The following is a 61315-nucleotide window of genomic DNA, read 5'->3' as shown; positions in this document are numbered from 1 at the left end:
AAAAAACTAAGAATATAGACTAAGTCAAAATTATTTTTTGTTATAACAAATTGTTTGTATGAAGCTAAACAGATGCTATGTGAGAAGGTTATAACGTGCTTTACACTCTTATTATCAAAATGCACGTGATAGTAATCATTTTTAACAGAAAGAGGCCTTCCAAAATGTAAGACAGTGTACGTGGACACTTTTGATTTATAATACAAACACATAATCCAAAAACAACATACGCCAGTAGCCTTATTCAATTCAATTATCTGATAACCAATAATTGCTATTAGTGATAAGTGACAACATACGCCATCCAACCATTTTTAAAACATCAAAAAACCGTCGTTCGCATGCTTTGCATATATTTAAATACTAGTTGTCCTTGGCTTTTGACGGTCATTTAAAAATAATTGCAATGTATATCATTAAGGCCGAATCCAAGTATCTTAATTGCTTAAAAAAACTGGTTACTCGTTATTCACAATACGAGCACCTTCGTTTAAAACACAATCGATATTCAAGTAGGAATTCGAAGTAAAAAAAGCAGCTATTAAATGAAACAGCTCTCCATTACATTGTTTTTCCTCTATCTTTCTCGGGAAATGTGTCCCAATTGGGTCAAATTTACTAGGAATGTATTTCGGAACGAAATGCTCCCACTCGTCAAGTGCGAAATTATATTCAGCAACTCGAGTCTCTTATTTGAAAACAATGGGCCTGGTCAAATATTGAGATGAGAAGTACGTAATAATTAAATAATTCAACCCTTCAGGACCAGGCATATTAAAAAGGGTGGGTGAATTATTGATGCCCTGTTACTCTATATGTATGTACATACCATTATTATTATTTTTTCTAAATCAGTGAATCAATCACATCTTGAGAAAATATTATGTTATCGTTATCTGCTAGTCTGCTTACTAATCCGCTTCTTATCACTGTATCGACATCTTGGATAATCTTGAAATTCTGTGCAATAATAATTTATTCTCGACATCGGATTTATCAACATAGCGCCTGTCCTAAATTGGCCTCTGTGTCTGGGGGAAACTCCGCGTGATCATTGGTTTTTGAATGGCAGCATTACACTCGGTTCTGCTTGTATTCCAGCTACTTTGGGTAGAAGAAGTATAGCCACCATACCAATGGTCTAATTCGCACGAGGTGCCACGCTGCATTGTGTCTATTACTACCAACATTTAGTCGTTTTCGCTTCGAAATTGCCCTTTTTCCTAGGCGATACCGTAACTTAATATTCATTTGTCTTATTTTTCTTTTGAGGCACATAACTGGTGAGGATAGAACTGGATTGTTGAAAACTTTTGGCAAAATTTTAGCAAGGTTCCTTATTTTACAATAAATTTTCAATAGAGTGATCTTTTCGTCATTTATCCTCATTATTGTTGATGTTTAAGCAATATATGAGAGACTTCCTATCAATATATTTCGCTTGTATCATTTGATGTTCTAACGTTGGTCAAAAAACAGTTTTGTTACAAACTTCAGATGGTGTACAGAGCCGTCAGGCAAAGTTGAATTTGGCTATTTTTTTAAATATTTGTGACATATACATGTAGCTCTCCAACTGTTTTGGTACTTATACATCTTCGGATTTCAAATGTTTGGCTTTGAGCGTTTCTGATGATGGTAAATCTAGAAAATTACTAAACGTGTTGTTTTCAATTGTTTTTTTTACTATGCATCATAGGTTTTACAAAAAAAAATACCCTCTTCATCATCAACATTTTCCGATGAGAAAAACGACATCTTTTTTGTTTTTCTTGCGCAATCTCTTTACTGATATAACTGTCTAAAATGTAGCTTCGTCCAATTTTGCATAGATAATTGACATATGTTTACGATCGTAATTGGTCTTTTTTTCTGATAACATTGATTTGACAGAAACACTTTTTACATTAAGCAATAAGATATAAAAAAGTATTTTTCACAATGATTTTTGAAATTAAGGTATACATTTCCGAAACATGATATACAATACCATATGGATTCAGTGTCGAAGATTTATTTCTTATAGGGAACAATTCAAATATCTGTTACATTGGTTCAATTCAATGTTTTGTTACTGTACAAAGAATATATACTCAAAATACTGTTCATATGAAATAAAAGAGATGAGGTTTTATTGCTAATGAGACAACTATCCATCAAATTTTTAATACGAAATACTTACATAAAATCATAATAAGAAATGTTTGAGAATCTTTTTATAACTAAGCGTCATTCAAAAACCTGAATATCAAGAGAGTCAATTTCGATTTCAATCAACAAGGGGATCAGTTTGTCTCGAATTTTACACAAAAAACTATAGCATGTACAACCGACATGACCTGTTTTCCCCTTATCACCACATAGATGTTTGGTTGGGTTCATTTTCAACTTTCTTTATAAAATATTGATTTTTGTTTGTTACTCTGGAATGTGCCTTTCTTATAACTGAACGTGACGTTATATGAACATGAGTAAACTACTGACACCTTGAATAATACAAGTAATTGATATGTCAACCATCGTTATTTCCTGCTTCATAACATGTCGTTTTAGGAAAACAGTCATCGAATGACCGTAAAGTAATGCAAAGAAGCCAGAAACGGCACACTATTATTTCGACACTGCTGATAACATGCAAAGACACAGTCATGTAAATCGTCATGAACGTCTGAATACTGTCGTCGGAAACAACAAAATTATGACAATGTAAAGACGTTACAGTAGTTTAGTGAATGTCATTTTGTGAATTTAAAAAAAATGAGTTTTATGATATAACCAGTGAGAAATACCAATATGTATATAAAGTTATAACGGTAATGTATGGCTATATTTCAGACAAATATCGACAGATAAGGGATACTTCTATTTTACTGAGTACACAAAATAAAAATAATTTATAGTATAAAGGATACAAACAAAATGTACCATGTATCTGTATACTTTTTATCTAAATATTGCAGTTTGGTTTTCAGAAAATGTACTTTCACTTTCATTATTGACTAAAAATCCAGTTTTTCTACCTCCAAATAGTAATTTTGTTTTGATATATAAAATCTATCATGGGAGCTTTAGTTGAAAATAAAACATATTTTTATTATCAATTAATTGTGTTTATCTCAAGGTTATACCCTTTGAAAAATAAAGATTGGGTAGTTTTACATGTATGACATTCTTTAGTGATGACGTTAAAAAATTGTATTCAACTATTTGTCCTATATATATATATATATATTCTTAAATTGCAAAGTTGCACGTTTGGGAGAATGACAGCCTGTATTTCAATCAAACTCACTTTGGTACCATATTGGTCTCTTTAAAGCTTACTCAAATTAAATAAAGATTTCAAAAAGAATCTTACAGTGGGTGAAGAGCATTTCAGATATGCTATAACGTAACTCTTATTCTTTTTTTTGCGTCGTATAGATATATTAAGTTTTACTTCTGAATCAATTATTCTGAAGAGTGATCATTAATACTCAAACACAAAACTTGTCGAATGTACATTATGTGTACAATAAATGGTATATACGATTTTGTTGTTTGACTATGATTTGCCCATATTTCTTTTTTTTTTAACTGATACAGCAGACTCGTCTCTGTAAAAAACATTAGTTGTACTCGAATATAAAGCAGTTGGAAGGCCATTTGTGTTTTAATTGAAAGCATTTTAAACTCTAATAATTATAAACAATTGTCCCAAAACCGGCTTATGAATTAAAAATGAAACCATCAATGCTTCAGAGTAGAATATCTTTAGTTTAGAAATGTTTCGAAGGAAGCTTGATGAAAATGAAATACAATAAATAGCTGCGCCATGAGCGCATGATACGCCCTTCTTCTTGTGTGTAAAGTTTTATTCAATAATAATAAATAGTTTCTGAGACACAGCGCGACAAGTGAAAACCACCATTTCTTTTTACGAAAAACGTAATAACTCTAAAATGTAATTTTGAATCATTTCCAAAACATATACAGATCTTTAGATTAATATAACTAAGAAGTGGGTAAAGATTTCAGCAATTATCAATAATGGTTTTTGAGATATGGTAATAAACTGTGAAAACTCACCTTTTTTTCAAAAGGTCAATAACTCTCCAATAAAATGTTGAATCATCACCAAAAAGTATACAGATCTTTAGATTACTCTAACTAAGTTTGTAAAGTTTAAGCAATAATCATAAATTGTTTTTGAGATACGACGCAACATGTCCAAAAACACATCCCTGTTTTAATTATAAAGTTTTGTAACTTCAAAAGCTTAAATATTATTTTCACAAAACAAACAGATCGTTTGACAATCATCAGAAACGACTACATGTATTTTCAGTTTCATGAAATTTAGATAAGTGGTTTTCAAGTTACAGTGCGACATGTGGACGCCGGTCAGACAGACGGACAAACGGGCAGACGGACGGACGCCAGACATTTGTATGCCATAATACGTCCCGTCAAAATGTTGACGGGCGTATAAAATTACTGTATCAATAATATTTAATGCACGATATGAATGGCAACAAATGAATTTGTGATACCCTTTTCGATGACCCAAACATAGTTTAAAACAATATAACTGGTATATGATGCTTTTCCTAGCAAGAGCATAAAAGAACTTTAACAAAACAGTCACTCCAACAGTTGTTTGGGCTAAATCATTATGTGATCGTGATCGACATGTTGGGTTAATCGTCCCAATTCAATATGTTCAATTCTCAAACACTCCGTAGTAAAATTTTCGTTTTTCTTATTGATATCTTTTCTGCAGAAGCTTGTTAAGAGCGGAGTATGATCTCGAAAACGTAACACGAACAATAAATAGGATTAAATAGTGTGTTTGATTAAATATAGTTTAGCTTGGTACTGATTTATTGTTAACATTGGAAGAGCTATTTCAGATTCTACCTCACGTTTTTAAAGTATGGTTAACCCAATTTAACCCGAAAAATCCCGTTCCTGATCATTACAAATATTTTTTTTTTTAATTTCCTTATTTTAAATAAAATTTGATAACAGATAATAACATTTGTTGAAGGTCATCAATCGTAACGTGAGTAAATTTTGTTTTGTGCAATTAAAGCAGACTGAGTTTTTACTCTAATTTGAATTTCCCAAAAATAAATTCTACATGATTTTGAATTAATGTTTATACATTGTCGCGTTTTATGGTTGCTGAATTTAATGACTTTCGTAGAAACTACCTCGGTAAACATCAAAAAACAACATGCATTTAAACTTAAACTGTTCATTACTTTTAAAATCAAATAGTTGTAAAAACAGAAACCGTCTGATTAAAAAGTATTCATGTGAAAAAAAAACGCCATGAATAACAAATCAGTTGATAGGTATCCTTTAAACACTCTCATGTTGTTTTTTTTTTTTTTATCTTTAAGAGTTTTTTTCAAGTCTATATCATATCCATGGTAATAAATATTTAAAACGAATTTACAGAAAAAAAGCTTTACAGTTTTGTATTCAAAATCTAAAAGTATGAATAATTAATTAACATTCAATGTCAAAAGAGCTTATAATGTAACAACGACATCAAAACAGTCTGTTGAGTTATTTAAAAAATTAAACTATTAATCAAATAAGTATGCCAAGCTGCTGACAGTATAATACTTATTTGCCTTTCTCATTTGAAATTAATTCTTAAAGATGGTATAGTGAATGTAGTAGTGAATATTATCAAAACTAAATTATAAACTGAATTGTGTTTGGTATCAAGCGAAAAATGAGACGTCTCAGGATTTACTTAGAATACTTTTGTTTTTATCAAACTCTCTTCTATCAAGAGGCTCGAACTCATAGTTTTTTTGTCCTGCATTTTTTTTTTTTTTGTATTCATAAACATACACCGTTTGTAGAGATATAAAATCTTGCATGTATAAGTGATAATATTGGTATTCATTTTCAAAAAAGATATACAAATAACAAATCATTAAAGCAATCATTAAGCAAATGCAATACAGTGATCCGTCGGCGTCTACATACTATAGAAACAATAAAAAAGTGTTTACCGCCGTAATTTAGACACAGTGATGTATTAAAACTTTTTATTGCACTAAGTCTTTCGGTTTTATATTCAACTTGATATGGCTATCTACTGTTTGAGATGCGGAAGAAATACACCAACTAGAGGTGCAAGGATTATCGTAGTCAGGCACAGAAATGGGACTCCGCATCAGACGACAGTTGGTTTTTGTGGACTTTGTGGATCTGAAAAACGACAGTTCATTAACTAAATGTTGTATTGCATATTGCTTATTATCAAAACATCTGACATCTTGAATAACTATATAACATAAAACTTTCAAATTGATGCTAGTTTATAAACATGGTACAAAACTTGACGAACACGCAAATGTATATAATCTTTATAATACAAAAAGTTTATAATGGTTTCTCATTTTTCCTACTGATTATTTCATGCATTTTTGGTGATCTTTTTTTATCAAAATAATTTATATTTTGTAATAAACATCAATGATGAACATTTCTTAAAATGAATACATATTTTTGAATATAGTAATCATATTTAGTTATATGTTAAAAATATATTTCATTCTAGATTTATTAAGAACATATAAAACTTGAATAGCCATAGAAAGTAATTGCAGTTTCAAAAACATTGAAAATATATCAAGTACAAACTTTTTTCGGTTTTGTGACAGAAAAGAGGTTTTTGAATTACTTGATTCATATAAGGTTGTTTGCGTTTAAAATTGTTTTAGATTTTTTCAACTTTGTATCTTTAATTTTTCCGAATTTCATCATGTGTCTTACAAAATGGTTTTCCTTTTCATGACAGTTTTGTCAATAAAAAAATTCATTAGCGGTGATGGCAGTTGTTACCTTATTAATAGTTGACGAACATTGAAAACGAAAATAGCCAAATATGTGACTATTATATCTTTATCAATCCAAGCCTGGATTATGGGAAAACATTTGTGTTTGGATTAATTCAACATTTCATTAACAGTAAAAAAAAAAGTAACGATACGAGCGTTATACAGCGGCCACCAGATTGTTTATGTTCTTTCTCCATAGTCAGAAAACACATTACAGCCATTCCTTGAATATATTGAATTGTGTAAATACAGACTATGCAATTTTCCTTAGGAACCGAACACCCTTTGCAGTTAAAACTGTGCCAAAATCTATTAAGCATTTCAAAATCCTCGTTCAGTATGTACTAAGTTCACACTATGTACATTTAAGAAAACAATGGAAGGAAAAGAAGTGCTACATGGAAGGTTGAAGGTTTAATCAATTTGATAGGATTACTAATTTCTTATCATATCATATAAAAATGTATTTTATAATACAGATGCAGATCCATTTTTCACCCATTTTACTATTGACTTCCTAAGAAATCAGTCAAAAACTTTAAAGTAGTCGTACCTGTTTTCTACTTCTAATAACAAAAACGAAAGTAAGATTTTTATGGGTCCAAAAAACGCTATTTATGTTTGACATGGGACAAAGAAATAAGAACGAAAAACTACTTTTAAACGATGATGATGTGTTCATAAATAAATCTGTGATACTAAATGGCGATTTAAACAAATTCTATTTTGGTCTACTGTGCAATTTTTTAAACACGTTCTGATTTTACTACATATACAAGCATAACACAATATGAGTGACAAACCGTTAAATGAAATAGTGAATGTTGAATCAGTTTCAATATTAATGCAATTACTAAGAGATTTTGGGAGAAACACACTGCCATTACTGGGTCGAAAAGTACCATTTATACAAAAACAGTTTGTAGCCGCCACAATTGTTTCTTTTCGAGAAATAAATAATGAAGATTTCTAGGTCATGGTCGAACCCAGGAATCAAGTGGAACGATTATTGGCTAGAAAGGATACCGATATACACATGTATGAAAATTATAGTTTATATTTCAATAGAATTGCCGTTTTGTTGAACCTTCAGGAACCCAACATGCATGGCGAAGCAAGATTACTTGATCCAATGGGAAACATTAAAAACGATATGGGTTTGATTTCTTCTGAAGAATATCATTATAAAACGATATAAAATTTCTCGAAAGAATGAAATATCAGTTCTATCAATCATGTGGACGCAATACGGAGTACAGTATATGTGTATCTTCACATCATGTGCCTTGCAAATTAAAAACTCATCAGTGTGCACGACTCATTAATGAATTTTCAAAGCGTACAAACAAATTTCTAATCGTCTCATATGAAGATGTATTTTATGATACAGACGAAGATGTAGCCTTGAACATTTTGTCGCATTATAGTAGAATCTTTTGTCTATATCCAGTTTACTTTTGTCCTCCTAAGAAATCAGACAAAAACATTGAGACCTATCTATTACCATGGGACGAAGAGGAAGAACCAGTTTGTAGAAGGATTTCAAGACGGGTAATGAGAGAAGTTTCAAATAAGCGTTTTAGAACAGAAAAGAAAAAACGAAAATCATTTTGTCGTTTTTCTAAATTGATGGATTCTAATGTTTGCGAAGAAATATAACCGAGAAGTCCATGTTGAATTTTAACGGTTTTATAATATTTCTATAATAATTATTGATTGTATTGGAAGAATTATTTAAGAATTATATTGTTATTATATAAGTTTGCTATAAATAAACAAGATTGTTAATACGAGTATTTCATTATTATTCTTAAATTTAAATGTAATGGGGAAAAGTATTTAATGGTCAGTCTTTGTTTTTAAAAAATGTGTTTTGTTATTTATTTTCCAGAAATCTACTTTCATTTTCAATATCAAACACATTATTTATTTAACTAATAAAAATAAGTTGAAACAATAGTTCATGCGTGAAATCGTGAGTTTAAAACTTAATCTATTTATCATTAACAAATCAACGGAATATATAAGCAAATTATGCAAATAGATAACCAAATATTTCAAATGTAAGCAATTTAGACGCAATGTACAGCCCTTGGATGGTGTAAACTTCCCAAAAAAACGTGTATGGTGTAATGGTGTAAGGTGTATGGTGCAATGGTGTAAGGTGTATGGTGCTATGGTGTATGGTGTAAGGGGAATGGTGTAATGGTGTATGAGGAATGGTGTGATCGTGTAACGTGCAATCGGGAATGGTGTGAATGAATGGTGTACGACATTTTATTGGTGGAAATCGAAGTTCTTTTTATTTTAATTTTTCGGATTGTAAACATAAACAATAATAATAATCTTAATTAATATTTTTCCACAGTAGCAAATTACTATACCCGGTAGACTAAATATATATTTAATATAGATAAGAATACGAAAAAAAATATTTTTAATGTGTTTATTAAAGTAATTATTTTATTTTTTCATATTCTTATTTATAGAGAACAATGGCTATAAGATTGGACACTTGTTATCACTTGCAGCTATCATAAATGATTTTTTTAAGTAGAAGCCGTATACAGAGGTTATCCGCGCATAGGAACATTATTTTTATATCATGGGTTATCAACATCATTTTTAACGTTGTTTCGTTCCCCATTTTTGACAGGCTCTTCATAAATACTCCTTTGTAATTCACGTTTGTTTGCCTTCGATTCACGATTCTGTTTTCCAGAAAATGTTCAAAAGGAAATTGTACACTGTACAGTGTTACATGTATTGCACATAAGGTGTTGTATAACTATGAACAATCTCGTCAATTGTGTTAGATTTGTCATTATAAATTATAAATGATACCGTGAACGTTCGAAAAAATACTTATGCGAACAGGAATGAAATATTTACCACTTGAAATTTAGCTACCAACAAAATCAACCAATCGACATAATATACTACATGTAACAGTATACTTTTCCAAGAAGAGAACTTCTTATTATAAAGTCATGAAAGTATCTCTCATGTCAGTCACATTGTTGGGGGATGTACTACTGGGTTAGTTTTATAAACCTTATCGCTATTTGTCTGCCATTAATAGACATGTAAAATTTCCCGTAAAATTTTGACGTCATAAAACAAAATATATGACGCCACCATGGAAAAGTGATTGTTATATGCATGAAAAGTTCAAGCAGCCGGCTTAGCCAGGATTAGCGATATGGTGAATCTTACAAAATATCCTGAACCACTGGGTTTAAATGAGCACACCTCAGCAAGCATGACTTATTCATTGTTATTTATGCGCAGATCCACCAATCAAACAATAGCTAAAATGAATTAACGGCATTATCATCCATGTTCAGAAGTTTGAAATACAGATACAGATACTGACTTCAGTGACCGTTTTATATTACGTAAACAGAAAAGAATCAAAATACTGCTGATTTATATAGATTTACATAATAGACATGATTAAGTGCTTATATGGTTAGTTTTGGTTGACATATTTAAATAATTTTATTATGAGTCAGCATGCGGTCAGCCTGAGGTTTCAAATCACTGAAATTTTGTTGCGAGACAATATTTTGAATAAAAACAAGACATGCCAACAATCAACAAAATTTATATAATGGCAATCCATTCTGACATCAAAATATTGCTGATTTACTATGCTGCTATATCATTTTGTATATATTGATTTACATAATAAAGAGCGAATATGGTCAGTTTTAAAAAATAATTTTATTATTTGAGTCAGCTTGAGGTATCAAATTACTTAAATTTTGTTGACTCCTTATAATAATTTTACTATATGAGTCAGCTTGAGGTATCAAATCACTGAAATTTTGTTTACGTGTTAAACTAATTTTATTATATGAGTCAGCTTCAGCATTGTTGAGGTATCAAATCACTGAAATTTTGTTGACACGTTAAAATAATTTTATCATATGAGTCAGCTTGAGGTATCAAATCACTGAAATTTTGTTTATGTGTTAAAATAATTTTTATTTATGAGTCAGCTTGAGCATTGTTGAGGTATCAAATCACTGAAATTTTGTTGACGTGTAAAAATAATTTTATTATATGAGTCAGCTTCAGCATTGTCATGATTGTTGAGGTATCAAATCACAGAAATTTTGTTGACACGTTAAAATAATTTTATCATATAAGTCAACTTGAGGTATCAAATCACTGAAATTTTGTTGAGGCATTAAAATAATTTTATTATATGAGTCAGCTTGAGCATTGTTGAGGTATCAAATCACTGAAATTTTGTTGACGAGTTAAAATAATTTTATTATATGAGTCAGCTTGAGGTATCAAATCACTGAAATTTTGTTGACGTGTTAAAATAATTTTATTATATGAGTCAGCTTTAGGTATCAAATCACTGAAATTATGTTGACACGTTAAAATAATTTTATTATATGAGTCAGCCTGAGGTATCAAATCACTGAAATTTTGTTGCAAGACACTATTTTGAATAAAAAGAGGATATGCTGGCAATCTAAATGATTGGAATAAATTTGTGTTGACATTGTGTTGCAATGTTACTGTCGACTCATTTGTATAATGCAATGCATTCTGATATCAAAATATTGCTGATTTACTATGTACTGTGCAGATATATATATAGATTTACATAATAAAATGTAAATATGGTCAGTATTGGTTGATGCATTGATATAATTTTATTATGCAAGTCAGCTTGGGGTATCAAATCACTGAAATTTTGTTGCGAGACACTTTTTTGGATAAAAAGAGAACATGCTGGCAATCTAGATTGACTGAGATAAAAATTGAAAATTATTTATTTAAAGAATCAAATTTTAAAACCAGACAATTAATTTCTAAATTAAGGGTTAGTGACCATAACCTAGAGGTTGAAATGGGAAGATATAAAAATATACCCAGAGATCAAAGGTTATGTAAACTTTGTAATAAAATTGATGATGAATACCATTTTTTTCTATATTGCAAACTAAACTCAACTTTAAGAGATTGCTTATTTTTAAAGATTTAAAATATAAATCCTGATTTTACAAATTATCAACCACTTTTAAAGCTAAAACAACTTTTAAATCCTAAATCTGAGCTTTTGACAGAAATTGGTGACTTTATAAAGCAATCTTTAGAATTGCGAAAATGAGGTCCATGTCCATCAAAGGTTTACTAATTACCATTTATAACTATGTTTTTTTTTATGTTTATATTTGTAATTCTTCACTGTCTGTATTAAATGTTGTATTTGTGTTTGCTTGACCCATATGGGTGTATTTTGCAAATAAAATTATTATTATTATTATTGAAATAAACCTGTTAAATAAATGCGTACAAATGTAATCAAAAGCAGAGTGGAAATGTAAAACATTTTAATTCCCAAATGTGTGCAAACGTAGTGCGCCCATTAAAAGGAGATGTGGTACTATATATATGTGTAGTATATGATTGCTAATGAGACCACTCTCCACAAGAGACCAAAGTAAGTCAGCTATTAAAGGACCCGAGATGATCATATTATCCTGTCTGAAAAAGGATTCAATTATTTAGTCATGACACGAGTTCCTAAGTATTTATAACATACTTCTGGAATATTTGCTGCTGCACAATAAGGGAGGCAACATATAACGTGCAATGGGGATTTCAAACTTATAAGACGAAAACATACCGACAATGCCAGACAAAATAAAACGAAAAACACCAGAGTTTTTTTTGAAATGTCAAAATTGCCTTATTTTGAGCAGGGACTTTCTATACCAAGTCCTTGTTTTGAGGAACTTCGTGTAACGCAAAGTAGTAGAAGTAGTACCAACATGGTACAATTTAAAAATAGCTGGTGGTATAATTTTATTGTCGATTTCATGTTTGTAGTAAACAATATATACATGTAGATTAAGCATTATAATGGCCATGATAAAATAAAATATACTGGGGGTTTTGTACTGTGTCATTCAAGGTTTTCCCCCTTTCTTTTTCACTTGTGTTAAAGAGGTGTGATTCGTACTATAAAATTCAGGACTTATAAGAACAATATAAACATCGATCACATTTTAGGCGAAGAAATTATTTAAGAAATACATAATATAGGAGCAAGAAATACAAACTCCCATGCTTTCAACGCATTTCAACACAGATTATGTGTAATGAGGATAAATGAATCGGGTATTTTCTACAGTTCATAACTAAAGAAAATATCAATACATATGTTTGTATATCATGTATATAGTTGTCCATTTGTCTATCACAACTCCTTTCTCGGTTTATTTTCACATGTCGGCTAAACGCATTAAAGATAAAAGTTTGAAAAATTGTTTTATATGATTTCACTCATTCAAGAAACATTTTACTGCATGCATGAATGAATTTAAATTAGATATATATATTTAATCGTTTTGGCTTTGACAGAGTTTAAACCATAACATATTTATCTCAGTACCTGATGGTCACATGAGCATGATGATAGTCCATCAAACATATACAATATACAAGATTGTCGGGTAAAGAAGTTGGATATCAAACTTGGAAAAACAACCTGAGGCGAATTCTACACGGATATGTATTTTCTCTTCAACAATATTCTAATTCTCTTTATTTTCATTTAAACTTGGCTAATACATTTTCTGGCATATACAATAAAAATAAACATACGATAAAATTGAGAATGAAAACGGGGAATGTGTAAAAGAGACAACAAAACAACCGAGCAGACAACAGCCAAATGATTGATCTAATATAAACTATACCACAAGACCACAAGATACTCTTTGCATATATTTACATACTTAATATATTCTATGGAATTTATTTCTGCACAAAAAGGAATTCAGAAAGTTAACTAACTTGTTGAATTCCTATTTTAGTGCAAAATTTGATCAATTGATTGTTGATTGCCTAACGTCCAGTGGCAAACATTTCATGCATATTTAGGACGAAATATTATTTTAAAAAAAATATGGGATGGTTGGGATCCCGCTAACATGTTTAACCCTACCACATTATTTATGGATGTGGCTGTCCCAAGTCAGGAGCCTGTAATTCAGTGGGTGTCGTTTGTTTATGTGTTATATATTTGTTTTTTGTTCATTTTTTTATACAAATAAGGCCGTGAGTTTTCTCGTTTGAATTGTTTTACATTGTCATATCGGGGCATTTTGTAGCTGACTATGCGGTATGGGATTTGCTCATTGTTAAAGGCCGTACGGTGACATACAATTGTTAATGTCTGTGTCATTTTGGTCTCTTGTGGACAGTTTTATCATTGGCAATCATACCACATCTTCTTTTTTATATATGGAGTAATACTTGTGACATATTTAAATGTTTCGTATCATTTGGTAAAATATCTAAAGTCAACTTTGCCTATGCAGATAGAATGAAACCGAAAGAAAAAAAGTTTAGCTGAAGCGTGCTCCTTATTAGTATTTAGTGCAAGAAAACGTTTGTGAACTGTTTAAGGCATAGTGGACTACTTAGCAGCCGAGTGTTTAGACGCACCCGGCTGGAAAATGATGTGCTTTATATCTTGTTCCTTTGCAAGACTTGTCATTCATATTCTTTAGTATAGGGCATATTATTTCTCCGCTAACAGTCAACAAGTCTACTTTATACCTGACACGCAATAGTATTTTCAAATTTCGTTAATTTAATACCAAGATAAATAAAAACCACCGATATTAATTTGATACTCAATATGTTTCCTTGCATATAAACATATTCTCATTCGGTCAATAAAATATGAAATTGATATACAGAACATTCAGAAATGTGAATGTTATAAAAATGTTGTTATATCAGAGATAGGTATTTAACGCCATTATAAAAAATGAGCCGTTAATATACATGTTGATTTGTAATACCCGGAAATGTCAAGGTATAACACTACCTATATCATTGTATATAGCCAAACAGAATGGGTCATACATGTAAATGTGAAAGAAATTCGTAAAGCATGACCATTCATGATTTAAGTGGGGTTCTAATATGTGCTACAGTACAATATATTTACAAGCAGTATTTTTAATTGATTGAAGGAAGTGTAAAATTAAGTCCGAAGAACTTTACTATATTTGTTATGTCAGAGAAGAAGGCAATTGAAAATAAATAATGTCCATTGCCATGAAATATTGTCTCCTTAGTGGACAGCATTTTACAGCGACAGTTATGAAATATGGTCCATCTACAGAACAAACTGTTGTAGTAAATGTTATTAAATGGTGTCCTCTAAGAAAAATAATACTGTACAGCATCTGTTACTTATTTGAGTTTGAATTATGCATGTATATAATTATATTAAGAGATATAAATATTAAGATAAGGATGGTATGAGTGCCAATGAGACAACTCTATGTCAAAGTAACAATTAATTAAAGTTTGCAAAAGTTAAAATGTGTCCAGTAATAACAAGGCAATGGATATCATTTAATACTTAAATCCCATCAAAAGATGCCCTGGTGGACACAATGTCCTCTGAAAAAATGTCCCCCCTGGACAATATTATGGTAGTGAATAATGTTTTTGTTCATGGACTCTTTTTCATACTTAAGGACATATTGTCATAGGAAATTGTGTCCAGGACACATTTAAATAGGTAAATATTGTCCATGGGCAGTATTTACTATGAAAATGTGTCCAGTGTCCAGACAAGAAATATATAAAAAAAAAATAAAAACATAAAAAATCTGCCGACCGAGTCCCTGAGGTAATTTTTTAGATATTTAAAACCGAACTTAGAGAGATATTTTTAATTTTCATAATATAATGCGGGCATGCACGTGTCATCGATTACACACTTACTCATCGTGAATTACACAATCAACAACATCGATTAGGATATCCTTATTGCTTATGACTATAATGATATGAGAACAACGTTTAAATGAAATAGAATAATACATGTTCAACCATGTTTCTGAATTGTTCCATGTTATTACATACATTAAGGATAGTGCATTTCAGTGATTATGGAGACTGAGACAAAATATATAATAATTGACATTTTGTATTGATTTAAATTGAATAAATTTTAATTACAAAGTTGCTTTATATATAATAGTTCAAGAAAAAACACAACACTATCTTTAAAATGATTTTTTTCTTGTTCAAAGAAATATATTCTAAAAACCGAATTCTAATTGTCTAGATAGCAAACCATGATCGCACACAAATCATCATCTAAGTTAAATGCTTCCCTTTCTTCGTTTGTTGAATTAATTTTGTATTTTATTTTTTTTTTTTTTTTGTTTTAGTTCTCTTAATATTCCTTTATTTATTTTTGTGTCGTATCCAATTTGTACTTGAACAAATAAAATTTGTTTAACTAAACTAAATTGTGACTTTCTGTTCTACATTCGTTTATTGAACATGAATGACCACCTATAGGATATACATCGACATCCTGTGACACGAGTGTAATCTGTTGAATAACCTCAAAACTACACCATTGTACACATTACAGAGTTTTATAAAAAATACAATTAGCAGTATACGGCGTCAACTCATTCAACATTTTGAAGTCTAATGATAACTTATGAAATATCATATTGCAATTATGATAAAAAGAAACATACTATGGACTTTGCTCATTGTTAAAGGCCGTACGGTGACCTATAGTTGTTAAATGTCTGTGTCATTTTGGTCTCTTGTGGAGAATTGTCGCATTGGCAATCATATCGCAACTTTCTTTTTTTATTTATACGAATAACAGCAGATAATTTCAAGATTTTTATAGTGTATTATTCGCCATAAAGACAAATTTTATTGTCAAATAATAGCGGTATTTTTAACATTGCCTATAAGAGAGAGAGGGTTTGGCTTGCCATAAAACCAGGTTCAATCCATCATTCGTCAATTGAGAAGATTCACAATATTACTTCCATGATTCAGTGTAACTCCATTTACCGGTAAATTTCATTTTAACTTCTCTGACAAAAAAAAAAAAAAAACCAAAAAAACCCCAACACCTTTGTCAAACATGGATTGTTTTTAACTTTACGAGCTCACAATTTGCCAGAGCAATTTCAAGGTTGATTCATATTCACCATTTGGTACATGTATATGTCCTTGTTTAAAGCGATACGTACATGCAGGACAAATTATTTTGTTGAATGAAATCATATTCTAATGGTTGCCGTAGGAGAACCACTAGAGTCTTGAGCAAGAATTTCTTGGCATGAAACAGATCGAAATCTCGGAGTTATGATATTTCATGTATATTTTGAACTCGGTATTAACCCGGTAACCTTTGCCCAAAAAAATGAATAGTAGTTCCACTGCCGTATTCGATGTTTATTCTGAGTCAAGTGTTTGTGCAGAAACTCCCAAGTAGACAACATGCATGTGTATTAGACCATAGCAGGTTTTTCTTATAAAATAACGAGTGGTGCCTGTCCGGTACACGAAAAGATCGGTTAGAAAGCAAGTTTTTAATTTTAGTTAGTTTGGAAAGCTTAATTCGAGGGTTGAAAATTGTAATCGCCAAAAAAGGAGGTTTGAGTGGTTCACTGGCAATATTTTTATTTCAAAAACGGTACATTTGATAGGTTTATATGTTCTTTTATCTAATCTTTTAAATAACTAATGGATGCCGTAGGAGGTCCAACAGAGTTGTGATCAAGGATTACTTGGCATGACCAAAAATATGTTGGTCCGAGAAACGTTAACACTCAAACCTGAACAACCTTATATTTCTGCGGACCAATGTCCTTACTGAGTGAAAGATACATACATTTTATTAACACCAAACGAAAACTTTGAATGTTGAACGTATAAGGATTATTACTAAAAAAAAATTGAGATTTTTTTTTCACAAATTTGAGGAAAAAATTCAAGTTTCATTTTAAAATTATACACCATATCGTACTTTAAAGAAACAAAAATGCGTTTTCAATCTCGACATTTTAAGGGAGGAAAAAAAAAAAAGAAATTGCAAAAATTTACCGGAATATTTTTAGGTTCGTTCGTTTTAGTTTTTAGTGAAGATGAGATGTGAAAGCTATAATTTTTGTGGATAATTCAATTAATTGAATAAAAAAGGATATGTATGAATGTATTGTTGATTGGTGCAGAAAAATAATAATCATTTATATTACGCTGGCCATAAGCATGAATAGTTATTGAACGACGGGATCGTAAACTCGTAAAACCGAGTATACTCGATTTTTAGAGTTCGCCCTGACCGGTTAACTGTACACCAATATCGCTTTCATGATTATATATGAATATTTTATATGATCTTAGTACTATTCGTTTTCTGCATTGTTTGTCGACTTTATCTGAAAACCAAGTTTTTAAAATTTACGCTACATTTTAAAACCGATCAGAACTTAATAATAAAAGCAGTGAAACCTATATCGTTATTTATTAACGGAGGCCAATTCGGCCACGCGTGTGCGCGCAGACACAGCCTCTACAGGAAGGCAGATCACGGCTTAATTTATACAAGCAAAGTTTTATGCGTACTTTATTTACAAATACATTTATTTGATCTGTATTGTTTACATGACCATGATCACGGAAGTTTTAATTTTATATATTAATTTGCAATATTGTGATCAAAATTCGTTTTTTAAAACAAATAAATAATTTTGTAGTCGTTGAAATTTAATTGCATTATGGGTAACTTCGGATCGTGTAGATAGAATGGGGAATGGTGTATGGTGTAATGTGTAAGGTGTATGGTGCAAAGGTGTAACGTGTATGGTGTAATGGTACAAGGTGTATGGTGTGATAGTGTATGGTGTATGGTGTAATGGTGTATGGTTTTAGTGGGAAGTTTACACCATCCAAGGACTGTATTATGTTCTCACGATCAATGCAGTTATAGGATATGTGGTCAATTATTACCAAGACCAGAATACGATTGTTTACACACAAAAAAGAATAATTTCTAAAGTCTATACCGTTCCACATACATGCCGTGTCCAATTACAAAATGTTATTGCACGTTTATATAATTAACTCACAAGTCCAATGCCCTAGGTAAACAAAATATCTTACATTTATTTAATGTTCATTTTAAAAACTTGTTATCATACATACATGAACCATTAATTATATTTACAATAAAATTAGCTTCGCAGACATTCTTGCTCATTATTGTCGATATTAAGCATTATATAAAAAAAATTGAAATCACAAAAAGATAAAAAGCAAACATCAAATGCTCAAACACATCAAGCGAATGGATAACAACTTGGTACAGGGATTTTCTTATGTAGAAAATTGTGGATTGAATCCAGCTAGCTAAACCACTCACTTGTATGACTTGTATAAGAGACTCCTTAGAAATATATTTTCGTTTGTATAATGAAATGTTATTACCTTGTCAGAAAGTTTCATTCAATCCTTATGAAACAAAAGATTTAAATTCTATAGTTTTACTGTTCCACATACATGCCGTGTCAAATTACAAATGTAATGGATAACAACCGTCATATTCCTGACTTGAAACAGGTATTTCCTATGTAGAAAATTGGGAATTGAGTCTAGTTGTATAGCTCGCTCAACCTCTCACTTGTATAACTTGTATAGGAGATTCCCTAGAAAAATATCGTTTGTATAATGATATGATATTACCTTGTCAGAAAGTTTTATTCAATTCTTATGAAGCAAAATATATGTTACAAATCTCTGATGATGTACGGAGACGTAGAGGGATCTGGGGTACTTCCTTACTAATAATCTGTTTTCACTTCTCAGATTTCGAATTTTAATTTCTAGAAATAATGTAGATTTTACTGTCAACATTGTCAAGCTAAGAAGAAAAAACGGTAAGAATAAAGAGAAATTTACCAAAAAAAGTTAGTAAAAACTTTAAATTGATACAGCTCTGCCTTTAACATGTTTAAGCATTATTCGCTTTATAGAACCAAACATGTTTTGTAGGTTGTAGATATTTTCTCTAATAGGCAAAATGAATAAGTTCAGACTAAATTCTTTTAAAAATCTCCATGGGGTCTCTAAAAATGATGAATACTACTTAAGTGTTTTCCCCACTTTAAGTATATAAATGTGTTTTACTGAGTAAACAAATGTCCAGTCTATTAATCTATCTCTTCTAGATCCGAAATTTGTACATGTTTGGGCTTTGTTTTTGTTGACGGCCGTACGGTGACCTATAGTTGTTAATTTCTGTGTCAATTTGGTCTATTGTGGAGAGTTTTCTCTTTTGCAATCATACCACATCTTCTTTTTTTATATAAGCTGAATATTTCTGCTCACAACATGTATAATAAAGACAAACATACTTCATTCTTTTTTTTTTCTTTCTTTATTGCATGTACAAATTTGACGCTTATTCGAACAAAGCACTGTCTGGCGCACACGGATTCATATCATAAAAAATAAGATCATATACATATTTTGTTTACTGAAATCACCGGTACTTTTTATATGTTAACATAGAATACAATTAATTAGATATGAGATACTGAATGGCAATTACCGATTTTTTTCAATTGATTAACAGAACGGTCGATCATATTAATTAGACATACTGATTTTAATTTGCACAAATATTTGAAGCACCATACTATTTTGTCAGGATGAAATGGGGAACAAATAAAATTTCGCTTTGTATCTTGGGTTCCACAGAAATACATCTCGTCGTCAAAACCATTTTCTATGGACAAGCTATTCATCCAAATTTCCCTTTGCGCTGTCGGAAATGTAGTTTCGTCAAGTTTTGCATAGAAAATTGACATAAAGATTTACGATGGCAATTGTTTTTTCTCTTATAATTCCTTTTAGCAGAAACTCTTTTCATATTAAAGTAGTACCATACATAACATTCGTGTCGTCGTTTATAATACTCTTATTCACAATGATTCGGGTTGTAAAGGTTTACATTTCCAAAACATGATACAATATACAAGATGGATCCAGGGTCGAAGAAGAGTTATGAGGAAAAATATTCAATATCCGTTACATTGTTACATTTGATGCGACTGTCATACAAGTGAGAGGTTTAGCTAGCTATAAAACCAGGTTCAATCCAGCATTTTCTACATTAGAAAATGCCTGTACCAAGTCAGGAATATGACAGTTGTTATCCATTCGTTTGATGTGTTTGGACTTTTGATTTTGCCTTTTGATTTTGCCTTTTGATTTTGGATTTTCCTTTTTGAATTTTCCTCGACGTTCAGTATTTTTGTGTTTTTACTTTTTTCAATCCAAGGTTGCATTGTCGTACAATGAATATCAATTATGGTTAAACGACATTCTACTTAGCCTGCTATCTTTGTAAGTAAAGTCATTCCCGTGTCAACCCTCTTTATTTCCTGCTGTTTCACATGTTTTTAGTAACACAGTCATCGAATGTTATGCAAAGAAGCAAGAAACAGCACACTGTTAACTCGTTCCTGTTGATAACATGCAAAGACACATGTAAATCGTCAGTAACATCTGAAAACTACTACCGGATAAATTAAATTATTGCGATTAAAAGACTGTATAGCAGTTCCATGAATATCATTTTCTGAATTTAAAAATCAAGGTGCAAATTGAACTGAATTGTATTACATTACCATTGAGGATTTTCAATATGTATCTAAAGTAATCATTGTAAAACATAGATATATTTAGACTGAGTATACATAAAAAAATCATTTATATTTATAAAGGATACAAACAAATGTACAATTTACCTGCATACTGTTTATCTAAATTCATGCACAATGGTTTTTAGAAAATGTTCTTTCACTTTAATTATTGACTAAAATAATATGTTGTTACCTCCAAATAGTGACTTTGCTTTGTTATAAATATGTCATTTTAGATCTAGTTGATGATAACATATTTTTATTATCACATAGTTGTGTGTATCTCAAGGTTATATCATTAAAATTAAAGAAACAGTAGTACTACAGGTTGATTTACAGGTATGATATTTTTTGGGTAACGACTTTTATAAAATTGTCGTGTTTGTAATACACGCGTTTAAACATTATTTATTTGCATTTTTGTTCATCGTTAATAAATGATAAAAAAATGAAAATCAGTATTGCAAGATAAACAGTCTCCGAGTTTTTTTAAATGTTTAAATAGATTCACAAATTTATCATAATATCCTCATAGACATTATTAATATACGAGTTTATAGTTTTTTATCATTCATTATGAAAATGTGTGGACAGTTTTACATAACTAATTAACAGTTTTAGTTTAATTGCCTGTTTGGTTGTTTTGTTTTACCCAGTTTGTATCTAAATTCAACAAACCGTACAACACGACAACTTTATATTAATTTATTCAAAATCATGTTTTGTGTCATTAATAGTCTGACCGATGATCAACCAAATAATGGTATTTACATTTGAGTTACAAATTGTACTGCCCCTGATGTGCATGAGTACGCTAGATTTACTTAACTGTGTGCTCGTAACATTTTTAGCAAATGTACTTTGTTTAAAGATTGGTTTAAGTGATATCGTAAAAAGTAAAATCACAAAATTACTGAACTTCGAGGAAAATTGAAAACTGAAAGTCAAGTCAAATGGCAAAATCAAAAGATAAAACACATCCAAGGAAAGCACAACAATTGTCATATCCCTGACTTATGTAGAAAATGGTGGATTTAACCTGTTTTGTACTGCTAAACCTCTCATTTGCATGACAGTCGCGTCAATTTCCATTATATTGAAGACGATGAGTAAACAGAACAGACACAATAGGTAATCTGTCAAAATAGGGGTACAGCAGTGATCACCGTGTCACAATCTCAATCAGAACAAGAACAAACAAGTATATATTTAGTCGCATAGGTTGATAGTATGGGTAAAGATGATGTTGATTTTAAACATAGAATAAAGAATTTTTGGTTAAATAACTGTGATCTCAGGGAAGTCTATGTCTAGATATATTCATAATACTGATTGTGTCGTATTTTATGCAATTGTCTTTCAAGATATGTTTATGATGTGATACGAATTACTATGAAGGTAGCCTTATCATAATTATTAATTTGCTATAATATGATAGAAAATAAACTCATCATAGATATAAGAATTACATTTTGTATTTACGCCAGACGCGCGTTTCGTCTACAAAAGACTCATCAGTGACGCTCAAATAAAAAGAAAAAGGTCAAATAAAGGATGAAGATGAAGAGCATTGAGAACCAAAACTCCTCAATGTTTTGCCAAACACAGCTAAGGTAATCTATTCCTGAGGTAGAAAAGCTATAGTGTTCGATAAAAAAAGTCGTGTAAACAGTAAAAAGTGCTGACTACTGGGCTGGTGATACCCTTGGCGAATAAAAACTCCACCAGCAGTGGCATATATACAAAGTGTATTTTTGAACTTGATCAATATTTTGCTTCGATATAAGATATCCTTTCTTAAATAGTTTCTTCATATATATGTTGGCAAACGTAAAGAAAACATTACAGTGAGATTGCATGTTTTTGTTAGAGTTAACGACAACAATTGATTTTGGAAATGCTCAGAATTAGAATATGTATGTTAAGTTGTTTAAGAAACTTGAATACTAATGTCTTCAAATGGAAATCATCATTAAACAATGTGAATATAATAAAAAAGAATAGTACATGTAGTTAATTTTGTATAACCTGATGTGCCTTTAAATTTTTGATTATGAGCTATCATGAGATTTCACATGTTTATCACAAGACCGTAATATAATACGATTGAAATATTATTTACTAAATCGTACATGGTTGACACTTCTTTACTTTGCAATAGATTACGAAAAATAGAAAAGAAAAGAAAACTTTTCTACTTTAATTGACTGGAGGTGGTGGCAATAAAAGCTTTTTCAAGTGAAATTTTCTTGAACTATACATACTTTTAGATTTTGATGAGGGTTAATACACTGTGAAATTTTCTAGTTCTAAGTCAGGAATCTGATGTACAGTAGTTGTCGTCTGTTCATGTAGTTCATTCGTGTTTCTGGTTTCTCCTTTTTGTATAGATTATACCGTTGGTTTTCCCGTTTGAATGATTTTACAATAGTAATTTTTGGGGTCCTTTATAGCTTGTTGTTCGGTGTTAGCCAAGGCTCCGTGTTTAATACCGTACCGTTATCTGTAATGGTTTACTTTTATAAATTATTACCTGGATGGAGAGTTGTCTCATTGGAACTCTTTTAGTTTGTATCCTTTAACATAGAACCTTTCTAGAAATATGAGATATCGCATTTACAAGTGAAATTATATGTATCTATATTCTATAATTTTATTTAAGATGTTTAAATAAGAAAAAAAAGATAAGCAATCGTATGTGTGTATGCATTACAGTGATCCGTCAATGTCTTAAAAACTATTATAGAATATATCAAATCAAAGCTTGTGATGTATTTCAACTTTTGTTTTCACTTTCAGTTTTAGATTCAATTATAACATGGCTATCTATTGTTTGAGATGCAAAAGAAATACTCCAACTAGAGGTGCAAGGATTATCGTAGTCAGAGACAGAAATGGGACTCCGCATCAGACAACAGTGGGTTTTTGTGGAGTGTGTGGATCAGAAAAACGACAATTCATCAACTGAATGTTGTTCTGCATATCTCTTGATAGGAAAATGCCTGACATCTTGGACAATTTTTTTAACATGAAACTTTCAAATTTATTTTAATCTACAAAGAAAGTACTTAATCTTGAAAAACAACAATTTTATATAAAGTGAAGTTTATAATGGTTTTATATTTTTCTTATTGCTTTTTATGTAGTTGTTGTGATTTTTATTTGTATCAGAATGATAATCATTCATAATCAATATAAGTAGTGATCAAGTGAAAAACATATTCTAAAAAAGATGTATATATTTTAAATATTCGTGCACACTGATGTATTTTGAAATCGGTTTCATGCGAGACTGATTAGGAACATAAACACCGTTCTGGTTGTGCTACACTAGATATGCATTTTCAAAATAAATTTTATTTAGGTTACCCTCAGACTTAAACAAATGAACATACAGCATTGATTACACGTAACATACAATAAGACAGAATATGGCATACTAAACATAAAGATCAAGCTCCATTCGAATTGGTTTTCCTCTTTTTATCATATTTTTCAGACATAGATGTATTTATTAATCTGTATAAAATGGCTTTATAAAAAATAAGGAACATGAATATATATATATAAAACCAATAAGTCGACAAAAGACCCAAAACACCATGCATAGACAAAAAAGACGAAAGGACAAACAAGTACAAAAATCACAATATTAGAAACTGCAAATCAAGAAACCCAAACTTAAATGAAGGGTCATCCACAGAAAGGTTCAGACAGTGCCTGGGGTATCATCAGCTCAGTTGTCAGTATTTCGGTACAGACATGATTTAACAAACTTTACTAAAATTGTCCGTTTATCGATCTATAAATTATTAACAAACTAAGGTTTCAACTCCCTCATGCAAAGTTGGCTTTAGATGAATTTGGCTTTTTATTTTAGGTATTTTTCGACATATAGTTCTTCGCCGGTTGCGGTACTTATACATCTTCAGATTTCAAATGTTTGGCTTTGAGCGTTCCTGATGAAAATAAATCTAGAAAAGCGCTTCGGACGCAAGAAATTATTAAACGTGTTGTTTTCAATTTTTTACATCACTGGGTCGATACTTTTGCTGGTGGACTATCAGTCCCCGAGTTTATCATCAGCTCAGTAGTCAGTATTTCGGTACTGACATAACATGCATAATTTAACAAACTTTACTAAAATTGTCCGTAAATAAGTTTATAAATTATTACGAAACTAAGGTTTCAACCCCCTCAGGCAAAGTTGGCTTTAGATGCATTTGGGTATTTATTTTAGGTATTTTTGACATATAGCTCTCCAACGGTTTCGGTACTTATTCATCTTCAGATTTAAAATGTTGGCTTTGAGCATTCCTGATGAAAGTAAATCAAGAAAAGCGCTTCGGACGCAAGAAATTATTAAACGTATTGTTTTCAATTTTTTACATCACTGCTTCGATACCTCTGCTGGTAGACTATCAGTCCCCGAGTTTATCATCAGCTCAGTAGTCAGTATTTCGGCACTGACATAATTTAACAAACTTTACTAAAATTGTCCGTTTATAAGTTTATGAATTATTAAGAAACTAAGGTTTCAACTCTTTATGGCAAAGTTGGCTTCAGATAAATTGTTGTATTTATTTTAAGTATTTTTGACATATAGCTCTTCAACGGTTTCGGTACTTATACATCTTCAGATTTCAAATGTTTGGCTTTGAGCGTTCCTGATGAAAGTAAATCCAGAAAAGCGCTTCGGACGCAAGAAATTATTTAACGTGTTGGTTTTAATTTTTTACATCACTTGGTCGATACCTTTGCTGGTGGACTATCAGTCCCCGAGTTTATCATCAGCTCAGTAGTCAGTATATCGGTACTGACATGATTTAACAAACTTTACTAAAATTGTCCGTTTATAAATTTATTAATTATTAAGAAACTAAGGTTTCAACTCCCTCAGCCAAAGTTGGATTTTCAAATTTTTGGCCTTGAGCGTCAAAAAATAAAAAAAAAAAAACATTACGGTATTTATATTAATAATAATAATATTTATGGCGGCGCTACTGGAATGTTGCTATATATAAATTGAATGTTCACAACTACAGAAAGTTAAATCATTCCTTTCGTCGTCGTGGTTTGTTATTCACTATCTATTTCTAAATGAATGCCAAAAAGGATATTTTCACTTTTAAATAATAATCTATTTCTTATGATAAAATTAAAGTTGTTGTCTAGAGAAGCTTTAATTTATGTGTTAAGAATTTAAAATCTCCTTATAGATATAAAAGTTATTATTTAATACTCCATACGACAGTTTTGTCCATAAACGACTCATTATCATTCCAAGCCTTGATTGGGGGAAACATTGGTGTTTGGAATAATTCAACACTTCATAAACAGTTAAAACAGTAATGCTAAGTGCGTTATTCAGTGGCCATCATATTTTTGTATGTTCTTTCTTCATAGACAGAAAACATATTACAGTCATTCCTTAAATAGATTGTAATTCTGTAAATAGAGACTATGCAATTTCCCATGGGAACCCCGTTTGGTGTTAAAACTGTGCCAAAATATAGTTTGCGTTTCAAAATCCTCGTTCATTATGTACTTATTTTGAACAACGGCAGTAGAAGAAGTGCTACATTGAAGGTTGCAGGTTGAATCAGTTTCAATATTGATAAGATTGCTAATTTCTTATCATATCATATAAAGATGTATTTATAATACAGATGCAGATGATTATTGGACCGTTTTATCGCAAAAAAGCAGAAAATTTTGGTTTCATCCTTTTTACTGTTGACTTCCTTAGAAATCAGTCAAAGAGTAGTCGTACCTGTTTTCTATTTCTAATAACGAAAACGAAAGTAAGATATTTATGGGTCAAAAAACCCTATCTATTAATTTGACACGGGACACAAAGATAAAATTGATAAACTATTTTTAAACGATGATAATTTATTCATAAATAAATATGTGATACAAAGTGGCGATTTAAACAAATTCTATTTTTGTCTTTGTGCCATCGTGGAAATTTGAAAAATTCCAGCTCGTTTCATTAGTTTATGCTTTAAAAATTTCCTGTTTAACAAAAATGTATTTATTTTGGTCTACTGTGCAAATTTTTAAATACGTTCTGATTTTCTACATATACCAGCATAACACAATATGAGTGATAAACCGTTAAATGAAATAGTGAATGTTGAATCAGTTTCAATATTAATGCGATTACTGAGAGATTTTGGGAGAAACACACTGCCATTACTGGGTCGAAAAGTACCATTCATACAAAAACAGTTTGTAGTCGCCACAATTGTTTCTTTTCGAGAAATAAATAATCAAGATTTCCAGGTCATTGTCGAACCCAGGAATCAAGTGGAACGATTATTGGCTAGAAAGGATACCGATATAAACATGTATGAAAATTATAGTTTATATTTCAATAGAATTGCCGTTTTGTTGAACCTTCAGGAACCCAACATGCATGGCGAAGCAAGATTACTTGATCCAATGGGAAGCATTAAAAACGATATGGGTTTGATTTCTTCTGAAGAATATCATTATACAAACGATATAAAATTTCTCGAAAGAATGAAATATCAGTTTTATCAATCATGTGGACGCAATACGGAGTACATTATTTGTGTATTTTCACATCATGTGCCTTGCACATTAAAAACTCATCAGTGTGCACGACTCATTAATGAATTTTCAAAGCGTACAAATGAATTTCTTATCGTCTCATATGAAGATGTATTTTATGATACAGACGAAGATGTGGCCTTGAACATTTTGTCGCATTATAGTAGAATATTTTGTCTATATCCAGTTTACTTTTGTCCTCCTAAAAAATCAGACAAAAATATTGAGACCTATCTATTACCATGGGACGAAGAGGAAGAACCTGTTTGTAGAAGGATTTCTAGACGAGTAATGAGAGCAGTTTCAAATAAGCGTTTTAGAACAGAAAAGAAAAAACGAAAATCATTTTGTCGTTTTTCTAAATTTATGGATTCCAATGTTTGCGAGGAAATATAACCGAGAAGTCCATGTTGAATTTTAACGGTTTTGTAATATTTCTATAATAATTGTTGACTGTATTGGAAGAATTGTTTAAGAATCATATTGTTATTATATAAGTTTGCTATAAATAAACAAGACTGTTAACACGAGTATTTCATTATTATTCTTAAATTTAAATGTTATGGGGTAAAGTATTTAATGGTCAGTATTTGTTTTTTAAAAATGTGTTTCGTTATTTATTTTCCAGAAATCTACTTTCATTTTCAATATCAAACACAATATTTATTTAATTAATAAAAATAAGTTAAAACAATAGTTCATGCGTGAAATCGTTAATTTAAAACTTGATCTATTTATCATAAACCAATTAACGGAATATATAAGCAAATTATGCAAATAGATAACCAAATATTTCAAATGTAAGCAAGTTAGACGCAATGTATTATGTTCTCACGATCAATGCAGTTATATGATATGTGGTCAATTATTACCAAGACCAGAATACGATTGTTTACACACAAAAAAAATAATTTTTAAAGTCTATACCGTTCCACATACATGCCGTGTCCAATTACAAAATGGTATTGCACGTTTATCATGTTTATATAATTACCTCACAAGTTCAATGCCCCAGGTAAACAAAATATCTTACATTTATTTAATGTTCATTTTAAAAACCTGTTATCATACATATATGAACTATTAATTATATTTACAATAAAATGAGCTTCGCAGACATTCTTGCTCATTATTGTCGATATTAAGCATTATATTAAAAAAAAATTTAAATGACAAAAAGACTGAACTCCGAAGAAAAGTTCAAAACGAATAGTCCCTTATTAAATGGAAAAATCAAATGCTCAAACACATCAAGCGAATGGATAACAACTTGGTACAGGGATTTTCTTATGTAGCAAATGTTGAATTGAATCTAGCTAGGTAAACCACTCACTTGTATGACTTGTATAAGAGACTCCTTATAAATATATTTTCGTTTGTATAATGTTATTACCTTGTCAGAAAGTTTCATTCAATCCTTATGAAGCAAAAGATATAAATTCTATAGTTTTACTGTTCCACATACATGCCGTGTCAAATTACAAATGTAATGGATAACAACCGTCATATTCCTGACTTGAAACAAGCATTTTCCTATGTGGAAAATTGGGGATTGAGTCTAGTTGTATAGCTCGCTAAACCTCTCACTTGTATAACTTGTATAGGAGATTCCCTTGAAAAATATCGTTTGTATAATGATATGATATTACCTTGTAAGAAAGTTTTATTCAATTCTTATGAACATATATGTTACAAATCTCTGATGATGTACGGAGACGTAGAGGGATCTGGGGTACTTACTTACTAATAATCTGTTTTCAGTTCTCAGATTTCGCATTTTAATTTCTAGACATAATGTAGATATTACTGTCAAAATTGTCAAGCTAAGAAGAAAAAACGGTAAGAATAAAGAGAAATTTACCAAAAAAAGTTAGTAAAAACTTGAAATTGATACAGCTCTGCCTTTAACATCTTTAAGCATGTTTAAGCATAATTCGCTTCATAGAACCAAACTTGTTTTGTAGGTTGTAGATATTTTCTCTAATAGGCAATATGAATAAGTTCAGACTAAATTCTTTTAAAAATCTCCATGGGGTCTCTAAAAATTATGAATACTACTTTAGTGTTTTCCCCACTTTAAGTATATAAATGTGTTTTACTGAGTAAACAAATGTCCAGTCTATTAATCTATATCTTCTAGATCCGAAATTTGTACATGTTTGGGCTTTGTTTTTGTTGACGGCCGTACGGTGACCTATAGTTGTTAATTTCTGTGTCATTTTGGTCTATTGTGGAGAGTTTTCTCTTTTGCAATCATACCACATCTTCTTTTTTTTATATAAGCTGAATATTTCTGCTCACAACATGTATACTAAAGACAAACATACTTCATTCTTTTTTTTTTCTTTCTTTATTGCATGTACAAATTTGACGCTTGTTCGAACAAAGCACTGTCTGGCGCACACGGATTCATATCATAAAAAATAAGATCATATACATATTTTGTTTACTGAAATCACCGGTACTTTTTATATGTAAACATAGCATACAATTAATTAGATATGAGATACTGAATGGCAATTACCGATTTTTTTCAATTGATTAACAGAACGGTCGATCATATTAATTAGACATACTGATTTTAATTTGCACAAATATTTGAAGCACCATACTATTTTGTCAGGATGAAATGGGGAACAAATAAAATTTCGCTTTGTATCTTGGGTTCCACAGAAATACATCTCGTCGTCAAAACCATTTTCTATGGACAAGCTATACATCCAAATTTCCATTTGCGCTGTCTGAAATGTAGTTTCGTCAAGTTTTGCATAGAAAATTGACATAAAGGTTTACGATGGCAATTGTTTTTTCTCTTATAATTCCTTTTAGCAGAAACTCTTTTTATATTAAAGTAGTACCATACATAACATTCGTGTCGTCGTTTATAATACTCTTATTCACAATGATTCGGGTTGTAAAGGTTTACATTTCCAAAACATGATACAATATACAAGATGGATCCAGGGTCGAAGAAGAGTTATGAGGAAAAATATTCAATATCCGTTACATTGTTACATTTGATGCGACTGTCATACAAGTGAGAGGTTTAGCTAGCTATAAAACCAGGTTCAATCCACCATTTTCTACATAAGAAAATGCCTGTACCAAGTCAGGAATATGACAGTTGTTATCCATTCGTTTGATGTGTTTGGACTTTTGATTTTGCCTTTTGATTTTGCCTTTTGATTTTGGATTTTCCTTTTTGAATTTTCCTCGACGTTCAGTATTTTTGTGTTTTTACTTTTTTCAATCCAAGGTTGCATTGTCGTACAATGAATATCAATTATGGTTAAACGACATTCTACTTAGCCTGCTATCTTTGTAAGTAAAGTCATTCCCGTGTCAACCCTCTTTATTTCCTGCTGTTTCACATGTTTTTAGTAACACAGTCATCGAATGTTATGCAAAGAAGCAAGAAACAGCACACTGTTAACTCGTTCCTGTTGATAACATGCAAAGACACATGTAAATCGTCAGTAACATCTGAAAACTACTACCGGATAAATTAAATTATTGCGATTAAAAGACTGTATAGCAGTTCCATGAATATCATTTTCTGAATTTAAAAATCAAGGTGCAAATTGAACTGAATTGTATTACATTACCATTGAGGATTTTCAATATGTATCTAAAGTAATCATTGTAAAACATAGATATATTTAGACTGAGTATACATAAAAAAATCATTTATATTTATAAAGGATACAAACAAATGTACAATTTACCTGCATACTGTTTATCTAAATTCATGCACAATGGTTTTTAGAAAATGTTCTTTCACTTTAATTATTGACTAAAATAATATGTTGTTACCTCCAAATAGTGACTTTGCTTTGTTATAAATATGTCATTTTAGATCTAGTTGATGATAACATATTTTTATTATCACATAGTTGTGTGTATCTCAAGGTTATATCATTAAAATTAAAGAAACAGTAGTACTACAGGTTGATTTACAGGTATGATATTTTTTGGGTAACGACTTTTATAAAATTGTCGTGTTTGTAATACACGCGTTTAAACATTATTTATTTGCATTTTTGTTCATCGTTAATAAATGATAAAAAAATGAAAATCAGTATTGCAAGATAAACAGTCTCCGAGTTTTTTTAAATGTTTAAATAGATTCACAAATTTATCATAATATCCTCATAGACATTATTAATATACGAGTTTATAGTTTTTTATCATTCATTATGAAAATGTGTGGACAGTTTTACATAACTAATTAACAGTTTTAGTTTAATTGCCTGTTTGGTTGTTTTGTTTTACCCAGTTTGTATCTAAATTCAACAAACCGTACAACACGACAACTTTATATTAATTTATTCAAAATCATGTTTTGTGTCATTAATAGTCTGACCGATGATCAACCAAATAATGGTATTTACATTTGAGTTACAAATTGTACTGCCCCTGATGTGCATGAGTACGCTAGATTTACTTAACTGTGTGCTCGTAACATTTTTAGCAAATGTACTTTGTTTAAAGATTGGTTTAAGTGATATCGTAAAAAGTAAAATCACAAAATTACTGAACTTCGAGGAAAATTGAAAACTAAAAGTCAAGTCAAATGGCAAAATCAAAAGATAAAACACATCCAAGGAAAGCACAACAATTGTCATATCCCTGACTTATGTAGAAAATGGTGGATTTAACCTGTTTTGTACTGCTAAACCTCTCATTTGCATGACAGTCGCGTCAATTTCCATTATATTGAAGACGATGAGTAAACAGAACAGACACAATAGGTAATCTGTCAAAATAGGGGTACAGCAGTGATCACCGTGTCACAATCTCAATCAGAACAAGAACAAACAAGTATATATTTAGTCGCATAGGTTGATAGTATGGGTAAAGATGATGTTGATTTTAAACATAGAATAAAGAATTTTTGGTTAAATAACTGTGATCTCAGGGAAGTCTATGTCTAGATATATTCATAATACTGATTGTGTCGTATTTTATGCAATTGTCTTTCAAGATATGTTTATGATGTGATACGAATTACTATGAAGGTAGCCTTATCATAATTATTAATTTGCTATAATATGATAGAAAATAAACTCATCATAGATATAAGAATTACATTTTGTATTTACGCCAGACGCGCGTTTCGTCTACAAAAGACTCATCAGTGACGCTCAAATAAAAAGAAAAAGGTCAAATAAAGGATGAAGATGAAGAGCATTGAGAACCAAAACTCCTCAATGTTTTGCCAAACACAGCTAAGGTAATCTATTCCTGAGGTAGAAAAGCTATAGTGTTCGATAAAAAAAGTCGTGTAAACAGTAAAAAGTGCTGACTACTGGGCTGGTGATACCCTTGGCGAATAAAAACTCCACCAGCAGTGGCATATATACAAAGTGTATTTTTGAACTTGATCAATATTTTGCTTCGATATAAGATATCCTTTCTTAAATAGTTTCTTCATATATATGTTGGCAAACGTAAAGAAAACATTACAGTGAGATTGCATGTTTTTGTTAGAGTTAACGACAACAATTGATTTTGGAAATGCTCAGAATTAGAATATGTATGTTAAGTTGTTTAAGAAACTTGAATACTAATGTCTTCAAATGGAAATCATCATTAAACAATGTGAATATAATAAAAAAGAATAGTACATGTAGTTAATTTTGTATAACCTGATGTGCCTTTAAATTTTTGATTATGAGCTATCATGAGATTTCACATGTTTATCACAAGACCGTAATATAATACGATTGAAATATTATTTACTAAATCGTACATGGTTGACACTTCTTTACTTTGCAATAGATTACGAAAAATAGAAAAGAAAAGAAAACTTTTCTACTTTAATTGACTGGAGGTGGTGGCAATAAAAGCTTTTTCAAGTGAAATTTTCTTGAACTATACATACTTTTAGATTTTGATGAGGGTTAATACACTGTGAAATTTTCTAGTTCTAAGTCAGGAATCTGATGTACAGTAGTTGTCGTCTGTTCATGTAGTTCATTCGTGTTTCTGGTTTCTCCTTTTTGTATAGATTATACCGTTGGTTTTCCCGTTTGAATGATTTTACAATAGTAATTTTTGGGGTCCTTTATAGCTTGTTGTTCGGTGTTAGCCAAGGCTCCGTGTTTAATACCGTACCGTTATCTGTAATGGTTTACTTTTATAAATTATTACCTGGATGGAGAGTTGTCTCATTGGAACTCTTTTAGTTTGTATCCTTTAACATAGAACCTTTCTAGAAATATGAGATATCGCATTTACAAGTGAAATTATATGTATCTATATTCTATAATTTTATTTAAGATGTTTAAATAAGAAAAAAAAGATAAGCAATCGTATGTGTGTATGCATTACAGTGATCCGTCAATGTCTTAAAAACTATTATAGAATATATCAAATCAAAGCTTGTGATGTATTTCAACTTTTGTTTTCACTTTCAGTTTTAGATTCAATTATAACATGGCTATCTATTGTTTGAGATGCAAAAGAAATACTCCAACTAGAGGTGCAAGGATTATCGTAGTCAGAGACAGAAATGGGACTCCGCATCAGACAACAGTGGGTTTTTGTGGAGTGTGTGGATCAGAAAAACGACAATTCATCAACTGAATGTTGTTCTGCATATCTCTTGATAGGAAAATGCCTGACATCTTGGACAATTTTTTTAACATGAAACTTTCAAATTTATTTTAATCTACAAAGAAAGTACTTAATCTTGAAAAACAACAATTTTATATAAAGTGAAGTTTATAATGGTTTTATATTTTTCTTATTGCTTTTTATGTAGTTGTTGTGATTTTTATTTGTATCAGAATGATAATCATTCATAATCAATATAAGTAGTGATCAAGTGAAAAACATATTCTAAAAAAGATGTATATATTTTAAATATTCGTGCACACTGATGTATTTTGAAATCGGTTTCATGCGAGACTGATTAGGAACATAAACACCGTTCTGGTTGTGCTACACTAGATATGCATTTTCAAAATAAATTTTATTTAGGTTACCCTCAGACTTAAACAAATGAACATACAGCATTGATTACACGTAACATACAATAAGACAGAATATGGCATACTAAACATAAAGATCAAGCTCCATTCGAATTGGTTTTCCTCTTTTTATCATATTTTTCAGACATAGATGTATTTATTAATCTGTATAAAATGGCTTTATAAAAAATAAGGAACATGAATATATATATATAAAACCAATAAGTCGACAAAAGACCCAAAACACCATGCATAGACAAAAAAGACGAAAGGACAAACAAGTACAAAAATCACAATATTAGAAACTGCAAATCAAGAAACCCAAACTTAAATGAAGGGTCATCCACAGAAAGGTTCAGACAGTGCCTGGGGTATCATCAGCTCAGTTGTCAGTATTTCGGTACAGACATGATTTAACAAACTTTACTAAAATTGTCCGTTTATCGATCTATAAATTATTAACAAACTAAGGTTTCAACTCCCTCATGCAAAGTTGGCTTTAGATGAATTTGGCTTTTTATTTTAGGTATTTTTCGACATATAGTTCTTCGCCGGTTGCGGTACTTATACATCTTCAGATTTCAAATGTTTGGCTTTGAGCGTTCCTGATGAAAATAAATCTAGAAAAGCGCTTCGGACGCAAGAAATTATTAAACGTGTTGTTTTCAATTTTTTACATCACTGGGTCGATACTTTTGCTGGTGGACTATCAGTCCCCGAGTTTATCATCAGCTCAGTAGTCAGTATTTCGGTACTGACATAACATGCATAATTTAACAAACTTTACTAAAATTGTCCGTAAATAAGTTTATAAATTATTACGAAACTAAGGTTTCAACCCCCTCAGGCAAAGTTGGCTTTAGATGCATTTGGGTATTTATTTTAGGTATTTTTGACATATAGCTCTCCAACGGTTTCGGTACTTATTCATCTTCAGATTTAAAATGTTGGCTTTGAGCATTCCTGATGAAAGTAAATCAAGAAAAGCGCTTCGGACGCAAGAAATTATTAAACGTATTGTTTTCAATTTTTTACATCACTGCTTCGATACCTCTGCTGGTAGACTATCAGTCCCCGAGTTTATCATCAGCTCAGTAGTCAGTATTTCGGCACTGACATAATTTAACAAACTTTACTAAAATTGTCCGTTTATAAGTTTATGAATTATTAAGAAACTAAGGTTTCAACTCTTTATGGCAAAGTTGGCTTCAGATAAATTGTTGTATTTATTTTAAGTATTTTTGACATATAGCTCTTCAACGGTTTCGGTACTTATACATCTTCAGATTTCAAATGTTTGGCTTTGAGCGTTCCTGATGAAAGTAAATCCAGAAAAGCGCTTCGGACGCAAGAAATTATTTAACGTGTTGGTTTTAATTTTTTACATCACTTGGTCGATACCTTTGCTGGTGGACTATCAGTCCCCGAGTTTATCATCAGCTCAGTAGTCAGTATATCGGTACTGACATGATTTAACAAACTTTACTAAAATTGTCCGTTTATAAATTTATTAATTATTAAGAAACTAAGGTTTCAACTCCCTCAGCCAAAGTTGGATTTTCAAATTTTTGGCCTTGAGCGTCAAAAAATAAAAAAAAAAAAACATTACGGTATTTATATTAATAATAATAATATTTATGGCGGCGCTACTGGAATGTTGCTATATATAAATTGAATGTTCACAACTACAGAAAGTTAAATCATTCCTTTCGTCGTCGTGGTTTGTTATTCACTATCTATTTCTAAATGAATGCCAAAAAGGATATTTTCACTTTTAAATAATAATCTATTTCTTATGATAAAATTAAAGTTGTTGTCTAGAGAAGCTTTAATTTATGTGTTAAGAATTTAAAATCTCCTTATAGATATAAAAGTTATTATTTAATACTCCATACGACAGTTTTGTCCATAAACGACTCATTATCATTCCAAGCCTTGATTGGGGGAAACATTGGTGTTTGGAATAATTCAACACTTCATAAACAGTTAAAACAGTAATGCTAAGTGCGTTATTCAGTGGCCATCATATTTTTGTATGTTCTTTCTTCATAGACAGAAAACATATTACAGTCATTCCTTAAATAGATTGTAATTCTGTAAATAGAGACTATGCAATTTCCCATGGGAACCCCGTTTGGTGTTAAAACTGTGCCAAAATATAGTTTGCGTTTCAAAATCCTCGTTCATTATGTACTTATTTTGAACAACGGCAGTAGAAGAAGTGCTACATTGAAGGTTGCAGGTTGAATCAGTTTCAATATTGATAAGATTGCTAATTTCTTATCATATCATATAAAGATGTATTTATAATACAGATGCAGATGATTATTGGACCGTTTTATCGCAAAAAAGCAGAAAATTTTGGTTTCATCCTTTTTACTGTTGACTTCCTTAGAAATCAGTCAAAGAGTAGTCGTACCTGTTTTCTATTTCTAATAACGAAAACGAAAGTAAGATATTTATGGGTCAAAAAACCCTATCTATTAATTTGACACGGGACACAAAGATAAAATTGATAAACTATTTTTAAACGATGATAATTTATTCATAAATAAATATGTGATACAAAGTGGCGATTTAAACAAATTCTATTTTTGTCTTTGTGCCATCGTGGAAATTTGAAAAATTCCAGCTCGTTTCATTAGTTTATGCTTTAAAAATTTCCTGTTTAACAAAAATGTATTTATTTTGGTCTACTGTGCAAATTTTTAAATACGTTCTGATTTTCTACATATACCAGCATAACACAATATGAGTGATAAACCGTTAAATGAAATAGTGAATGTTGAATCAGTTTCAATATTAATGCGATTACTGAGAGATTTTGGGAGAAACACACTGCCATTACTGGGTCGAAAAGTACCATTCATACAAAAACAGTTTGTAGTCGCCACAATTGTTTCTTTTCGAGAAATAAATAATCAAGATTTCCAGGTCATTGTCGAACCCAGGAATCAAGTGGAACGATTATTGGCTAGAAAGGATACCGATATAAACATGTATGAAAATTATAGTTTATATTTCAATAGAATTGCCGTTTTGTTGAACCTTCAGGAACCCAACATGCATGGCGAAGCAAGATTACTTGATCCAATGGGAAGCATTAAAAACGATATGGGTTTGATTTCTTCTGAAGAATATCATTATACAAACGATATAAAATTTCTCGAAAGAATGAAATATCAGTTTTATCAATCATGTGGACGCAATACGGAGTACATTATTTGTGTATTTTCACATCATGTGCCTTGCACATTAAAAACTCATCAGTGTGCACGACTCATTAATGAATTTTCAAAGCGTACAAATGAATTTCTTATCGTCTCATATGAAGATGTATTTTATGATACAGACGAAGATGTGGCCTTGAACATTTTGTCGCATTATAGTAGAATATTTTGTCTATATCCAGTTTACTTTTGTCCTCCTAAAAAATCAGACAAAAATATTGAGACCTATCTATTACCATGGGACGAAGAGGAAGAACCTGTTTGTAGAAGGATTTCTAGACGAGTAATGAGAGCAGTTTCAAATAAGCGTTTTAGAACAGAAAAGAAAAAACGAAAATCATTTTGTCGTTTTTCTAAATTTATGGATTCCAATGTTTGCGAGGAAATATAACCGAGAAGTCCATGTTGAATTTTAACGGTTTTGTAATATTTCTATAATAATTGTTGACTGTATTGGAAGAATTGTTTAAGAATCATATTGTTATTATATAAGTTTGCTATAAATAAACAAGACTGTTAACACGAGTATTTCATTATTATTCTTAAATTTAAATGTTATGGGGTAAAGTATTTAATGGTCAGTATTTGTTTTTTAAAAATGTGTTTCGTTATTTATTTTCCAGAAATCTACTTTCATTTTCAATATCAAACACAATATTTATTTAATTAATAAAAATAAGTTAAAACAATAGTTCATGCGTGAAATCGTTAATTTAAAACTTGATCTATTTATCATAAACAAATTAACGGAATATATAAGCAAATTATGCAAATAGATAACCAAATATTTCAAATGTAAGCAAGTTAGACGCAATGTATTATGTTCTCACGATCAATGCAGTTATATGATATGTGGTCAATTATTACCAAGACCAGAATACGATTGTTTACACACAAAAAAAATAATTTTTAAAGTCTATACCGTTCCACATACATGCCGTGTCCAATTACAAAATGGTATTGCACGTTTATCATGTTTATATAATTACCTCACAAGTTCAATGCCCCAGGTAAACAAAATATCTTACATTTATTTAATGTTCATTTTAAAAACCTGTTATCATACATATATGAACTATTAATTATATTTACAATAAAATGAGCTTCGCAGACATTCTTGCTCATTATTGTCGATATTAAGCATTATATTAAAAAAAAATTTAAATGACAAAAAGACTGAACTCCGAAGAAAAGTTCAAAACGAATAGTCCCTTATTAAATGGAAAAATCAAATGCTCAAACACATCAAGCGAATGGATAACAACTTGGTACAGGGATTTTCTTATGTAGCAAATGTTGAATTGAATCTAGCTAGGTAAACCACTCACTTGTATGACTTGTATAAGAGACTCCTTATAAATATATTTTCGTTTGTATAATGTTATTACCTTGTCAGAAAGTTTCATTCAATCCTTATGAAGCAAAAGATATAAATTCTATAGTTTTACTGTTCCACATACATGCCGTGTCAAATTACAAATGTAATGGATAACAACCGTCATATTCCTGACTTGAAACAAGCATTTTCCTATGTGGAAAATTGGGGATTGAGTCTAGTTGTATAGCTCGCTAAACCTCTCACTTGTATAACTTGTATAGGAGATTCCCTTGAAAAATATCGTTTGTATAATGATATGATATTACCTTGTAAGAAAGTTTTATTCAATTCTTATGAACATATATGTTACAAATCTCTGATGATGTACGGAGACGTAGAGGGATCTGGGGTACTTACTTACTAATAATCTGTTTTCAGTTCTCAGATTTCGCATTTTAATTTCTAGACATAATGTAGATATTACTGTCAAAATTGTCAAGCTAAGAAGAAAAAACGGTAAGAATAAAGAGAAATTTACCAAAAAAAGTTAGTAAAAACTTGAAATTGATACAGCTCTGCCTTTAACATCTTTAAGCATGTTTAAGCATAATTCGCTTCATAGAACCAAACTTGTTTTGTAGGTTGTAGATATTTTCTCTAATAGGCAATATGAATAAGTTCAGACTAAATTCTTTTAAAAATCTCCATGGGGTCTCTAAAAATTATGAATACTACTTTAGTGTTCCCCCCCCCCTTTAAGTATATAAATGTGTTTTACTGAGTAAACACATGTCCAGTCTATAAATCTATTTCTTCTAGATCCGAAATCTGTACACGTTTGAGCTTTGTTTTTAATTTCTGTGTCATTTTGGTCTATTGTGGAGAGTTGTCTCTTTTGCAATCATACCACATCTTCTTTTTTATATAAGCTGATTATTTCTGCTCACAACATGTATAATAAAAACAAGCATACTACATTCGTTTTTTTTTCTTTCTTTATTGCATGTACACATTTGACGCTTATTCGAACAAAGCACTGTCTGGCGCACACAGATTCATATCATAAAAAATAAGATCATATACATATTTTGTTTACTGAAATCACTGGTACCTTTAAATGTAAACATAGAATACATTTAATTAGATATGAGATACTGAATGGCAATTACCGATCTTTTGCAATTGATTACCAGAACGGTAGATCATATTAATTAGACATACTGATTTTAATGTGCACAAATATTTGAAGCATCATACTATTTTGTCAGGATGAAATGGGGAACAAATAAAATTTCGCTTTGTATCTTGGGTTCCACAGAAATACATCTCTTCGTCAAAACCATTTCCTATGGACAATCTATTGATCTGAATTTCCCTTTGCGCTGTCTGAAATGTAGTTTCGTCAAGTTTTGCATAGAAAATTGACATAAAGATTTAAGATGGCAAAAGTTTTTCTCATATAATTGCTTTGGCAGAAACTCTTTTTATATCAAAGTAGTACCATACATAACATTCGTGTCGTCGTTTATAATACTCTTATTCACAATGATTCGGGTTGTAAAGGTTTACATTTCCAAAACATGATACAATATACAAGATGGATCCAGGGTCGAAGAAGAGTTATGAGGAAAAATATTCAATATCCGTTACATTGTTTCAATCCAAGGTTGCATTGTCGTACAATGAATATCAATTATGGTTAAACGACATTCTATTTCAGCCTGCTATCTTTTTAAGTAAAGTCATTCCCGTGTCAACCCTCTTTATTTCCTGCTGTTTCACCTGTTTTTAGTAACACAGTCATCGAATGTTATGCAAAGAAGCAAGAAACAGCACACTGTTAACTCGTTACTGTTGATAACATGCAAAGACACATGTACATAGTCAAGAACGTCTAAAAACTACTACCGGATAAATTAAATTATTGCGATTGAAAGACTGTATATGCTGAATTTAAAAATCAAGGTGCAAATTGAACTGAATTGTATCACATTACCATTGAGGATTTTCAATATGTATCTTAAGTAATCATTGTAAAACATAGATATATTTAGACTGAGTATACATAATAAAAATCATTTATATTCATAAAGGATACAAACCAAATGTACAGTTTATCTAAATTCATGCACAATGGTTTTTAGAAAATTTACTTTCACTTTCATTATTGACTAAAATAATATGTTGTTACCTCCAAATAGTGATTTTGTTTTGTTATAAACATGTCATTGAAGATCTAGTTGATGATAACACATATTTTTATTATCACATAGTTGTGAGAATCTCAAGGTTATATCATTAAAATTAAAGAAACAGTAATACTACAGGTTGATTTACAGGTATAATATTTTTTGGGTTACGACTTTTATAAAATTGTCGTGTTTGTAATACACGCGTTTTAATATTATTTATTTGCTATTTGCATTTTTGTTCATCGTTAATAAATGATAAAAAAATGAATATCAGTATTGTAAGATTAACAGTCTCCGCGTTTTGTAAAATGTTTAAATAGATTCACAAATTTATCATAATATCCTCATTGAAATTATTAATATACGAGTTTATAGTTTTTTATCATTTATTATGAAAATGTGTGGACAGTTTCACATAACTAATTAACAGTTTTAGTTAAATTGCCTGTTTGGTTGTTTTGTTTTACCCAGTTTGTATCTAAATTCAACAAACCGTACAACACGACATCTTTATATTTATTTATTCAAAATCATGTTTTGTGTCATTAATAGTCTAACCGATGATCAACCAAGTAATGGTATTTACATATGAGTTACAAATTGTACTGTCCCAGATGTACATGAGTACATTAGATTTACTTAACTGTGTGCTCGTAACATTTAAGCAAATGTACTTTGTTTTAAGATTGGTATCAACTTCTCAAATAATACACGATGGTTTTGATGTATAGATTCTGCGTACTGATGTTTTTTATCATCTTAACAACATGTTTTATAGTTCTTTCATTTGTCTTTGTTCTATTATTAATATTACTTTTACTGTTGAATGGGTTTATGTGATATTCGTTTGACGTGGCTCAGTACTTATACATCTCGTCAATGTGTTTGTATTGGCTTTCATTTGTTGGTGGTTTGTTTTGTATATGCGACTTTTTTATTTTTTTGTTCTTATAACGTGACTCTGTACTTTAAAAGATCCTGTCAGTATGCTATTGTTCTATCATATGTCATTATGATATATTTCTATTATGAATTACTATATACGTTGAACCACAAACGTCAAAATCATTCAATCGCGTAGTGGAATTAACTATTTGTGGATTCTTTTAAATTCTATATATAACTTTTGGACTAGTTTAAATCTCGGTCTATTTCTGAAATTTATTCTTACATACTTTTTATTTTTTAACCCTGTATGCTAACATTGCCTATGTAAAATTTTAAAATCGTTTGTATTCACATTGAACGACAAATTTATGTGACGTATAAAATTTTCTGACGTCAGACACTCAAATCAATGAATGTGTTCGTAGATAGTAGATATTTTTGTGTTCTGTTAAATTGTTCCTTTTAAAATTGTTATACGATGATGACTGATGTGCCCATATTTTGACTATTTTATTTATTGTGTCTGTTCATTTAACGCATCAATGTAAATATAACGGAATTTGATGAGACTGTCATTAAAGTGGGAGGGTTAGCACTATAGAACCAGGTTTAATCCACCATTTTCTACATTTGAAAATGCCTGTATCAAGTCAGGAATATGACAGTTCTTGTCTATTCGTTTTTGATACGTTTTGTTTTTTGATTTTGCCATGTGATTATGGACTTTCCGAATTGATTTTACTCTAAGTTCAGTATTTTTGTGATTTTACTTTTTAAGTGATATCGTAAAAAGTAAAATCACAAAATTACTGAACTTCGAGGAAAATTGAAAACCGAAAGTCAAGTCAAATGGCAAAATCAAAAGGTAAAACACATCCAACGAAAGGACAACAATTGTCATATTCCTGACTTATGTATAAAATGATGGATTTAATCTGTTTTGTACTGCTAAACCTCTCACTTGCATGACAGTCGCGTCAAATTCCATTATATTGCTGACGATGAGTAAACAAAACAGACACAATAGGTAAAATTGCCAAAATAGGGGTATAGCAGTGATCACCGTGTCACAATCTCAATCAGAACAAGAACACACAAGTATATATTTAGTCGCATAGGTTGATATTATGGGTAAAGATGATGTTGATTTTAAACATAGAATTAAGAATTTTTGGTTAAATAACTTTGATCTCAGGGAAGTCTTTGCTGAATATCAGTATCATGAAAGCTATTTTATATGGTAATAAATGATTTTATACATGTAATATACTGTGTCTAGATATATTCTAAATACTGAATGTGTCGTATTTTATGCAATTGTCTTTCAAGATATGTTTATGATGTGATACGAATTACTATGAAGGTAGCCTTATCATAATTATTAATTTGCTATAATATGATAGAAAATAAACTCATCATAGATACCAGAATTACATTTTGTATTTACGCCGGACGCGCGTTTCGTCTACAAAAGACTCATCAGTGACGCTCAAATCCAAAAAAAAGGTCAAATAAGGGATGAAGATTAAGAGCATTGAGAACCAAAACTCCTCGATGTTTTGCCAAACACAGCTAAGGTAATCTATGTCTCAAGTAGAAAAGCCTTAGTATTTCAAAAATGATAAAAAGTCGTGTAAACAGTAAAAAGTGCTGACTACTGGGCTGGTGATACCCTCGGTGTATTTTTGAACTTGATCAATATTTTACTTTGATATAAGATATCCTTTCTTAAATAGTTTCTTCATATATATTTTGGCAAATGTAAAGCAAACATTACAGTGAGATTGCATGTTTTTGTTAGAGTTAACGACAACAATTGATTTTGGACAAATGCTCAGAATTAGAATATGAATGTTAAGTTTTTTAAGAAACTTAAATACTAATCTCTTCAAATGGAAATCATCATAAAACAATGTGAATATAATATAATAGAATAGTACATGTAGTTAATTTTGTATAACCTGATGTGCCTTTAAATTTTTGATTATGAGCTATCATGAGATTTCACATGTTTATCACAAGACCGTACTATAATACGATTGAAATATTATTTACTAAATCGTACATGGTTGACATTTCTTTACTTTGCTATAGATTGCGAAAAATAGAAAAAAAAGAAAACTTCTATTTTAATTGACTGGAGGAGGTGACAGCTTTTTCAAAGGAAATTTTCTTGAACTATACATACTTTTAGATTTTGATGAGGGTTAATACACTGTGAAATTTTATATTTTTAAGTCAGGAATCTGATGTACAGTGGTTGTCGTCTGTTTATGTAGTTCATTCGTGTTTCTGGTTTCTCCTTTTTGTATAGATTATACCATTGGTTTTCCCGTTTGAATGATTTTACAATAGTAATTTTTGGGGCCCTTTATAGCTTGTTGTTCGGTGTTAGCCAAGGCTCCGTGTTTAATGCCGTACCTTGACCTGTAATGGTTTACTTTTATAAATTATTACCTGGATGGAGAGTTGTCTCATTGACACTCTTTTAGTTTGTATCAACTAACATAGAACCTTTTTAAAAATATGAGATATCGCATTTAAAAGTGAAGTTATATGTATCTATATTCTATAATTTTATTTAACATGTTTAAATAAGAAAAAAAAGTTAAGCAATTGTATGTGTGTATGCATTACAGTGATCCGTCAATGTCTTAAAAACTATTATGGTATATATCAAATCAAAGTTTGTGATGTATTTCAAGCTTTGTTTTCACTTTCAGTTGTAGATTCAATTATAACATGGCTATCTATTGTTTGAGATGCAAAAGAAATACTCCAACTAGAGGTGCAAGGATTATCGTAGTCAGAGACAGAAATGGGACTCCGCATCAGACGACAGTGGGTTTTTGTGGAGTGTGTGGATCAGAAAAACGACAATTCATAAACTGAATGTTGTACTGCATATCTCTTGATAGGAAAATGCCTGACATCTTGGACAATTTTTTTAACATGAAACTTTCAAATTTATTTTATTCTACAAAGAAAGTACTTAATCTTGAAAAACAACAATTGTATATAATGTGAAGTTTATAATGGTTTTATATTTTTCTTATTGCTTTTTATGTAGTTCATAATCAATATAAGTGATCAAGTGAAAAACATATTCTAAAAAAGATGTATATATTTTGAATACTCGTCGTGCACACTGATGTATTTTGAAATCGGTTTCATGTGTGACTTATTAGGAACATAAACAAGTTTTTCAGCATGTGTATTTTTTTCATATAAAGGAGTTCTTATTGCAATATGTGTTACAAATGTTACAAGAGATTGAACAAATATAACACATGTGTGAGATTCATTCCGTAAAGGAGGTTAGTAGTAATGTGGCTCTGCATGATCATCAACAAAATTTAAAGTAACAGTTTTAGTATATCGTGGACATTTGTTCTTAACTTAGAATAATAGATTTAAGTTTTTCAAAAAAGCAGGCAATTGTTATATCTACCCTATGAAACAAACTGACACATATGTATGCAATTATTCGTTAATATAAATGCACGTAATTCTATACTACTTCAATATTATCTAGATGATCCTCGAATCAAACCAAAATAAAGATAGAGCATAAAAATAACATCAATACGCTGAATCCATATTGATTGGATTTGATTGCAACGTGTTTAGCCTTAGGAAGTAGTTTCAATTTGAACAAGTTGCTTTCTTTAAAAAAAGAAAAGCAATACATGAACCTAAGACCGCTGACTGCCGGGTCACCAGAAGATTGTTGCTGAATTTGTGTTTGCTTTTGTATTGAAATACTTGACTGTGAATAGAAGAAGCCAGTTGAAAGTATATATTTACAGCTTCTATTTGAATGGGCCGATTTGAATAGTCATTTTAAAGCTCGACTATTCTATTTATTACTTGGGAATGTACATAGTTTTTTCCAATTATAACCCTTTGGCAAATTCTCATTTCTACTAACCGGATGTCTTATGCAAATTACACAAACCTATCGCAATATAAATTTATGCACTCAGTTTGCTTTATAATCTGGAATTCTGGATGCATTTATTTTATCTATCATATCTTTATAGTTTGTTTCCTACATGAATGCCTAAATATACCCAACTCGTATTTGAAACTGTCTTTACTCATGGTAGATGTTTTATGGGGTGAAACCTGTGGCATGCAATTGATTCGGACCTCTTATGAAGAGACTTATTTTTGGTCTCATAAAACATCTCAAATTTTAAGGATTTCCTGATTTTACTTAAATCAATTCAAACATTATACAGGGAAACTTAGTTTTGCCGAAGAATTTTTTAATTCAGAAGTTTATGAATACCGGTATACACTTTCAAAATAACCAATTTATATAAAAAGGTATGTAGATATAAAAAGATACCAGAATTAAAATGATGTACGCAAGACACGAGTTAAGTCTACAAAAAAAAGCATCAGTGATGCTCGAATGAAAAAAGTTAAAAGGCTAAATACATAACAAAGTTAAGGAATCTATAATTCCTTGGGTAGACAATCCTTATAGCTTTTCGAAAATGTCAAAGTTTATAATAGGACAGTGACTCTAAAAAGAAACAAAAGAGAAACAACTCGAGGTCAGAATACCGTTAGTAATGATGACCATGCTTGAAAGTAACATGTAAATCTCTTTCTGCCGTGTCCTGAATTTAGATAACAAAAACGAAAATAAGCTTTCACCAGTGAATTAAATAGTTTTGCATGCAAGTATAGTATAGTATTTTAGCGCACAAAATAGTAAATAGAAAGCATCTCGCTGATACTCAGGAAAAGAATACGTATTTGCGTCATCACTTATCTTAATATAATAGTTAAATTCGAATTGACATTTTATCTGGAATTTTTGAGAACGCAAAACGATAGTGTGCGTTTGAAATGTGATCTCATGATAATGTGAATGAAACAAGACGTGTAGGATAGTTGGTCAACACATTGAATACAATTTTCAAAACCGTACCATAGTAAAAAATATGTAGATGCTATAAGGTTAAACTATTTAAACAGACAAACAAAAATTGAATCAAAATTTTATAATAAACTAATGTTCCTGCTAGTATTTCTTTTTCAAATTCGTTTGAATATATATATATAATATCAATAAACACGAACGTCAAGTATTTACGGATGGACATTGTATTTATCGAATGAATCTATTTCTAAATTATTACATTCCACTATGTGAATATATTACTATACAAAATATAAGCACAAACTACTAAATCCATTCTAAAACAGTATAAAATAATCAACATTATGGTTGTAATTAAATTTTGTTGTGAATATTGTAAATTATTTTTACGTTTGTTGTGAGCTGCAAGGATTTGAAATAATGCTTTATATATTGAGAACACACAAGTTTAAAATCTATATATTTGATAAATTCATCTCACTTTCCGTTTTATAAATATATTACAATACAAAAAAATAAAAATTATTACTAATCAAACCTAAATACTAAAACGTAGAAATATAATAATTATTGTTTATAAACATTTTTTTTTGTAGGATGCAAGAATTTATTTAGATTAAATTTTTATGTTTCCTTTTACAAATGAATATTTAAAAATACCAAAGCAGAGTATCTAATTGTCATATATATAAAATACTTATTCCTTAATTGCAGCTCTACAAATATTCTGATTTCAATCATTGTTAGTTTCTTCAGAAACATAAATACAGTATATATTTGGTATATATTTCTTTCATTCCGATTGAATTAAATACGTTTGATAAGAATATTATCTTTCTGTTTTCCGATCTAATATTATTAGTTTAACCAGAATGTTCTCCATGTAAGTCTATAATGAAATACACAGTCAGTATCCCGTGGTTAAATCTTCAAACATAATTAGTTTACATGTTATCGAGGCAACGTTATAATTCACCCAGATACACACAGTGTACAGTGGTCGTTTTAAAACAATAATTGCGTCGTCAAGGGCCATCAAGTGAGCATATCAAAGCCGTAGATAACATACTGTTTAGACCTGTATCAATGACCGAAAACTTTCGAGACGTTCCGAGAATTTTATACTGACTTTCGGCCGAGAGATATCGAGTGGCCCATAGACACATCCAAAACTCGCCAATATATAAGCATGAACCCCTCAGGGGTTTCATGCAAAAACATTGTATCTATACTATCAAACGAGAAGACCCCATTTTGTGTGTCGTTTCTCTTCCTTCTACAATAAATTAATCACAATGCCTCTGTGTCCTATAGGTAACATGCATAGTCGCATTTGTCATCCATTCTTATGATTATTCGGATTGAATTATTTTGGGAGAAAAACGACAAAATAGGTGTCCGGATATTGTTTCCGTCATCAGACTGACTTTAAGTCATAGATAAGACTTCCGCTTTTAAACATGCCCAAGAACAACCAATCGTATGATAGATTACAAAAATGAAAAATAAATAAGCCAATCAGAGCATTCTCCATATCATGGTTTTTAGATCGCAAGAACCACAACTATTATACCTCCTTAGAGACAATTATTTTTCACATTTATCCACATGTTGACTACTATTATACTACTATAATATATAGAGACTCTCTGTATTCTGCTAATGTTTTCTTTGAAATATTTACTATCTAAGGGGTCGTACCAGTTGCATATATATTGAAATAAGTAAAACATGTGGAATCAAAAATGTGTCCTTAGTATACGTTTTCCACATCAGCACTATAATTTTCTATGTTCAGTGGACCGTAAAATGGGGTTAAATCTCTAATTTGGCATTAAAATTAAGAAAGATTATATCATAGGGAACATATTTACTAAGTTCCGAGTTGATTGGACTTCAACTTCATCAAAAACTACCTCGACAAAAACTTTAACTTGAAGCGGGACAGATGGACGGACGAACGAACGAATGGACGCACAGACTAGCAAACATAATGCCCATAAATGGGGCATACCCTTTTATTGTTGAAATTGAAAGTGGTGATTTGGCCAAAATGAAAGTAGGGTAAAGATTAGAGGGAGGCAGAAATTTTCGGGAAATCGGGATCGGGTGTTTTAAAGCTCGGGACTTCGATATTCATCCTTACGGGATCCGGGAATATTTTTTTCAAATTTCGGGATGTCGGATATAAATTTCGTTAAAATAAACGCCTCGGGATTTTATGTTTTTATGCACAGGATTTCGGGGTCAGGGCCCCTCCGACCACCCCTCAAATTAGCCTTAGTCATTTATACAAGATTCAAATCAAACCATTGGCATGTTCATAGGGCTCTCAAAAGCACTGATGGATTGTCCTAGAAGCATATTTTATTAGAATAATAATGGTCTATAAGCAGTTTCATTTATTTCATGTTTGAAGCGGTGCAAGTTTTAAATTTAATTTGACTTTTACCAAAAAATGCATTGTAGCAAAGGGGAAGAATAATTGTGTTATCAGGCCATAAACACGAAAATAATTGAATTTAGCAGAAAGGAAACAAAAAACGGACTTTAGAAAAAAGGGAGAGGGCTTTTGATACCTTATTATAAATTCTCCAGACATAATATCTTTTACAAAAATTCATCCTACAACAGTTTACAAGCTGTATATGCCCGCGATTTCGCGGGTGTGTTCTAGTATATATATAAAACCCCAATTTTCAGGTTGTGTGAGAGAGAAAGAGGTCTGAAACTGTGAAATGGTGGATTGCCTTTAAAATTGTTGAAGATGTTTTTTTTTTCAATTCCTGTATCTTTTATTGTCTCTCTCTCTAATTATTTTTCTAACATAATTGGTATGTTTTCCTTTTTACAGAGGATGATAATCAGTTATAGTTTTCATTATGTGAATATATATCCTTACAGCAAGTATTTTGTATTTACTAGACGGCATATACTTTATATGTGTTACAATAATATTCACCGTTCTGGTTGTGCTACACTAGATATGCATTTTCAAAATAAATGCTATTTAGGTTACCCTCAGACTTAAACAAATGAACATACAACATTGATTACTCGTAACATACAATAAGACAGAATATACCATACTAAACATGTTTCTGAAGGTGTAGCTCCATCATAATTGGTTTTCATCTTTCTATCATATTTTTCAGACATAGATGTATTTATTAATCTGTATAAAATGGCTTTATAAAAAATAAAGAACATGAATATATATATATGAAACCAATAAGTCGACAAAAGACCCAAAACACCATGTATAAACAAAAACGACGAAAAGAAAAACAAGTACAAAAATCACAATATTAGAAAGTGCAAATCAAGACCCCAAAAACCCAAACTTAAATGAAGGGTCATCCCCAGAAAGGGTCAGACAGTTCCTGCTTTATATTCATTGTGCTGCTCTAACATGTACATCACCACTTATAAGTCTTATATGGTGGCGTCTCTATCGAGGAAGGAAAACAGGAGATGATTGTGGCATGACAATCGGAATGTATCCATGGTTATCCTTGCCACAGATTAACCGTAACAGCAAACCTTCTTGTGATGGTATTTCGAAAACTTTCTTCATAAAGATGACTTTATTTTTACCACTTCAAACACTTTGTTTAATGGATTCCTTCTACCAAAATCATGGTAGAAAAAGCAAGTTCTTAATACCGAAGCAATATTAATAATAACTAGAACACACCCGTGATATCGCGGGTCCATTATAAGATACACAGTGTTTTCTGCTTTCAAATCTTTCTGTTTGAACCCGTCGACCTGGAACTTATCAATTATTGGTAATATTCAGGTCCTGGACGTAAGTATTTTTTAATCAACAGCATTGTCTAATAAAGTTGAATCCTTTGATTCGCTGTTTTACGTCATGCCCGCTAACAAATTGAAAACTGTACCTATACGCCTTATTTTTAGTAAAGTCTTACTGATTTAAATACTACAATAGGTAAACATTTGACTGCATTTAGTAGTGTCAACCCTGTGATTATGACCCGTGTATATAGCAAAATCAAATACACCGTTTGGTGGTGCGCCTTTCAGATGCGGAACGTACAGATAAGGTAATATGTAACAGGTGAATATACTATTGGTATCGGTATCGGATTGGACCTCGAACTTGTTAATTATTGGCATTATTAATTATGTGGAAAACAAAAGGGTCTGGAGTGGTGTAATTTTTTAATATACACCATTGTCCTATATTAGCTATATATAAAGTTGAATTCTTTGATTTGTCGTTTTTACCCGATGACGGCTGATAAATTGGACCTCGTTTAGTATTATAGATACTATATATGGCGGCGCCGCTGGAACGTTGCTATATATAAATTGAATGTTCACAACTACTGAAAGTTAAATCATCCCTTTCGTCGTCGTGTAGTTCTTCACTATTAATTTATAGATGAAAGAAAAGAAAGATATGTTCACTTTTAAACATAAATCTATTTCTCATGATAAAAATAAAGGTGTTGTCTAGAGAAGCTTTAATTTATGTGTTAAGAATCTAAAATATCCTCATAGATACAACAGTTATTATTAAATACTACATACGACATTTTGTCCATAAAAGACTTATTAGCAGCGCTGGCAATTGTTACTTTATTAGTAGTTGACAAATATTGAAAACGAAAATAGCCAAATATGTACCTTAAAGAGTTATATCAGTCCAAGTCTGGATTGGGGGGAAACATTGGAATAATTCAACACTTCATAAACAGTAAAAACAGTAACGCTACGTGCGTTATTCAGTGGCCATCATATTTTTATGTTCTTTCTTCATAGACAGAAAACATATTACAGTTATTCCTTCAAAAGATTGCAATACTGTAAAACAAGACTATGCAATTTCCCATAGGAAATCACTTTGCAGCTAAAACTATGCCAAAATCTCTTATTAGTTTAACCGTTTCAAAATCCTCGTGCATTATGTACTAATGTTGACGTTCACACTATGTCATGAATAAAACAATGAAAGGAGAAGAAGTGCTACATGGAAAGTTGAAGGTTGAATCAGTATCAATATTGATAAGATTGCTAATCTCTTATCATATCATGTAAAGATTTTTTTATAACACAGATGCAGATGATAATTGGACCGTTGTATCGCAAAAAAAAAACAGAATATTTTGGTTTCATCCATTTTACTGTTAACTTCCTAAGAAATCAGTAAAAAACTTTAAATTAGTCGTACCTGTTCTCTACATCTCAATACGAAAACGAAAGTAAGATATTTATGGGTCCAGAAACCCTATTTATTGGTTTGACACGGAACAAAAAAATAAGATCGAAAACTACTTTAAAAGATAATTTGTTCATAAATAAGATGTGTGTTAATACTAAATGGTAATTTAAACAATTCTATTTTTGTCTGGTGCCATCGTGGAATTTTGAAAATTTCCAGTTCATTTTATTAGTTGATGCCTTAAGAAGTTCCCGTTAACAATTATGTATTTATTTTGGTGACTGTGCAATTTTTAAAGACGTTCTGATTTCGCTACATATACAAGCATAAAATAAGATGAGTGGCAAACCATTAAATGAAATAGTAAAAACTGAATCAGTTTCTATATTAATGCGATTACTTAGAGATTTTGGGAGGAACACACTGCCATTACTGGGTCGAAAAGTACCGTTCATACAAAAACAGTTTGTAGCCGCCACAATTGTTTATCTTAGAGTAATTAATAATGAAGATTTTCAGGTCATTGTCGAACAAGGGAATGAAGTGGAAAGATTTTTGGCCAGAAAGGATACCGATATTTAAATGTATGAAAATTATAGTTTATATTTCAATAGAATTGCCGTGTTGTTGAACCTTCAGGAACCAAACATGCATGGCGAAGCCAAATTACTTCATCCAGTGGGGACACATTAAACATGATATTGGTTTGATTTCTTCTGCAGAATATCATCATACAAACGATATAAAATTCCTTAACAGAATGAAGTAAACATGTGGACGGAATACGGAGTACATTATTTGTGTATTTTCGCATCATGTGCCTTGCACATTAAAACACATCAGAGTTCAAACAAATTTATTATTGTTTCATACGAAGATGTATTTTATGATACGGATGAAAATGAAGCTTTGAACATTTTTTCGAAAAATAATAGAATATTTTGTCTTCAACAATTGTACGTTTGTCATCCTAAGAAATCGGACAAAAACACTGAGACTTATCTATTACCATGGGACGAAGAAGACGAAGCAGTTTGTAGAAGGATTTCTAGACGGGTAGTGAGAGGAGTTTTGAATAAGCGTTTAAGATCAGAAAAAGAAAAAAAGAAAAACATTTTGTCTTTTTTCTAAAGATACGCACTCCTACGTTGTCGAATTTTAATGGTTTGATAATATTTGTTTTTATAATTATTGATTGTATTGGACGAGTATACAAAAAAAAATGATGGTATTGTAAAGTCTTGCTCTAAATAAATAATATTGTTTACACGAGTATTTCAATATTGTTCTTAATTATAAATGTGATGGGGAAAAGTATTTAATGGTCATTGTGTGTTTTTGAAAAATGTATTTTATGTATTTATTTTTTAGAAATCTACTTTCATTTTCAATATCAAACACAATATTTATATATAAAAATAGGATTTTACAATAGTTCATGCGTGATATTGTTTTTTTAAAAACTGTGTCTATTTCTAATTTACAAATTCAATAAAATATCGTAATTTTGCACAAGTAGAGTGAAGCCAATACATAACCAAACTACATGTATTGTAAATGTAAGCAATTTTGATGCAATACAATATCTTCACAGGATCAAGTAAGGTATATGATACGTAATTGATTTAAAACAAAAAAACAAAAAAAAAAACGATTGTTTTAACTCCAAAAGTTCTAACTCTATTTACATGCTATAGTCTTAATCGTTTCAGATCCTGGACGCTTCAAATTAATTTAATAATTTTAGTTTATTGTACTGCAGGTTCGTATATAACTCACAGGTTCAATGACCAAAGTAAACAAATTTTGATTTTAAAAACCTATTATCAGTTTGGCATGTTTGGTCGGCTATGGCCGGTCTATCATATACTATGTGGTTGTGATCGTTCCATGATTATCTGCGGATCTATATTATGTTTTGAATAAATGTATGCAACTTTAAAACAATTGCATAAAAAACAAACTTAGATATATTTATAACTATGAATTTCAATTGTTTTCCTACACAGAATGCGTAACTCACATTTGCATAATTTCCAAAACCACATTATTTTTTTAAAATCTCAACAAGGTACCATGTTCATACAACAACTTGTAGTCAGAACATTGGAAATGATTAATAGTTTTCGTATTTTTTTTCTCCCAAAATATTTATTTTATATATATGTACCATTTCATTGAGTTTCTCATAGAATGATCTTCACATATATTTAGGCTCACTGATGTTAAGGTTTGAACAAAGAGACTGCCTATGAATACATTAAAATTTGTATAATTGGGTATTTTTATCTTGTCAGAAATTTTTTTACGCAATCCTCATGAAGCCTAAAGATTCACAAAAAATTTCAATTTTATTTTTTTTATAAATACAAAGGTTTGAACAAAGAGACTGCCTATGAATACATTAAAATTTGTATAATTGGGTATTTTTATCTTGTCAGAAATTTTTTACGCAATCCTCATGAAGCCTAAAGATTAACAAAAAATTTCAATTCTATTTTTTTATAAATACAAAGGTTTGAACAATGAGACTGCCTATGAATACATTAAAATTTGTATAATTGGGTGTTTTTATCTTGTCAGAAATTTTTTACGCAATCCTCATGAAGCCTAAAGATTAACAAAAAATTTCAATTTTATTTTTTTATAAATACAAAGGTTTGAACAAAGAGACTGCCTATGAATACATTAAAATTTGTATAATTGGGTGTTTTTATCTTGTCCGAAATTTTTTACGCAATCCTCATGAAGCCTAAAGTTTAACAAAAAATTTCAATTTCATTTTTTTATAAATACACTTTTGCTACAAACCTCTGATAATGTACATTGTACGGGAACGTAAAGGAAACTGAGGTTCTTCCTTATTGATACTCATAATCTGCTTTCATATTACAATTGTCACATATCAAATTCTACAAATACTGTAGCTGTCGCTTAGTAAATTTAGTTAGGTTACAATAACTGAGAAAATAAAAGGAAAAGTTACAATAACAAACTTATAGCTTAAAAATTGTACATTGATACAGTACTCCGTCTAACCAATTATCGTTATAAACGAGTTGCTAAGCTCAGCAATAAAAAAGCTATATATTTTAGGTAGGTTGTGGTTAATTTTCTGTATGAGAACAAATGAAACAGTGTAAGATAAATTCTTTCAAAATATTGCCATGTGGCAACTAAAAATGATCCATACTATTGAAACATTTTTTTTCCACGTTGAAAGCTGTATTCAGATGGATCAATAAAAATAACTGTAAATGTATTGGATACAAGTTACCTTTTTTTACAAATGATAAACAAACGATTCCTTGCACTCAATTTTAAGCATCTGATGGGTTTACAATTAAATTTTAAAAAGGACTATTAGCAGGTACTGACAAGCCAGCTCCCGACATCAATTAGACTGATTGCAAGATTATGTTGTCTTTATCATATGAATATCAAGCACAAGTCCTCCCGTTAGGGGTTTGGTACAATGTATTATATCATCCTACAATATACGAGATGAACATAACTTATCATGCCAACAACTGGTTTTGGAATAAATGTGTTTATTTTCGATGCCAAGACCCAAAAGTGAATCAATTAGCCAAAATATGAAACCTTTAATGATCCGACAACAGTATCGTACATGTAACTATATCCCATCTAAATGTAGCTTGTTTCAAATAAATAATAAAAAATAAAGGTCAGCGATGAGATAAATAAAAAAATAATTGTGTTGCCACAAAATGGCATTGTTAAACCAAAGGGAGATACTTTGGAGATTTTTGAATGATATAAACATTTTAAAAGTCATATGAGGCCAAAACCAATTGATTCTTATGGTTGATTTTAGTACCATATCATTAAGCAACAACTTCTAGTGTAATAAAATTCAGATCACTAATGTGAATCTAAACTTAAAAGAACGAATTTATAAGATTATAACTTATGATAAAGAATACGTAATTGTAGTTCCATCGGATAATCACTAGTATATGGCACGCGAGAACAATATTAATTAATATTTACAATTTATCGGGAAGAATGATAGTTTATCGGTCGACGTTAAGTTAACTTTACAGTCGATCATCATAGATGATCTAAAAAATATGAAAACAACTCGTTCAATTATTTCATGCGTCCGTATTAGTATCCTACATATAACCGTTGAAGAGCTATATGACCAAAACAGATCTTGTAAATCAAATATGAAATGTTACAAATGAAAGTTATTTTGTATAAAGTATATATCGAAGTATATATTTATGCTAAATAAACACAAATGAAGCGTCTAATAATTATCCTGATAATAAAGAAAACCGGTGAAAATCGTGTAAACCACAACTACTGAAGTAAAAAGTTTTTTTGAAAATTGGATGGTAAATATTTGTAAAACAATTATTGTCTATTTTTATCGCCAGTGATATATTCTTCCATTTTCATAGTAGAAAATAGCCGTAATATTGTGATTCGTTATAAAAATTAGCATGTTAGTGTATCATTGAATTTTATTTTATACACTACATAACGATCTAAAAAGCCATTTTTATGGAGATTCGACCATACGATTTTCTTACGTCATGTTTAAGATATAAGTTTAACATGTATTCTTTCTTTCAAAAACATCCAGGTGTGTGTTCCTTAGGTGCATTAAACTCCTTAGCTAAGCGTCTTTTCATATTTCGCTGTGCACTAAATTGGTTGACCAGTACGATGTGTCATTTTCTCAACTTACTATCGAATGATTCATGGTCTCAGATCTGCAGATAATAGTGGGGCCATATGATGTGTTACTCGCGCTAGTGTGTCCAACATTGTCTTCAACATTTTGAACGTGCATGACAGGTGATAAATATATATCAGGATACGTTTTCTCTGTCGACAGAACTTTTCCTGCCCCTTTTGATCTCAATCAATTTCTTCAGGTTTCCTTTATGATTTTGATTATTCCATTCCAAAGCGATGATGTTTGTATCAATACCCTTACATCTTTCACGAAAGAAAAGATTTTAGGAAATCCCAAATCACCCTTTTTTGAAATCTTTAAATATCATTCAAACAGGATATTCGGGCCAACTTTCGTTATAATTATAACCTTTTACCTTAAATATGTGTACACTATATACTTATAAAGAACGATATAACAAATGTGATAAATAGATGTTAAATGCTCCTAACACACATTACATCTTATATAACCAAGGCGAAGGTCATTGTTTGTGCATATCTTTGTTTAAATAAACACGGCACATGAATTATTATAATAACCATTGCGTAGGTTTATGTGTGTGTCGTTAATGTATACACAATAATTAGATACATTCGTGATATTTCCAATGACTGAAAACGAGCTTTAAAAATAAAGATATATTTAAATTCAAATAAAAGATATTGCCAGATGATGAATTCTACATCGGAGTTATAAAACCCCAACAATGTTAAATTATATGCCATAAAGTCTGTGTCAGAGAGTTATCGTACTGGAATCTTTTTATTTCTCTTAAACCGTCTTTTAGATTCGTTGCAAATGTTCCCATCAATCATTTCATACAAAGGTTAAAACGTGTACAAGGATGATGATATTCATCATAAAAAACATATAATAAGATAATCTACATTTAATTGAGAATATTTAATTTATTGACATTTTGTGGCAATTAAATTGCTGTAATTTCAATTTATTATGATTATTTATCTGGGCATATAATCTCCGATGTTTGATCGACCATCTTATAGAAAAGAAGTAGAAACTAATAAGAGAGGAAGCTTTCTGTTTTATAGGTATGTGTTTAACATTGTGTGAACTGTTGTATAATTTGTTTTGAAGATGTGTAATCATGAGTTTAATCAAATTAGGATTTTATATACACCTATTAAACGTATGAACAGTGAATTTTTTTTTTTACATTGGTAATGGATACATAGAGGGTGAATAAATCACGTTTTATTTAAAAGTTTGTTAAACATTAATATAAGACAAGTGAATGGAAAAGGAAACGAGAAGGACATGCAACTCATAGGTCGCAAATAAACCTACAACCCTTATTGCTAAAAACGAATAGACTTACAACAGAACCATGAACCCATAGAAAACCACTCACTGAGCAACACGAACCCCATTTAAAACTGTGGAAGTTCTTGGTTGGAGGGGTAACAGATCCTGCAACACATGTGGCATCTGTCGAGGGTCTCATGTTAGAACAAGCCCACTTTGTACAAATAATATATATTATTTAAATAATTATGACAAAAATATTTTCGTCATTTTAATGTGTATTTTTTGGTATAATATAACATTATTTCATTTTTTTTTCTTCAACGTACAACTTGTCAAGTATAGAAAATGAGCATTACAAAAGCAGCTGTTATTTTTTGTTTCCTTGGAATAGTAGAATCGCAGATAGGTTAGTGATTTAATGGTATTACATTGTATGTGTTTATTTGTGTGTGAGAGGAGGGGTGTTCTATCGTTCTGACTAATGCTTATTATTTTGTTTGATCAGCTTTCGTCTTTCACATATATTCATGTGTATCATTGGAGTTATCATTAAGGTAAAAGTATTCCTCAACCATTAACAGTGTTGTCCTATTGTGGTTTGCAGTCTGATGATCTCAAAAAATGATCAAAACAAACTTATCTTTGTTGTACATGTAGAGATAATATTCTGAATGTTCTAAATTCGATATTGATAAACAACATTTAACATATTTCAAATGCTAAACCTAATTTTATGCCTTTTAACTTTTAAAAGTATCTAAGTGATAATTTCTTATGTATTATATCAACACATTCTAAATTCATAAATAATGAATTGATTATCACAACTGTTAAGTTCATTAAATTTTTTCATTTTTTTTAAAAGACATAAATTTTTAGTCTGTTTTTATTTCATTTCTTTGTCAATTTTGATTTTCAAACCAAATATTTCAAGATTTAAAAGAGTTCAGTGGAATTCAGAGTAATTTTTAGCATAGCTCAATTATAGGTTAAACGTACTTTGTATATATATAGTTAGTTTTGAATTTACCATATACCAGAAACTTTCATATATTTTTTCACACAGGGCGTTCGTGTTCAGGTTGGCAGGTGCATTGTGCTGATCAGATCCAGTGTATATATGATTGGGAACAATGTGATGCTGAAACAGTACATTGTGTTGATGGATCTGACGAACAGGAGGATATTTGTAGAAGTAAGACATTGTACAATATTTAAGGACGTTTGCTCGTCATGTTTTGAAATTTTTGTCAGATACGGAATCCTATGGTTTGTTCAATGAATATTTTTTTTAAATGCCTATGAACCCCCATATCTCTTTTTATAAATCTTTTACTTGTATAGTTATAAGCCATTTGTAAACGTCATTTAAATTCTTATTCATTTTTTAATAGATTTTGATAATTTTAAATGGTCAACGATAAAGCTATGAAAATTCAAGAGAGAAAATTTCCCCGCCAAAATTATAATGGCTAATATCTCTAAAACAAGCACATTGACCTCCATATTTTTTATTATTTTTCTATTCCTCAACCTATCCCCTATCAATATATATAAGTCTTATGAAAAGCTATTTATTTTGAAACTGAGCAGCGAACTTCCTTAACGTTGATTTTTTTTCATTTAATGCATGACTGTTATAGTTTATTCTGTCTATGACAGAGTTGGCAAAGTGTTCACAGCCCGAGAATTCCTGGGTTGGAAAACTATGGTTTTCCTGGGCTGGGCAATACTCCCAGAAATTGGTAATACTGGGCATTACTGGGCAATATGATTTTTTTTAGCTTATGCTTACACAAAATAGTAAAGACTTGGTGTAGTTTCAAAGTATTACAGGTAAATATACTGTTTATACAGATAACCTTTTACAGTCATCTCTAGAAGAATGAAAAAATTAATTTCATTCTCTTCTCCATTAATTCTATATATGTAGGCAGAATACAATATTTGCACATTTAAGGAGGCTCGCGGGTATAATGATTTTCAGAAAAAAATTCAACATTTATTTTTTATTACAAATTTTATTTATTACCTTTAGTAGTTTTTACTTTATCATGTGGTACAAAAATCATTCCAAAAAATCAATTCGTGTTGGCCCCAGGTGACTTTTAAAATGTAGATATCATTGAAAATGCTCCAAATTATCTCCCTTTGGTGCAAAAATGCCATTTTTTTGGCATTAAAATTGAAATATCTTTTTTAACTCATCGGTGACCTATATTTTTTATTGTTGTTTTCGAAGAAGCTGTACATAAACTAAATAATTGTAAAATTTTAGCGATTTCTGTAATTTAGTTCTTTTTTTATTTCGATATTACCGCTATTTCTGCTATTAGTTCAACAGAAAAAAGGACATAAACAAAATGTATGCTTCTTTCGAAGGCAGATTGTGAGCGTAAATGAACGGTGACCCCATTATTTTATTTTATTTTTCTATTAGGTATAAGATAAAGTTCATTTATAGAAAAATATAGAGAAATCCTATATTAAATATAAAAAATGGTTTAGACCCGCGAGCCCCCTTAAGGGGTCTCGCGGGTCTATATGTTTTTTTTGACCTTTTTTATAATGAATATATTTTTTCTGATATTTCAAGCAAAAAGTTTTCAAAAGCTACCATTATTCTAAAATATATGTGAGTTAAACTGAAGCATGTGTTACAAGTTACACAAATTAAAAAACAAATGTGAGGAAGA

The 61315-nt window shown here is 30.5% G+C and overlaps 1 protein-coding gene and 4 long non-coding RNA genes across 5 annotated transcripts in view; all 5 read left to right on the top strand.

Moving 5' to 3' along the window:
- Positions 1-10372: 10372 nt before the first annotated feature.
- Positions 10373-11641, top strand: LOC143074508 (uncharacterized). The gene is made up of 2 exons (XR_012977900.1): positions 10373-10593; positions 10657-11641. It is a non-coding gene; the product is annotated as an uncharacterized LOC143074508 (long non-coding RNA).
- A 9948-nt stretch (positions 11642-21589) lies between these two features.
- On the top strand, positions 21590-24483 carry LOC143074506 (uncharacterized). The gene is made up of 2 exons (XR_012977899.1): positions 21590-21706; positions 24167-24483. It is a non-coding gene; the product is annotated as an uncharacterized LOC143074506 (long non-coding RNA).
- A 7305-nt stretch (positions 24484-31788) lies between these two features.
- On the top strand, positions 31789-34682 carry LOC143074505 (uncharacterized). Its single transcript, XR_012977898.1, has 2 exons — positions 31789-31905; positions 34366-34682. It is a non-coding gene; the product is annotated as an uncharacterized LOC143074505 (long non-coding RNA).
- Positions 34683-41690: 7008 nt separating this feature from the next.
- On the top strand, positions 41691-46067 carry LOC143074504 (uncharacterized). Its single transcript, XR_012977897.1, has 2 exons — positions 41691-41807; positions 45272-46067. It is a non-coding gene; the product is annotated as an uncharacterized LOC143074504 (long non-coding RNA).
- A 12824-nt stretch (positions 46068-58891) lies between these two features.
- LOC143074503 (uncharacterized) overlaps positions 58892-61315 on the top strand; it is a 5414-nt gene continuing 2990 nt past the window's right edge. Inside the window, exons 1-2 of the mRNA XM_076249933.1 lie at positions 58892-59025; positions 59686-59814. Coding sequence (XP_076106048.1) covers positions 58965-59025; positions 59686-59814 — 190 coding nt within the window. The 5' untranslated portion in view covers positions 58892-58964. The remainder of the gene's footprint in view (positions 59026-59685; positions 59815-61315) is intronic.

This window comes from Mytilus galloprovincialis, chromosome 5, assembly GCF_965363235.1.
Source record: "Mytilus galloprovincialis chromosome 5, xbMytGall1.hap1.1, whole genome shotgun sequence".
Taxonomy (NCBI): domain Eukaryota; kingdom Metazoa; phylum Mollusca; class Bivalvia; order Mytilida; family Mytilidae; genus Mytilus; species Mytilus galloprovincialis.
Note: the sequence above shows the minus strand (reverse complement) of the source record. Positions and strands in the feature narration are given on the sequence as shown.